We start from the raw sequence: 68,509 nt of genomic DNA on the forward strand, positions 1-68,509 counted from the left end.
TGAATTCTATGGACTTTGAGTCTGATTGCAAATAAATAATAATAATTAGTGGGAATAAATATATTTGATTGAGCGTTGGCTATGTCGCATAGGTAATCGTCGTCGTCGTATCCAGGCTTACGCCCGGTGGTTGAAGATTTGGTAGGCACTTTAACAAGCAGATTTCTAATAATCCACGCGCGTATCCAATCCAACAACGAACCAATGAGATGCTACGTTATCTGCTATTGTGACCATTCCAGCATTCAGCCAGAGAATTAATAACTTTGAACTTTGTTTGGTAATTACAGAAGAAAAAAGAGCTATAGCAGAGGTGGGAATCAAACCCACGTCATTGTAATGACTACTACCGCCCTAACCCAATGCGCCAAGCCAACCGATGGCAAAGCGATGATTTAATTTAGCTAGAATTTGCGTTTTTCCTTTATTCTTCCCAAACGCAATCTTGATGACGTCATGAAAAGCGTAGCTTCTGATTGGTTCGTGCTGGATATCTGCATGTTAAAGTGCCTACCTACCTGAAGATTTAGATTAAGTGGACGGGAAGGCAAGGAAGCCAATCTTCATGTCCACCTTCAGGCATGCCTTTAAGTGTCCTGCCCTTTCGATTGCCGTTCCAGCGCTCTCACCACTCGGCTATGCAGCATAGGTAAATGAGAAAGGTTATACTGTAGTTAGCATAATTTTACCACGCAACTCGACGCGCCTATTGTCATGCAAAAACTACTACAAGATGCAAAAAGTGTGATGTCGGTTTGCATATCAATTGCTTCAAGCAATATCATATTCTGCAATGACTTGTTTCAGTGATAGTGGCGCGAAAGATCATGTTTCCGATGTAAAAGCGGCCTCGTATTGCGACACTTTCATAAACCACTTGCCAATTTCTTTCGCTTCGCTTCAAAGGAATCTGTACCGCCTGTGCGCTTACATTTTAATTGTAAAATTCACTCGCGATTGCCGATTGCAGCAAAACAACAAGAGACTTGTTGCATGCATTTCATTGCAATTTGCAACTCTAAAAATTATTGTGTTGTCAGGGCCGTCGCTGCAGGGGGCGTGCCCCTTCCATGACAACGACCTGTGCACACACAGTTCAGGCACTGAAGAAGAACTGGTTTTAATTTTAGTTTCATGAACTAGGTGAACTTTTCATGTTCTTTCCACTTGTGTGTTGATCCGAAATAAAATTTATCGGCGATAATCAAATATTGCCTTTGGCGATAACGATAACTGAAAAACTAAGTAAGCGATAACGATAAGCGATAAAAATTTATCGCCGATAATGCCCATCACTGGTTATAGAAAGCTTTGACCTTGACGCTTTTAAATCTAACCTTTTAGCGTCTGAAGTGCAAAATTTGGAGGACTTGAGCCAAGGAAGAATAGGCCTACAGAGAGGAATTTTTGCGTACGTCCCCTCTTCCAGTCAAAATTGTCTCAAAACCTCAAAAATGTGGCAAAAGTTAAAGAGCTTTTGCTTACGATTTTAGATTTGTTGAAGTAATTTTTTGATTTTAACTTGTGCTGAAAAGCAAAAATTTTGCGCCTTTCGGCGCAAAACATGCCGCCTAAGACGCTGTACAAGAAATTGAAGCTTTAGTATTGCAAAGGGGGGAGACCTCCCAGAAGTATATGTGATGCGATAATCCAATAAGCCCCCTGTCGATGCCAAAACATCGTTCCCGCCCCTGCTTAAATTACCTCCCCCCCCACTCTCAGGAAGTGTCCGGAGCCCCTGCATCAGGTAGACGGAATTTAACTGAACAGCCAAGTAACATAAAAAAAAACCTCAATAAAACCATCCTTACACATAAAATATAGGCTACTATCACAATACCGATGTTACCAAGTAACCTACCAATAAACCAAAAAAATTATCCTCGGAATCGTGACTGGTGTTGCAGACAGTTCTTTCGGTATCAACGTGGTTTGGTGTTTCCAGCAATAGTTGAATAATTTCTGCTTTTATTTTTTCACGCATTGTGTCTATGAAAAATCCCCAAAAACGAGTCATTTTTTCGCTTTATATTGGAGAGCAGCGGTAACGGGAGTGCAACTGAAAGAAATATAGCGCCGCTCCGCTACATTAACAAAATGTTGCCGCTACTCCGACAAAAATATCGCTACCAAAAAAGTAACGGCGCTACAAACGTAGCGGATGCCCATTGCCCACATCTGTAAATAGGCCTATGCATGCTCGGATGAAAAAATATTTTGTTGTCTTTCAGTTTGTCGTTGGACAACGCGTGCCAATCCGTCGAATTTCTCGAAATGAATGATTTTCAAATTCACTAATTAACTGTTAGAAGGTTTATTATATGCCTATGGCTATATAGTAGGAGAAAAATATTAAATTGGTGATTAAAGTCTGTATTTTACAAAATTTTACCTTTTCTATTTTGAGGCAAGTCTTTCTAACTTCATCCCCAAAGGTTTTAATGAATCCAAATAACGGAAGAAAGCAAGACTAAAAGGTTAAAAACCTAACGCCCAATCTTTGTTTATTAATGTCATAACAGCAGTAGCGAAGGGCAAGCCCAATGCAGCACAATTATATCACGATGTTTGTTCTCGACCAAACATGTTTGCCTGTGGATCTATTCGAATAAAATCATACACACACGTTTTAAAGAAGCAGAAGAACTTGAAACATAGGCTATCTCGATAGTGGCAGCATGGCAAGGTGGGTAACATGGTCCACACCAAGATTTAATGTAAGTGCCCAATTAAGACTGAGAAATGGTAATACCATACAGGTAACCTTTTGACCTGCGTGCATGAATTTGTGCGTTACATTAATATTGTTCATTGTTCATGCCACAGGCATAAAAAAAAATTGCGGTCACGTTTTGTGAACCACAAGTTAAGAATGACCGCTCAAGCGAGAATTTATCAGTTTGTTTCACCAGAAATTAGACTGCACATTTTACTTCCATCGGTCGCCCCAAACCCACGCTACTCAACTAGTGAGGCTCAAACTGTTTTAAGTAGGTTTTAAAACACTTTCTTTTCCTTCTATTGAAATCAAGGCATAGTGGAAGCTGTCAACGGTTCAAGTTTTGCAGACAAAACAGTTCAACGAAAACCAACGCCAATCTCCAAAAACAGCCTTGCTTTAAATCTTCGGCAGTGCCTCGTTGTTCATGGTGAGTTGTAATAACAATCACCAGTCGCGGTGAACAATTGAAGGAGTTTATCCTCTTCCAGGAGTTGTCACGTCACTACAGAGGTTATTTACAGGTTCTATGACGTGGAGAATGTTGATTCCAGAGAGGCCAAGGTTGACTTGCCTGGAAGAACAGATAAACAAACGTTTAAAGTTCACTAGTTTAAAGTATAATTGTTTTAATTTAAACACCCTTTCACATGGCCCTGATTCCATCATGCCTTGCCATGGGGATCTATAGATGGAATGGAAGCAATCATAGCAAAAATATTTATCTGAGGACTAAAAAAGCATAAAGATCTGCATGCTTGCAAGGATTTAGACCGTGTTCAACAAAAAATGTCATAGGCCACGCTTTGAAACAATCACACAAACACTTTTACCAACGTTGACGGTGTGAGGTTGGATGTTGACACACCGCTGTAGCAATTGATCTTAACACCTTTCAAAACATGACACTGATATAGCCAAGATACAATAAGGTCATATCTATTTTGCTACTAGTACAAAACGGACCAATACCAAAAGCCACCAATACCAAATACCATTTGTTTTGTTAAATCAACATCTCAATCAAATTACTGGGTGTACAAAGGAAGAAAAACTAACGTTCACGCGATAACTCTAAAAAACGGGTCATTGTCCAAACAAACGCAGCAAGTTCCAATTCTACAGTTCACATAATTATTTTGATGACCAGACCTGTGTCAATGATGCAAAACCCGTACAAGTGCAGAACGTAAAGCTGTCTGGATTCAACCGGCTTTCTTAATTTTAAAAATACATTCTCCTCATCAATCAGGTCACACCTTGCACCAATAAGTATAAAGAAAAGTTGCTAATTCACACAAACGTAGCGCTGTTAAACGCAACTACTTGAAACTCACCCAAGCATCGACGAATCTTTGGTTTTGACGTGGTGAATGAATAGAAGAATGACAGAAAACATGTTGTGGCGTCCCTATAAAAATACAAAGGCTATTTTCATCATACTGCATAAAGCACCACGCGACTATAGCGACGTCTACAAATAGCCTACTCGCAAGCGTAACATCATCAGCATCTGTAATAAACTCTAAGTATGTGAGATGACAAAAATAATATAAAAATTCTTTTCGACAAATTTTCAAAATGCGTTGACAAGATTATCGTTCCTTCTCATTCCTACATAAAATGAAGGATTGCCGGCGCCCAATCAAACAATTTCACTCACACGGGCCAAGTCGTAGGTGGTTTCCTTGGTAACTAGCTGATAATGAGGCGGGTGTAGTGTGGTTTGGTGGATGACCAGCTCCGAACCGGGCTTAGGCTTGTCGGGGGATTGAACAAAATACTGTGCAGAGAACGTCCTGCCATCGGGGTATCTGCAATGGACGTGACGTACGTGAAATAGACGCTTCACTGGTTATAAGTCATGGCGCCCTCTAGTAGAGGCCAGGTCATCGCGCGTACTTCAAACGTGACTGACGGCCTATTCTTAACTTAATCAGTTGTGGGGAAGATGTTTCATCTATAGTCTATACTTTATGCTAAGGTTCTAGTTTTACTGAACTTATTTTTTTATATTTTCCTTAACTTGTTCACTAACTATGCATCTTTGCCAGAAAGTAGAAGTTTAGTTACAAACTTTATAAAAAGCTGAAGCAGTTACAGTTATGCAGCTTAGTTTAACAAAATTAGGTATAAGCTACAATGTTTTTGTTTCAAGGAGCTTTTATCTGTTCATGAAGTCATTGGTTACACAGAAAATTCACAACAAACTGCCATTACCAATCTATGTTTTCTTTCATAATAAGTTTCTGCCCAGTTTCCTTGTAGCATGTTGTGGGTAAAGTAGGCAGAAAATTGTATTTCTTCCAGGTTTATTAAAGTTAGCAAATAGAGTAGGCCTATTTAATAAATCTCCATTTATATGTTCAGTTGTATGCAATGTTACTCACTACTGGTAAGTTAGTTTAACAGCTTCAGTCAATTTTGAATGTTGATACTAAATGTTTACCTGTACTTTATATTACAAATCTTCATGTACCGTATTTTTTTGCTTGCCAGCAACATGTCTTCTGTCCACTCACCATTTTCTTATAGATAACATATCAATATTCACAAAAAAGTATTTCACTGATATTACATTTATTTTCTTAAATACCAGTACCAAAGCTAATCTTTGTAGAATGTAATGTTATTAATTTGTGTGGATTACCGTACTTACTGTATAGAGTTCTAACAAATCTTAACTAACTTAAATAGTAACTTTCAATAGGCTATACTGGTAGTACAACAATTTTTAATAGATTGACTGCCCAGTTTCAACAACTGTTTAGTTTTGTAGCATCTTCATTTAATACATGCATGATGGGGGATCTTTATTTGTTATGCTTTCATTTATTTCTCGAGATGTTTTGATTTTTGCAATACATACATCTTGAGAATTCATGATCTGCATGTCAGTAGAAAGTAGTTAACATGCATGGTTTGATATTATTTAGATTTACTAATCTGATTAATTTGCATGAAAGGACTCTGTTTTAAAAAATGCCTTTAAAGTGTTGCGTACCAAACTGCAATTCAAATTATAAGTCTACTGGGATTGTTGTGTCCATATATAAGTTACCACAGGATGAGGAAGACAGAAAGAAATGGATAGCCATGATACCGCGTTCAAATTTAGTAGTAACGAAACACACAGCGATTTGTCGCAAACATTGGCCAGATGATTGCAAGATGGTTGCTTGTCGTGGAAAACTGCGCCCCAGTGAACCCCCAAGTGTCTTTCCCAATATTCCAAGAAGCTGTTTGTCCTCACCTCCTCCCAAATGCAGAAAAACAATACAATCTTCTGTCAGTGTTCGAAGTGTTTTGCCAGATGAGATCGCAGAGTTTGAAAAGGCTGATATGCTTACATTGAATGAGGTTGAGAAGAAGTTACATGATTCAGAATTATTTGTGTACAGTGATGATGAAAGTAAAATTATTCAGTCAAAAAAAATGACGCAAGGTGTACCACATTTCATAATCAAAATAAAAAGTGATTTAACCTATGAATCATTTCACTGTGGATCCTCATGTACAGTTAACACACTTTCAGCAAACAGAGTCACTTCTTGCAATCGTTGGTCTACTCTTCATGAAATTATTCGATTTTTAAAACATAAAGAGCAAAACCACAAAACCCAAATCATTTTTGAGCAACTGAGTGCCATGGGAAAAGAGAAAGTTGGGGAAGCTATTTATTCACCAGATTCAGTCACTAGAGCATTTGAATATTTCGCATTGTCAAGATCATTATACAACCGATTTCGTGAAGATTACAAGCTCCCGAGTGTTAGTACACTGAAACGTATTACTTCGAAAGTGGATAACATAACTGATTTGGCTTTCTTAAAAAATGTTTTAGATGGTTTACCTGCGCGTCAACGTAACTGTGTTTTGTTGTGGGATGAAGTATATATTAAAGCTATGATCACATACCATGGTGGCACACTATTCGGCAAAGCTGCAGATCATCCAGAATGCTTAGCAAAAACTGTTTTGGGGATGATGGTAAAGTGCTTGTTTGGTGGTCCGGAGTTCCTGGCAAAAGTTCTACCAGTGAGTAATTTGACATCAGATTTTTTAATCAGTCAAAGTGAACCTATTTTGCAATGTATCAATCAGTCTGGTGGAAACATTTTAGCAATTATTGCAGATGGGCATCAAACGAACCAAAAATGTTTTAGGAAACTTAACACGGTTAAGGGGAAACCATGGCTCAAAGATGAAGGAACATTTTTGCTGTATGATTATGTTCATGTTATGAAATGTATTCGAAATAACTGGCTCACTGAAAAGTGTGGCGAGCTGGAATTTGAATTTGATGGTAAGCGTCAGGTTGCAAAGTGGAGTGATCTAAAGCGGTTACATGAAATGGAAACAAATCATCTACTGAAGCTTTCGAAGTTAACAAATGTGGCTGTTTCTCCAAAACCAATTGAGAGGCAAAAGGTGTCAACCTGTCTGAAGGTGTTTTGTGATGAAACTGTCGCCGCTTTACAAACTCAGCCGAAACTGAAACATCTTCCTGTTGCAGGTACAGCAAATTTTATCAAAATTTTCATTAAATTATGGAAGATTCTTAATGTCAGATGACTTGGTACTGATGTGAGATTTAACGATCCAACTAGGGCAGTGATTCGGTCACCCGATGACCCAAGGCTACAGTTTTTGCTAGATGTTGCAAGCATGGCAGAAAAAATGAAGAAAACTGGCTCAGTCAGAATTCGTCAGTTAACGGCAGATACTGCCAACTTCTTGTATCATATATGCCATGGTTTTGTAGATCTAGCAAATTATTTACTTTCATGTGGAAATGATTTTGTAATCTTTGGCTGGTTTACAACAGACCCATTAGAAAAGTGCTTCAGTAAACTTCGACAAGGGTCTGGAGGTACCTATTTCATTACTGCTCAGTCAGTTTTGGAAAAGGTAAGAATTCAACATGCGAAGCTCTCACTGCAATTAGATTTAAAGTTTGATGTTGCCGAAGCTCATGCTTGTGCCGCTTGTAATCGTGATCTTGTAGAAAGTGAGCTTGAAATTTTGGATAGCTTATGTGCTTTGGAAGGGAAAGTTTCAGAAGAGGTTTTAATTGCAATGGTTTATATTGCTGGGTATGTTGAGTTGAAGAATGGATGTGCTATTGCAGAAGACACATACTTCTATTATGAAAGATTTGGTTCATATGTTGATAAATTAAATCGAGGTAGTCTGACACGTCCTAAGGATAGTGTTGTACAGTGGTGTGTATTTTGTTACATCTTTTTTACAAGTGTTGTTGGCGAAATGTGTCGAAAATTTATTTCCTGTAACTTTCTATCCATATCTGAACGACATTGCTTTTTCATGACATTGTCTCATTGTCGCACATTGGCTAATGTATTTTTAAAGAACTATGCCCTGTTGCAGTCTCCCAGATGCTCAAGAGAAAGTGCATTGAAAGTGCTAAAACTTTCGTAGAATATAGTCTATACATGCTGATAGCTAAAGGCATAATCTTTCTTTGAATCTTTATTTAGCTGATCTGATGTTATAAAAATGCCTGGTAGTTTATTTGTATATTTTTCCAGGTAAGCTTTTACTTTCCATGCAACTTTTAATGTTTTTAAACAACATTTCTACTGTATTTATTTAGTAAGTATTTTCTACTTCGTTATATGGCTGCATTTATCAGTAGTAATCATTCACCATCTACAATTAACCACTTCTATAGTTCTATTGTAGTAAATCACAATATAATTGTGACTCATTTGACTTTCTCTTCTACTCGTTCATTTTGTAAAATTACAGCTTTATATTTTGTTTAACCTTATTGTTTTTGCATTTTAGGCAGTCACTGTAGGGCTAGGCAGACTGGCTTCATTGATTAATTTATTGACTGTTGATATTTGAAGAGTTGAGCTTAAAGTTTTGAAGTATAGCTCTGTCTGTCAGATGAATATAAAAACAGAATTTCACCATTTATAAGTGACTATATGGCAGAAGAACATCGCATTATCAATGGTATGAACTACAGAGACCAACGCTGATCCTGATCAACCAACACCAGGTGCCTCTCCCTCCATCAACTGATGACTCAGAGATAACCATACAATATCAGATTCAGAGGGTGAACACTGACTCATTTTGATGTGGCCAGAACTGCTTACATGCTTATTGTTTTGTGTATATGTCTATTGTCTAAACTCAAAACTATTCTTGGATAAAATTACCAGCAGGCATATTTTTGTTTACTAGTTTCTACTGCTCTAATCTCACTGTATTTTCTGATTGTATAGGAGAGTTGGATGTAATATCTGTCTAGAAGGTTGGAACTATAGGAGAGTTGGAACACATAAGATCTTTTGCAGCGCGATGTAACGAACGATATAGTTTGAGCAACGTCCGGCTCACCTGCATTATACTGTGAAGGCATGATTCAATTGAAAACTATTGATCAGCACGATTTTGTTTAAATTGCTATTAATGTTGCATGGAAATTAGTTGCAGATATGTATGATGCTCAGTACTTTATTTCTACCATGTTTAAGTTTTTCTGTGCTTTTAAACTGTTAATGGTTTTATATTTTATGCATCCAGTAGGCTACTTGAATTTTTTGAATTACAGTACGTACTGTTTAAAGTCAATAGGGGAAATGCAGAAAACTGATTCGTAGAAATTGTGGTCTATCAACATTATGCAGCGATTCCACTGTCATTTGCTTACCTAAACTACTAAAACTGCTGATATTACTAAATGCTATTTGTAATACAGTAAAACGTATGATGATCAAGTTATATCCATGTGATATTGTTTGTATATTAATTACAATAATTAATAAATTTTGACGAAACATCACCTAACTATTAATAACGTTCCAGGAAAGTGACAAAATCGTGTTTTTTTACATAAAGCATATCGGCCGTCAGTCAGATCTCGTGCGTGCACGATGCGCTGGCCTCTATTATAGCTCGCCGTGTTATAAGTATACGATATAGACCACCAATCGCAGTGGAGTGAAGGCTTATGCTACGTTAATACAAAGCCAAGCAAACGTTAAAAAAACGAGTTTTTCGAATGGTAACAAGCCCAACAGATTTAAAATGCATGCGAATGTAAACGAAGATTTCACTGCAAAAGCAAAACACAAACGTTGTTAAACCCTAGCATCAACCGTTACTACCCCAGTTTAGAACCATTTTATACACGAGCGAGAGTTCAACAATTCCCAAGGTTATTCGAGCACTTTCCATTGCTTCTAAACGATTTCAGCTGCATTCATGTCATAATGTGAGATTACCTTGGATTAGGAGGTAGGTGGAGATCCATGTACACGCACAAGAAATGCATTATAAGCTCGCAATCAGTGATCAGGTCGTCGCCCCACTCTCGTCGACCTTTTATCTTTCCACCTTTGTTCCAACAGAACTCGCTCATGTACCCGGTAGAAAGGTCTGGGGGAAAAACTGACATTAAGAGTCTCGCATCTAATTAAACGACCACAAGACAGACACAGCCAGCCAAAGTTATTCTTTAACGTCCGGCGACGTTAATACGATGTAAAAATGCTAACTTTTGCTAGAAGGGGAAGCTGTTCATCCAGGAACATACAGTATCATAAACCTTTCATGATTGTCAATAGGGTACGGAAGATCTTACTTGAGCTTACTGCAACCGGTGTTAGTTGTGAGCAGCATCTTTGGTTCAAACTATTTGCAAAGCTACAACGAGCGAAACAGATGTCAACGGAAAGTGAGTTATACAAATGTTTCAATATTTCATTTACTTGATGCAGGTTTGTGTTAACTTCATGCATCCTCAGTATAGAACGAGCATCTGCCATGTGGTAAAGAAATTCAGTTTCTCTTGAGTTCCATTGAAGTAGGTTTAACTCCATTGAAACGTAAAAGAATCCAAGATCACTCCACTGGTCTAATGCTGACTTTGCAATGAGAACGGCATTTCACAACATTTATCGAATCTTATCAACAACTTTTGTGTTTGACGATGAAAATTCGACAGTTAAAAATTAACCAGTTTCATACCAGCTTACCCCTAACCCTCTCGACCAAGTATTCTTGATGAGCTGTCACTTCCAAATATGGCAACAACCACGACAAGCTTGGTATTTGAGCTCCTTTGCTGGCCTGGATTTGCTTCAAGGAATGCAAGCTTGAATCTCCAACCAGTAAATAAAAGTTTTAAATTGTAAATATCGCACTCTTCTGTGATAAACAGTGATCACGGGCAAGATGCTCGGAACAAAGGAAAACAGCAGGACAATCTTACTTCAGTTCATTAATTCAGCTTTAATTGTTTTCAAGACAGGATCTTAGACCCAACTTGAACTGAAAACTATGTCTTTCGCCTATCCTATAACAAAATCTAAGAGCCAGGTTTGTATGAAAAAACTGGTATTTAACAACTACTGTTTCACGATCATAATTTAGTAATACAATTGAGATGACACTACGCACAATGTCATTTAGTAAGCTGTACCGCTAACTGCTTTAATGGTTGACAGTTTTAATTTTTTTTAAATTGAACAGTAAACGCATTGTACCGGGGATATAAAGCAATGTTTGATGGAACCTAGGGTTGCAGAAATTTAGCGCGTTTTGTCCATTGTTAATCACACAGAACAAAAAACAAAAAGTTATGAATGACAGACGAATATAACTGAGCCCACCATCCCAGCAGTGGGAAGGGGCCACACCTAACTATGTGCACATGTAGCATATTTTAGTTGCCACTGAGTGTTGTCTACAAATATTTGACATTTCTGGAATATTTGTTGTCTTCCTGCCTTGGTTTTGGGGACACAAGTAACACCACTTCCTTTTGGGCGCTGCTGCTCTTAGAATACCTGCATTAGCCTCAGCAGTAAATTATCCTTATTGCCTAACTTTGCTTCGTCGGTCGTTGCATTATCATCGTGCATATAATACAGCTTTGTTCATTTTGGAACATATACGACACCAATGTTAAATTACACAGGCCTCGAAGGCCCTTTAATTATAGTTGGAGATGTTCTCTTAATTTTAGCGTGCCAATTTTTTAGAGTTTAGCCTAATTTTAGGGTTGAGGTTAATATGTCATGTACTTTTTTACATCTGAAAAGGGTCATTAAGCTGAAAGGGTTTTTTATGTCCTGGCTCAGGGTGTCTTCTATGTTTTCCCACGACTTTGTGGAGAGGAAAATTGCCAGGTCGTCCGTGCATGCGTGTCATGCGAACTTTGCTTGGCAGGTCGTGGGTGCAAAAGAGAAGTGGAGCCAGGGCTGATCTTTGTAGGACGCCACTTTTCAGGTGTCTCCGTGGTAAGGGTAAAGCTTCGATTTCTGGCAAGTTCCATGATCATATGGACCATATGTCGGTCTGGAAGCATGCGAAGAAGCTTGCAAGTAAGGCCGCGGTGCCAAACGGTGCGTAGGCAGCTGTAAGATCTAAAAAACAGCACCGGCCTTCTTTATTTGCCTAAAAGCTATCCTCCATATATTCGGTCAAGAGTGTGATCTACGGTGGATTTTCCGGGCCGGAACCCAGCTTGCTCTTTTGGGAGGAGCGGGTCGATATTTGGGTTGATGCAGGCACAAATCAGCCTTTCGAGGATTTTGAAAGGAACACAGAGAAGAAATATCGGACAATAGCTCTGTGGGTCCTCTGGTGGCTTGTGAGGCTTAGGGATCACAACTACTAGAGCTCTTCTACAGATTTTTGAAAGATAATATATAAAAATGATGATGTGACGTTATGGGTTTAAATATCGATTAAGTAAAAACTCACTTGAATTTCAGAGCAACCAAGCTGCTTGAGTTTAGAATTGATCAGATCAATCTCTTTCACGATTCCGCGCAAGATAGTCAAAGAAATCCAACGCCGAAGTCTAGCGACCCACTCTGTCAGGCAATCGTCGTTCACTCTTGCTCGCCGCCAATACTGAACGTGGAAGCCACAAGATCAAAAAATAACGAAACGGTCATGATTGATGCCAAGATCCTGATCCAGTGCCGAACATACAGCTGACAAAGCCAGTGGCGTAGCCAAGGGGGGGGTTTTGGGGGTTACAACCCCCCCCCTTTGGCACGCGTATGACGTCACGATATTGAGAATAATGCTTTCAGTCTAAAAAAAAATTGCCTAATTTTAAACAAAATTGCATTAAAAGAGCGAGTTTTGCCAATACCAAACATCTCAGCCAGGAATTAGCAACAAGAAAACATAGAGACTAAGCTTTATTTCCGAAAAATGTCGAAGAAAACTTGATCTTATCCTTTTGCTATGCTACCGGACAGCACCATTTTACAGGAATATTCGTACCCATATTTTTGTTGAAAATGCTCTCAGAATGCACCAAATTCAAAGTAATTTTTCAAAATTTTCTGGGGGAGGCCCCCCAGACCCCCCGCCGCTGGGTGGTCAAAACCCCCCCCTTTCAAAATTCCTGGCTACGCTACTGTGACAAACTACAACATAGCTGGGAATATCGTGAGGTTCACTTTCGGATTTTAAGTTGTAGACGTTTATTCATTATGAATAGATTATTCAGTGAACTGTTGTAATTCGAGGCATTTCAGATAGTGGCACCACTGCAGTCGAAAGTACTAAACAAAGGCAGCGCTATTTTCAAATTTAGTTAGCAAGACTTTCTTCAATAATATGCTGCGACATAAAAAACGCATCGCGCTTCCAATCTCACCTCAAGCGCAGCTATTTTGGCGACAGCTTCCTTGCTCTCTTTGCTACGAGTCGGTGACTTTGGCGATCGAGTCGATAACTAAAAGAAATCTAAGTTGACACAACACAAAAGAGGACTGAAACATATTGAGCCGAAGCTTAAGCGCGAGTGACAGCTGGCTACGAACAAACATTTTCAAGACACCACAAACAGTATTCTTTATGCGAGACCAAATCAATAAAGTGGCCACCAATTGTCCCTAACACATTCTTTAATACTATCAAACTGGGTCTGCTACTATTCGGTGAGTCCGATTCGGTGAGTTCCTAACCTCTAACGCCAAACCCTAAAACGGCAATGATAATTAGGCTACGGCACCCCATAATTAAAAAAAAAATTGAAAAAATCCCCCATTAAGGGATCGGACTCACCGAAACGGACCATTCCGATCAAACCAGCAAGTAATTTTGTTGCTGTAGCATTTTTTTGCACAGTTAGTTAGAAAGGGAGATCTGATGATATCACTAAGGATGTGCCGATTAATCGGCATCGGCAGGTATCGGCAATTTTTGGAGAATCGGCATCGGAAAAAATTGCCGATTCTTTCCAATTCTTTATCAAAGTTTCCTAATCAAAAGCAGCGCGAGCGCGTGGAAATACCGATCAAAGAACGGCTTCTTTGAACAACGGCATTAGCGTCAACTAGCATTCGGAGAGCGGTAGTCTAAAACTCTAAATTATGACGATTGTCCGCCATTTTGTAACCTCTTGTTTAGTAGGCACGAGATCAAAATACTTTCTTTCTTTGAAATGACGAAAAACGTTCAAAGAGAAAATCAGACCAGATAAAATATAAAAGTTGAATGATTACACAACGGTTAGAAGTTAAAAAAGAAATGGATTATTACGTAATAGTTATTAGCTTGCAGTATGCGAGGCGCTAAAAGCAAGTTAAGAGAAAAAGCGAACAACTGTCTGAAAGATTCAAAACGCTTTTGAAAAAAAACAAAGGGCGTCAATGGAAAACAACGTGTGAAGTAGCAAGTTATATCTTTTCAGACGCTGAATTGCAGTGAATTAATCTTGTCACTTAGTAAACACGTGAAAAAAGATTACCTCGTTTGCGCAATAATTACTCGATTCAGTCGATTGTTTGTTCAACGCATGAAACGGACTATGTTACAGCCAAATGCTGTCCCAGCTCTAGTCGGCATTCGGCAAAATTAGGGATTTGGTGGAAAGCAAACAATACTATGTTTCCTGAGCTGAGCAAAATTGCAAATAAATTGCTTTCGTCACCACCATCGTCGATCGAAAGCGAACGAATTTTTAGCACAGGTGGCAATATTTTTACGCCTTAACCGTATCTGTCACTGCTTCCTTTTGGCGGCAAGAGTTACTGGCCGAGACCATCAAGGTGCGTCTACACGAAAAAGTGTTCTTGCTTAAGCTAGTTTTTAAGCTTGTTTCGTCTACACTCACAATCTCAAAAAAATATTTTGCTTGCTTGAACGCGGTCACGTGAGTATTTCAACCGCAATGACGTCACGTTTCAAAAAGTTCGCGCCAAAGCAAGAAGTAAACCAACTGTTTTTTAACAACTAGTCGGCAGTCGCAGTGAGCTGGCACTTTGAGTTGTTGCAGTCATTCAATGATTTAATAATGGATTTCAAATGTTAACGTGTGTTATTTTTGTTGTGATGATCATGGTCAGAAATAAAAGCAACTGAACTCAACTTGTGTAAAAAATGCTGCAAAAAGATAAGGTTGCAAACGCGCAATTTACTTCAGAAAGAAGTGTTCCGACAACTTAGTGAAGTTAAAAAGTTAGAAACAGGCGTGGCCAGAGAACACTGGAAGCATCAAATACTAAACAACAACTACAAACTTCCTAGTTGCTTGACTAGCAGCCAGACTACTGAGTGTAGACCTGAGGTTTTGCCGCGAAAAGATTTCTAAGCAAGAGAACTCATTTAAGCGCCCAGTTTTTCGCTCTGGAGCGTATTTTTTCTCGGGCACTCGCTTACTCGCTCAGTTTCTTAAAAGTAGGCGGCACAAAGTGCGATTAACTTAAACAAACAAGAAGTTTTGCTAGCTTAAGCAAGAAAACAGTCGTCGTGTAGACGCACCTTAAGGTCTACGTCTCTCTTATTGCTAATTACTCCGTCGGCTTATATCAAATAACAACGGGAAAAAGTATGCCGTTGGTCAAAAGCCTTATCTATCACTTCAATCAATTTATTTCGCAAAATATATTCGTGATTGTGTATTTTAGGTAGAAAAGGTGATAAAGACTCGGTTTTAGACCTATTTTCGCCATTTCTTGGTCAAAATTTTCAGTTGACATTTCATTTTGAAAGTCTTCTTGTATTGAACACAGAATTTCATCAATTTTTGTTTTTCCGTTTCTGTGCAAACAGTATTCCATGCACTTTTTGCACTACAAAGCAATTTGGCAAAATAACGAATTACCTTCCTAATTATTGTCTGCCAGCAAAGAATGACTCATATTGCGTCAGAGACCGACTCCATACCAAGACAGCAAAATCGACGTTGAATCAATGTAAAAAGACGGATTTTGCTGCCTGGAATTTTAGCGCCGTCGCGTTTGACTGACAAGCACAAAATGAAACCGCACGCTAATAGTAAACTGTCAATCAAGCTATTGAATAAACCCGAAATTTTCCTGCATTTTATAACTGGTTGTGACAAAAGGTTTATTGTGAACTTCACAATTATCCGACACCAACATATTCGGGATTAAAATTTGGGGCAAGAAAAAAAAGTAAAAGTCAAGAAATCTCAGGTTTCTAGCGTCACTGCTTCTATGTGAAATTGCTGAATTAGCAGAGGGCGAGACCATAAGGTCTACGCCAGTGACAGATACGGTTAACGGAACAGACTTACTACAGCAACTGGAGAAAAGTTGATGTTATTGCATTTTAATTTACGTGCCTTTAATTTTGAATATTAAAAAGCGGAAATGTTCTTTGAAATTATTGTTTAGTCGTTGTAAAATTCGTAGTCACTGAAAGTTGCTTAATGTTAATTTACCAAGCAGAGAGAAGTAACTTCCAAGTATAGGCCTATTACGCTTAATGCGTTCAACAAACAATCGTGTGAATGCGCAAACGTAATCAAACCAGCTACCCGGTAATCTTCACGTGTTTGCTAAGCAACAAGATTGGCTGCAACTCTGCATTCGAAAACAATACTGATTTCTTCACAAGATGTTTTTATTTTTTCGCCTATTGATGCACTTTGAATGCAAGGCTGGTGTGTTACTTTTTTATAGATTTTTGTATATTCAATACCGCTGCGTTCATTTTCTTTTACACTCTAGTCTTTTTCTCTTCTTGTTTCTGGCACCTTCTTGTTGAATTCTGCAAGAAAAATACTGCAAACCGAACAAGATAATATTTTGCACACTGCATTAAGCTACGTTTATTTTGCACTCTGTGAGCAATGGCGATTTTTCTCTTTTCACTGATTTCCGCAACAAATAAAACGCGTGTCTATCACCACTTTGTAGCGCGCAAGAAGCGAAGAACTACCATAAAAAATCACGTTGTCTAGACTCCAGTGGTTCCCAACTCGTTTTTAAGGCGACCCATTTAAAAAAAAAATTTTGTTCGGTAAAATCTTGCGACCCAAGCAAATTGTCGTAATATTTTAAAAGCCATACAAGATTGTGTTGCAAACAAACAGCACTACAAAAGCAGTAACTTTTTCCGAAAATAATATGTTTATCAAATCACTAATGAGATAGCTGTGCTGGCTTGCTGTCAGTGAGTTTTTGAAATCGAGGCGTTATTTTGCTTCGGCATAGCCGCATGTCGGCTCCCGGTTTCGCTGTTCAGTTTTCAATACACACATGGCACTAAATTCAATCTTACAAGGCCAAGTTGTTGCAAATGGAATCTGTTTTTGAATCCCTCATTGTGAAACTGTGGGATACACTTTGTACATGGAAGCCCAAAAGTGAATGTTTGCAGAATCTTTGGGGTATTTGTCTTTGAAGGACGCAAAAGAAATACGGTTTGCTACTTCTGTCGTTATGTCCATAAACTGTTCTGCAACATGAATGGAAAGTTGAGGCAGATTTTTTCCAACAAATGGATCAATCATCCAATCATTTTGGTTACTAAGTGCTAGAGATTCTCCATAGTAGTGCACAAACTTTTTGGCAAACTGTTCCAAGTGTCTAATTATCGTTTGCTCAATATCAACTTCATTACCATAGATATATTGCGTTAGCTGAGGAAATATATCGTACTCATCTCTGGTGGTGGCATAACTTTTCCAGAATATAAGTTTTTTGTGGTAAGCAGAAACTTTTGCGCGCGATCAATCACCGTAAAACCGTTGCCTTGCATATATAAATTTAGAGAATTCAGAGAGTCAAATATATCGGCAAGGTAAGCAACTTTGCCTTGAAATCTTCTTGCAAAAATTTCTCGGCTAATCTCACACAGTTCTGTTGCCGCAGGAAGATAGCAATCTCCTCTCGCAAATTACAAACTCGCTTCAGGACACGACCTCGTGACAACTATCGCACTTCTGTGTGCAACAGCAATGCTTGATAATAATCAGAATCCACAAAGACGAAAACAAATGCCGATTTAGTGGACTTGTTTTGATGAAGTTTACTCACTTCACATCATTCAACACTTCGTGCAGCTTTTTTGCAGCAAAGGCCTCTCTGTGGAGAAAGCAATAAGTCCATACAGCACTTGGGGCTTTGTCTTTGATGCGTTTTACCACACCAGACTATGCGTGGTCCAACGTGTGGAAAACTTTGTCATGGTTTGTCCGACATAGCGTTCGTGACATATTGTGCACGTTACAATATATATGCCGTAACTTTGTCAAGTTAATTTATGTTGGAGACTGAGATTTTTGTTGGGTTTACATTTAATAATAATAATAACAATAATAAAAGCGAAAATTGTTAAAACTTCTTGCACTACGATCATACTACAAAGCTTTCCGATGTCTCGACATGAAACGCTTCATGACTTGTGTTTATATTTTCCAGCTTTGTGATCAATCTCATCACGTTCTAAATTTTTTTTTATTGTTATTTTTTTCGCCCAAGATACAATATGCCTGAAAAACAAGCGACCCAAAAAAATTATCAGGCGACCCAACTTTGGGTCGCGACCCATGAGTTGGGAACCACTGCCCTCTAGAGCAGGCGACAAAGTGAACGCTTTTAGACATTTCAAAGGCAGCAACTTGTAACAAAATCGCAACCACTTGTAGAGCGCCAACTAAAAGCAGCTTTAATCATTTAATCAAAGAATCGGAATCGGAAGATATTTAAGAATCGGCAAAAATTCTGTAATCGGCACACCCCTAGATATCACATTATCTCTGGTTGAAAGTAATAGGCCTAGGAAAATACTCCATATGATAACGTTAGGCAGTGGCTGTTTTTTGTTTCATTTGGGATGCTTTGATACAGATTTTTAGTGAAACATAAATGAGTTAATGAAGCACTTTAAATAAAGGTGCTCTTGTTTCAGCAATCAAGATATCTGTTCTGGCTTCAAGCATAACCTAGAAAATAGGGAGGCAGTTCACACCATATCGAATTTAATGTTTAAACTTCCAAGTATATTTAAATCTTATGTTGTATCTCAAAATAACAAGCAAGCGACGAGATCAACCAATATGCTACCATTTGATGGCATCTTCGAGTACCTGATAAATACTATTTGCCAAGTCTGCGGTGGTGATGTCATTGAAGTGAACAGATGTAGGTCCCCAGCAGGAGTTGTTCGCCCCCGGGGATGAATCGTATCCGTCTGAACAAACAAAACCACAGCACTGCTACACTGAATTGTGTGTAGATTTCTACTTTGTGAGCATGAGTATACAATATACATCTATGACAGTCGGTAACACAAACGTTTTGATAAAAGTTATAAAACAATTTAAAAAAATGTTATATGCCTGAAACCAGTAAAGGAATTTCCTCGAATCATAGTCGGTTGTGAAGATGGTTAAACAAATGTGAAAAAAAAACACTTAACTGCAACAACACTACAATACTTACAGAGCTGCATTTTCGCTTGGGAGTTTTCGAATTGAGATTTCAGATAATTGTTTAGGAATTTCTGATCCGTCATAAAATCGTTGGGAGAAACTGAACGTTAAAGCAACGTAAACACTAATGCATCATAAGTCACTGTTGTTTTCGCTGTAATTCTTTCAAAATTTTTACTTGTGCCGTCATACTTCTTGACTTTTCCTAAAACTTCTTCTGGAATCTAGATGCTTTATCTTAAAGAATTTTAGAGATAAAGACTTTTAGAGATCTTAAATACTTTTTCACTTTGTGTTTATTGAGCGGTTTTAACCACGTACCAACATTTTTACCGTGGTGTCCCAATGCCCAGTCCTAACAGCAAAATGCTCTGCACAAAACTTGGCTGAGTTCAGATGACACTTACACAACTTTTTGACAAAGTCCTAAAATCTGCTTTTAGTAGAACCGAGATGACCTAATCTAATTGAATAAGACAGTAATCTCTACGAAAAATAAATAAAAGACCGCAGTTTTCTTGTCTGTTCTGAAAATATCGACCATTGCTATTAGAAACTTGAATCCCGACACTGGCAATTTTAAGTGTTGTGAGCTCGTACAACATATTTGTTAAGCATAATGGGCATTGTATGAATGATCAACAACAATAAAGTGAGTGTCTACATGAAAGATGTACGGTACATCGAATCCTATTTAGCATTCGAATAGTTTAAGGTTAGAATCGATTCGGAGTCGGTATTCTAAATTGCCTATTCCTATGCCGATGGCATAAAACAATCATAAATTTCTGTAGCTTGTGATAAGGACTCATCAGTCATCATTAAATACAGAATTACATTTAACGCCCTCTTACGTGGAGATTTTGTAAAGGGTGACTTGCGATGACAAACGCCTGGACTGGTACCGGATGAGTCATGGTAGCCGCTCCCATCGAACGGGGCCGACTGGAACAAAGAAGTAGTGACAGACATGAAGTATTTGAAATAAAAACATGAATTTTGACACAAACAGCACATTTTTTGTAAATAACATTTCATTCAAGCACAACTCAAACTTCACAAAAACATGGTGTTCTCCACCAAAACCAAAAAATACACTGAGCTTTCCAAAATTATTCAAGACCATCTTGCAATTCAAACGCTATTTTTCACTGGATTATTAAAAATGTAGCAATTTTGCAATTTTGCTTTTTAAAGCACAAAGCTAAATCTTGCTACCTTGCTCAAATATGATTCTCCGCAAACAAAGGATTCAAGCACAGGGGAGGCTTGAGTTGTGTGAAAGGATGATGAAGGACTCACAGAAGAAGAACGTCTGCAGATACGTTGAAATTTAAAATACGGGTCTGCTACTATTCGGTGAGTCCGATTTGGTGAGTTTCTATCCTCTAACCCTCACCCCAAACCCCTAACCCTAAAACGGCAATGATAATTAGGCTACGGTACCCGATAATTTAAAAAAAAAAAATTGAAAAAATCCCCCGTTAAGGGATCGAACTCACCGAATCGGACTCACCGAAACGGGCCATTCCGACCTAGAGATACAGTCTGAGTTGTCACACTTTGCAGAAATTTCTAGACTTTGCCAACTTTTTCTAAAAATTGTATTTTTTCGCCTTCTTTACTGTTTTCCTCAGATGACACAATAGATTTTAAGATCATCAGATGTTGAAAAACAAAGACAATTTGATTTCGAAAATTTTAGTAATTTATTGAAAAATTAACAGTCTGATCGAGCGTTTTTCAACTTACGTTTTCTCATTTGCTACTACTTCCCCATGGCAACAAACAAAGAGAAAGCAAAAAGTAAAAAAAAACTCAGAAAATGTCAGTCAGACACTAGCAGTAGCGGTAATCAAAATCTGCAAAATGTGACAAATCAGGCCGCATCTCCAGTCTCACTAGGCTAATGAATAATTAAAGCATAGCTTAAAGCAGGCAAAAAATTAGAAATTTCTATATCAGTCACACACTTTTTGTACTTTTTTGTTTCGTCACAGAAAACTTCTTTACTATTGTTTCTGATATCAGAACAAAATTTAACAAAAAGAACAAAACAAAATTGTCTTCCTTGACTTCGATGTGAACAAAAATAATAATAGCAAATATTTGTGACCAAAAACAATTAATCTGGCTTCTAGAACTACTTATCAGCGAGCTGCTGTCTAGGATAATGGCATATGTAAACTTTGCCATGTGGATGTGATTGAGTAGTACTTGGTTGGTGCAAACCTCTAGTCTAGGTAATCTACTGGGCTTGTCTTAATAGACTTCTTAAAGCAGTCATCACAGATTGAACTTTTAAAAAGAAACAAAAAATAATTTTAGTAAGAAATGATCAAGTCTCAAATCATTCACGCATTGCAGCATTGGAGCCTTGCTGCCTAGGGATGGCGTCATTCACACCGCGACATAAAGTCGTGTATCCCAAATGGGGTGTGGCTCCATCCGCGATCTGTGAATGTGGCAAGAAGGAACAAACCGCAGACCACACCTTCTGCAACTGTGCCATCTACCATGTCCAAAAAAGGTGTGCATGGTCTGCGTGAACTGGATGACGAATCAATTCAGTGGCTGTTCGACACCTGCTTAAACATCTAGACCGAGTTGTCACCACTGCTCAAAGGTGGTAAAAGGCAGAGCCTCTCGACCCTTGCAGTGGCGAAGAAGATAAAGGTTCACACGAAGAAGGGAATAACGAGTTAACACAAAAGCATGTGCCTTAAAGTACAAACATAGTTATAGTCTCAGACTTTGTTGATGGTTGTAACGTCATGTAGCCTACTTTGTCTGTCATTAAAACAAATATCAATATTATAACAGCAGGTTAATTTCACCAACCCTTAGTTAAGCTTGTGTTAAAAAACTTCACAGGTATAAGTGACATGGCATGATTAAGTAAAACATGTACAATTGTACATTGAAAAACTTTTTAATTAGCCTATTAGCCTACTCTTGAATGACCTGGCTTGATAGGATGACACGGGCGTGCTGTGAGACAACGTTAAGTTCAACAAATTAAAGTTGTCTTGAGGGGAAGTGCTTGGCAGCTTGGGTGATGAAGTGTTTCTCAGATTTGGATCTATCAAAGTTAAAATGTTCAATGCATAGGCCACACAAACTTTTCAAACTAGTGAAAACGCAAAATTGTATCGTACTAAATACACAAATATTTATAAAACGTAATAAACAGTTTGAACAGATGAGGATATAATAACTAATAGGAAACATAACCAACCAATAACCATAATTGCAAACCAAGGCGACCTGTATACACTGGCCATGACAACATGCATCTTCTAATTTGACTGAATGCCGATCTGTTAGTAGCCAAAATCGCTAGTAAAAGTTGATAATTTGAGAAATAATTAATAAATACAGTCTTTTGTGGGATTTCGAGTTACTTCTGTGCTATTGTTACTATTTAAATGACAGAGTAGGTTTGGCGACTTTTGCTGGCAATCTAAAAAACGCCTAGCAACACTGGTAAATGGGAAAAAATGTATTTTTTTACATAATATTAAGAGTTTTGCAGTGTCTTGAATTGACATTCAATGATCATACTTAAGCAATTTGAATTCTCAAAACCCATCTTTTCGAAAAGATATATTATAAAGTAAATTCAGCTTATATTTCAAAATCGAAATTACATCTACCTTCAGTTCGCACGCTGTCAAGGTTTGTGTACGGTATATAGATTGCTAAGTTACAAACATAGCAAAATTTTTTGTCTGATTCAGACTGGAACATTACCACAATTTACTCTATTTATCAGTACATGTACAAGTTTCCATAATAATTTAATGTAGAAAAAAAATCAAGATTTCAGAGCTTATAACTGTATTATTAGCCTGAACTTTGCATCTAAAGTAAAAGCTGGTCACCAACAAGGACACTATAATTTCACACTCATTATTATAATCCTTTGATTATGACTAGGACAACCAATTTTTTGACCTAAAAACTTGAAATTTTGACATTATAATTTACATATTTTGACCGAATTTTGACCAATAACTTTCTGCATTTGCAACCCAAATGCGAAATACAAAGCATATTAGAAATCAAACCGTTAGGTAAGGGCCTACTCTTTTTCTAATGAAATAAAAGAAACATGTGGAAGACTCAACGACACCAGCAGCTATCGAACAGGTAATGAAAGTCACTCGAAAAACTGCAAAAGATAAATATGGAGTGTCTTTAAATATCCCGAAATTACTGAGAGGGTTCTGCAGTATTATACTTCAACATCAAGTAATGTTTCACATTATCGCCTTTGATTTGAAGTTCCTTTCTCTCGCCAAAACTTTTCCTAAAATAGAGAAGCTTCTCTACTGATACAGAAGTTGCTTGGGAGTTCCTCAGCAGGCTATATAAATGTGGTGAAATATCATCTCGTCCCATTTTCAAATGCACTTGATGTCATTCCTTGAGATTGCTTGAATATATTTTCCAATTTGGCAGCCATCAACACCAAAGTTAAGGGACGTCATTTTCTGGTAAGCTTCTTGAATGGTGTAACGGCTGTTTTCCATCTTCTGAATGATATCAAACAGTGCACTGTACTGCTCCTACTTTCTACAAGGTGAGTAGCTAAATTGGGAGCTTTTACAGCATCTTGTGCACGCCGCAGCAAGATACCACCATCATGGAAGCCTTCCACAATATTTCTTACTTCTGGTAGACTTCTTGAATAATAGAAAGCCGCTTTCAACCAAGTGCCCCATCTAGTTACAATTGGCTGTGGAGGTTGGCCAATGGAAGTAAAACTAGCTCTTCTTGACCTGTTTTAAATGGTCTCTGCTTCAACCCTGGCAACCAAATCATCAACAGCAAGGTAGTTGGCTAACATTCAGTCGTCAGTAGTGGGCTAAACAAGATTATTACCTCAGAAATTGCAACAAATGGATTATTACCAGAATAGCAATAGAAATTGCAACAAACAATCAGTAGGCCTATCAGTGTAGCTTCAATAAAATATCAATAAAGAGAAGAAAAAAGAAAATTTTGACCTAACCATAAAATTTGACTTTTTTTTACTTTAATAACTTTGTAACCTCTCTTCGTGTCAGCCTAAAATTTAGTTTAAGGACGTTTTATAAACTTTAAACAAGGCAGAAAAATTTTGACTTTATTGACTTTTGGTTGCCATAATTATGACTTACAAAGCAAAAGCAAACCTTGTCATAGAAACATAAAAAAATACAAACAAAACAAAGTTTAAAATCTTACCTGGTTTTTTAAGTCCCATTAGTTTTGTTTGAACAGGGGATAACACAACAGAGTTTAAAATCAAAGAAGAGTTGGCAGCATGGATGAAATCAATCAAAGAGTTTAGAAAAAATAACACAGCACAAGCAATCAGAGCAACCCTCACAATAAAGCTGTCCAAATCAAACCAGCATTGGACTTGTTCAGAGTACCTGGAAGATTGTACAACACCAATATAAAAAATATATAACAGGGCATTTGCAAACTTTTTAAACAAGGAGTAAATCATACTTAACAAAATAGTACCTTGAAACAACAAAAAAATCTCGAAACTTTATTAGACAGACTGTTGGAAAAAGAATGTAAAAGAGATAGGTGAGGGTAACAATCATACGCGCCGACTTCCGGGGGGGGGGGGGGGGGGGGGGGACCGAGGGACGGCGCCCCCCGTAGATTTATGGTTGAGGGGCAACAAAAATGGCTATTACAAGTGGTGTTTCAAAGATAAAATACTTCATGAAAGAGATTTAGATTATTTGAACGGACTTAAAGAATGCCGAAAGTGAAAAACAGCCTACGTTGCTCTTGCCCCCAAAACAGCAGCTGATCGGCGATCGCATGGCTTTCTCTGGAACATGAATTACTACTGAGATGCGCACGGCACGCACGCTCACAGTCACACACTGCTTATCTTCCCGCGTGTGAGGAGCAACTTCAAAGTCAAAACGCGTGGTGGCGAAAAAGCGAATGCGAGGTTGAATGTATTCTCAATTCACGAGTTATCCAAACGTCTGTTAAGATTTTTTGTGACTTCAAACATGAAATCGATTTTAGCAAACTTTATCGAGTTAAAACTACGACACAACGAACAATTACGTGAATACAGCTTAAAAACAATGCATTTTTCAAAACTGTCATCCGTGTTTTGCTTCAATGAGCACTGTATTGATGTATATCTCATACACTCATCAATATACACTCCTGCACTACAGTATATACTCAAGCATAGGCGATCTCCTGTATAAGTCCACCCCCACTTTCGAACTGAAAATCGGTGATATTTCCTTCTCCCGTGTATAAGTTGAATAGCTTATTCCTGACACTACCATTCGATGGTTCATATAAGTATTGACGTACAGTATGGAAATTTTAAAGTAGATCGTAGAGTAACTTACGCTGCTGGAATAGTCACGTAACTATTCACGGCAATATTAAGTAAACCAGCTAAATTACGCGTGCTATTTTCAACAAGGTCTTCCCCCTGTGAGATCAATTATGATTCAACAGAACGCATTGTTTTGTTCCCAATGTGTGAGAATTAAATCGAAAACCGATAAAAGAAAAGGTGTTTAAATGGTCTTGGTCGCAGATATTGCCTGCATTAACGACGTCTCTTACCGCTGTCATCACCTAGCCAACCTGACATCATTGTTTTATGCGGCCGCAAAGGTTTGTCATCGACTTCAACGATCATGGAATGTTACGTAATAAGAACAATTATATCCTACACGCAAAAATAAAAAAATTGATCTCTTAAAACAGCTCTTTCTGCTGTTTTGTCTCATGAGCTTTGCATATTGCTCAACAAGTGCATAAGTTCAAAAATTGGCAAGAAATCGTTAAATTTGAAAATTAAGTTTGAATCATTGCAAATAAACGTATTCAAAACGTAAACTTCGGACGACGCCATTTTCACACTCCCTAATCTACGTCGGATATGATTTTGCCGCAGCAAAAATGTGTTCAGTTTTAAAACTGCCGAGCTGGAGACAACGGCTTGTCCCGTGTATAAGTCGAACCTGTCTTTTTGAGGTGAAAATCACTTGCGAACATCTCAACCTATACTCGAGTATATAGGCTATACGGTATTCGATATAAGACTATAAAGACTTTCGATAAAAAACAGAAGAGAAAACACTTTGCCGTTGTTAACGCTTTGAAGGTAAGTAATTAGTAAAACGAGATTAACAAAACTGATAGCGGGTTTCCACTCTGCTTGAGATCATGATTTTTTTTGCGTTTTATTTCGATAACTTTACTGTCTTCATCGTTGTTATTCCCTCGCACGAAAAAGAAATGAACCGGCTTGTTTTCCAACTGTTCCAATTATGAGCTAACAATATCAAAATTAAAGTAATCTGCATTCTTCTGGTGACTATTTACTAGCTTACCTCCTGATGTTAAAGATGATAACTAGCTTTTTGTATTTCCGACGTTTCGTCAGTCAGCAAGCCAGATTCACTAGGAGTCAGAGATGTACGTATACGTCGCAAATTCTACGCCGCAGACTTGCGGCGTAGACTTTTTGTTTATGCTAACGCTTGAGGCCACATTTTTTTGGATAGTTTGCGTTTGAGGCTACGCCGTAAAGTTTTCGGGGATTTTTAGCGCATAGCGTCAACGCATACTTTTTAATGTATTTTTTTCGCTACAACACGCTAATACAGTACCTTCCAGCGCTGCAGTTGAAAGAATGTTTTCAATGGGCAAAGACATATTGGAACCAAAACACAGCAAAATGTCAAATCAACACTTTCAGATGCTTGTGTTTCTTCGTGGAAATTCAAAATAAAACTTATTTGTTTCGAGTGGTTTGTACTGTGTGAATGTTTGGCATCTAGCAAACAAAATTAGTTTGCGCTAATGTATGCGCTGACGCTGACAACTTTTTTTTACAAGTTACGTTGACGCATACGGCGTATGGTTTTTCGAACGTTTGCGTTTACGCTGACGGCGTCAATATTTTTTTTGTATGCGCGTACATCACTGCTAGGAGTACTGCATGCGTAAAACTAATCGTTTCAAGCAGCGGTTCTAATAAATTCGGTTTGCAACCTAGGTGTCAATATAAACAAGATACTAAGCTTAATCAAAGACTATTTAATTGAGTAAAATAGCGTTATAGTTAAGACGTCATCATCTTTCTCGCCCCCCAAGGTTTTTGAAAAGTCGGCGCCTATGGTAACAATGTAACCAATGTTCTTGTGAATATTTACATTTAGGTATTTAACTAAAGATTAAAAGTCTTATGAGAAAAATAAAATGTCAATTACACTTCTACAAACTAAATTCAGTATAATATACATTAGCATGTAGCATTACTTCATGCTTTGAATTAATGAAATGTTAAGACTAAGTAAAAACATCTTTGTGTCAATTCTAATACGCTACCTAAAATCTTACCATTCATAAACAAAAGCAAACGCCACAATGAAATTAACAGCTGCCCATGTAAACCATTGTTTGGATGATTTTTCACGAGTTTGTTGAGAAGACGCACGATTCACTATAGGACTTATTTTTCCTGCTTGTATTTCGTGCCGTGGAGGCTTAACAGGGGTAGCCATATTGTGCAAATAATGGTACAGCGTTACTAGCCTGTAAACAGTATTCTTAATGTTTAACCTATACCTCTGCCACTAAAAACAACAAAAAGCTGCTAAACAATATTTTAAATTTTCTAAATATGCCTATAATTACAAGACGTAGGATTGTAGGTATGTGCATTGTGGAAGAAAACACAGCGATGCATGCCTCAATTGTAAGTGCAAAGCATTTTTCCGACCACACAATAAATAACTAAATAATACGAAGTGGCTATATTTACGGCAATGGTTGCATCAAAGAATAGCCCATTGTTTTGTGACAAGTGATGCCAAGGTTAGTGTTTGTTTTCTGTCCAGGACCACAAAATTGTAATTAAAGCTATTTAAGTTTTTACAATTTAGACTAGAATTAGACGGAATGGCCTGTTTCGGCTAGTCCGATTCGGCTATTACCCTATTCAAGGTGACGGATTATGCCGTCTGGGAAGGCACTCAAAGGCAAACACTGGATAAAATGCAAGAATGCAAAAGAAACGATAGCCTATTGTGGAATAAAATACAAAATTCTCTAAATAAACAGAAGGCGTCGTTGAATATACAGAAGGATTTTGTTGGATAACAGAAGGATTATCGTTGGATTTAAAAAAAATTGGGTGCTCTTCCACAAGACGCCCTGTTGGTCAACCAGACAAAATGATGACGTCACACATTGGAATGGACTATTATGAAGGAGGAAGTGCGGGGTGGAAATGGAACGAAATACACCAGAAGGAAATTGTCTCCCATTCATTCATTTCTTGTTCAATTTCAACAAATTTGCTATTGTTGGAAAGCACAAGCATAGATCTAACCAACTAAATTAATACTAAGTCCCAAAATGCTAATAGCTCCATCTAGTGGCCACCTAAACTTGACCAAATTCAAACCATTATCAAAAGTTTATTTGGAACGATAAGAACATTAAACGACAGCCAATTAAAAGAACATGTTACTGTTTATTGAAGTGCTAACTTTCATTGTTATATCTTATTCAATATGCGCGCAATCGTTGTTCGAAGACAGCCCCCCAACGAAGCTTTTGCCCAATGCATTTCAATGGCGAATCGATCGTCTTCCAGTTCACGCCCTGCATGTTCACGATAATTAATTGTCTCCCGTTTATTCATTTCTTGCTCAATTTAAACAGATTTGCTATCGTTGAAAAGCACAAGCATAGATCTAACCAACTAAATTAATACCAAGTCCCAAAATACTACTAGCTCCATCTGGTGGCCACCTAAACTTGACCAAATTCAAACCATCACCAAAACTTCATTTTAAATGATAAACAATCTAAATCAAATCCAATTAAAAGAACATGTTACTGTTTATTAAAGTGGTAACTTTCATTGTTATATCTCATTCAATATGCGCGCAATCGTTGTTCGAAGACAGCTCCCCAACGAAGCTTTTGCCCAATGCATTTCAATGGCGAATCGATCGTCTTCCAGTTCACGCCCTGCATGTTCACGATAATTAATTGTCTCCCATTTATTCATTTCTTGCTCAATTTCAACAGATTTGCTATCGTTGAAAAGAACAAGCATAGATCTAACCAACTAAATTAATACCAAGTCCCAAAATACTACTAGCTCCATCTGGTGGCTACCTAAACTTGACCAAATTCAAACCATTATCAAAAGTTTATTTGCAATGATAAAAACATTAAACGACAACCAATTAAAAGAACTTGTTACTGTTTATTGAAGGGCTAACTTTCATTTTGACACCTTATTTAATATATGAGCAATCGTTGTTCGAAGACAGCCCCCCAACGAAGCTTTTGCCCAATGCATTTCAATGGCGAATCGATCCTCTTCCAGTTCACGCCCTGCGTGATCAATGGTGAATCGATCGTCTTCCAGTTCACGCCCTGCATGTTCACGATAATTAATTGTCTCCCATTTATTCATTTCTTGCTCAATTTCAACAGATTTGCTATCGTTGAAAAGCACAAGCAGGGATCTAACCAACTAAGTTATAACCAAGTCCCAAAATACTACTAGCTCCATCTAGTGGCCACCTAAACTTGACCACATGCAAACCATCACCAAAACTTCATTTTAAATGATAAACAATCTAAATTAAATCCAATTAAAAGAACATGTTACTGTTTATTGAAGTGCTAACTTTCATTTTTGTATCTTATTCAATATGCGCGCAATCGTTGTTCGAAGACAGCCCCCCAACGAAGCTTTTGCCCAATGCATTTCAATGGCGAATCGATCGTCTTCCAGTTCACGCCCTGCATGTTCACGATAATTAATTGTCTCCCATTTATTCATTTCTTGCTCAATTTCAACAGATTTGCTATCGTTGAAAAGAACAAGCATAGATCTAACCAACTAAATTAATACCAAGTCCCAAAATACTACTAGCTCCATCTGGTGGCTACCTAAACTTGACCAAATTCAAACCATTATCAAAAGTTTATTTGCAATGATAAAAACATTAAACGACAACCAATTAAAAGAACTTGTTACTGTTTATTGAAGGGCTAACTTTCATTTTGACACCTTATTTAATATATGAGCAATCGTTGTTCGAAGACAGCCCCCCAACGAAGCTTTTGCCCAATGCATTTCAATGGCGAATCGATCGTCTTCCAGTTCACGCCCTGCATGTTCACGATAATTAATTGTCTCCCATTTATTCATTTTTTGCTCAATTTCAACAGATTTGCTATCGTTAAAAAGCACAAGCATAGATCTAACCAACTAAATTAATACCAAGTCCCAAAATACTACTAGCTCCATCTGGTGGCCACCTAAACTTGACCAAATTCAAACCATTATCAAAAGTTTATTTGGAAGGATAGGAACATTAAACGACAGCCATTTAAAAGAACATGTTACTGTTTATTGAAGTGCTAACTTTCATTTTTGTATCTTATTCAATATGCGCGCAATCGTTGTTCGAAGACAGCCCCCCAACGAAGCTTTTGCCCAATGCATTTCAATAGCGAATCGATCCTCTTCCAGTTCACGCCCTGCATGTTCACGATAATTAATTGTCTCCCATTTATTCATTTTTTGCTCAATTTCAACAGATTTGCTATCGTTAAAAAGCACAAGCATAGATCTAACCAACTAAATTAATACCAAGTCCCAAAATACTACTAGCTCCATCTGGTGGCCACCTAAACTTGACCAAATTCAAACCATCACCAAAACTTCATTTTAAATGATAAACAATCTAAATCAAATCCAATTAAAAGAACATGTTACTGTTTATTAAAGTGGTAACTTTCATTGTTATATCTTATTTAATATGCGCGCAATCGTTGTTCGAAGACAGCCCCCCAACGAAGCTTTTGCCCAATGCATTTCAATGGCGAATCGATCGTCTTCCAGTTCACGCCCTGCATGTTCACGATAATTAATTGTCTCCCATTTATTCATTTCTTGCTCAATTTCAACAGATTTGCTATCGTTGAAAAGCACAAGCATAGATCTAACCAACTAAATTAATACCAAGTCCCAAAATACTACTAGCTCCATCTGGTGGCCACCTAAACTTGACCAAATTCAAACCATCACCAAAACTTCATTTTAAATGATAAACAATCTAAATCAAATCCAATTAAAAGAACATGTTACTGTTTATTAAAGTGGTAACTTTCATTGTTATATCTCATTCAATATGCGCGCAATCGTTGTTCGAAGACAGCTCCCCAACGAAGCTTTTGCCCAATGCATTTCAATGGCGAATCGATCGTCTTCCAGTTCACGCCCTGCATGTTCACGATAATTAATTGTCTCCCATTTATTCATTTCTTGCTCAATTTCAACAGATTTGCTATCGTTGAAAAGCACAAGCATAGATCTAACCAACTAAACAAATACTAAGTCCCAAAATACTACTAACTCCATCTGGTGGCCACCCAAACTTGACCAAATTCAAACCATTATCAAAAGTTTATTTGCAATGATAAAAACATTAAACGACAACCAATTAAAAGAACTTGTTACTGTTTATTGAAGGGCTAACTTTCATTTTGACACCTTATTTAATATATGAGCAATCGTTGTTCGAAGACAGCCCCCCAACGAAGCTTTTGGCCAATGCATTTCAATGGCGAATCGATCCTCTTCCAGTTCACGCCCTGCATGTTCACGATAATTAATTGTCTCCCATTTATTCATTTCTAGCTCAATTTCAACAGATTTGCTATCGTTGAAAAGCACAAGCATAGATCTAACCAACTAAACAAATACTAAGTCCCAAAATACTACTAACTCCATCTGGTGGCCACCCAAACTTGACCAAATTCAAACCATTATCAAAAGTTTATTTGCAATGATAAAAACATTAAACGACAACCAATTAAAAGAACTTGTTACTGTTTATTGAAGGGCTAACTTTCATTTTGACACCTTATTTAATATATGAGCAATCGTTGTTCGAAGACAGCCCCCCAACGAAGCTTTTGCCCAATGCATTTCAATCGCGAATCGATCCTCTTCCAGTTCACGCCCTGCGTAATCACGATGATTAATTGTCTCCCATTTATTCATTTCTTGCTCAATTTCAACAGATTTGCTATCATTGAAAAGCACAAGCATAGATCTAACCAACTAAATTAATACCAAGTTCCAAAATTTTACTAGCTCCATCTGGTGGCCACCTAAACTTGACCACATGCAAACCCTCCCTAAAACTTCATTTTAAATGATAAACAATCTAAATCAAATCCAATTAAAAGAACATGTTACTGTTTATTGAAGTGCTAACTTTCATTTTTGTATCTTATTCAATATGCGCGCAATCGTTGTTCGAAGACAGCCCCCCAACGAAGCTTTTGCACAATGCATTTCAATTACGAATCGATCGTCTTTCTGGATTCACATTGCGTGATCGCGATAATTAATTGTGTCCCATTTATATTGAAAAAATGCTAAAGTCATAGAAAGTATTAGGATCAGGCACACAAATAGCCTAGTTGGTGGTGTGATGGCTTGTCCGAATCAAGTAATGTAACAAACACTGATCAATAGGAAAGCGATGTGTGCTCTAGAGCGGTGTAGAACTTTGATCCTTTGGGAGGTCGTGGAAGAATTCTTGTCACTCGGCCCTCAGTCGACATCTATTGGAAAAGCTCGGTTGAGGAAGCAAGTGATGTCAGCTCCAAGTGCAGGAGCCAGAAAATTGTTCCTATTTGGATGGAGAAACCTCTGCAAATAATAAAAAGCAACAACAACCAGCGAGACAGTGGGTGCGGATACTTATGTTTTGTTCAATGCTTAGCCAAGAAATTTTTTCGCAACACATAGGCTAAGCCTAATAAACCTAGGCTTAAATATGGATCAAAGGTAAGTAACGAAACCGTAATGAAATGACTTGGGCTTGCATTCTCGTGTTCTTTCATTACCACACGAAGTCTTTTTCCCAAAGGCATCCGTGTGTGTAAACAAAATGATTCATAGGTCCAAACCTTAAACGTTAACACACAAAAATCATGTTACAAACGTAAGTTAAAAAAATTATTTTGTTTCATGTGACATTGCACTTTTTTTAGCCTAGTTTGTTTGTTATAGAATAAATATCACAAAGTAGGCTATGTGGGCAGCAACTCTTTTTTATCATTAGGTAGCCCTGAAAAGGGCTGTTTTTTTTTTTTTTGGCAAATGGACGATGTGGCGGCTACAGTAAGGGGTAGGACTCCCTTATGGCGCGGAGAACTTCCGGAAAATGTCGTTCCCGTGGAAACTGATGTCGCCACATAAATTCATCAAGATACCCAGGTATCATGGGCCTTGTGGTGCCACCCATTCTTTTAAATTTCCGTTTACAATTCAGCCACAGGTTTTCAATGTGGTTCGTATGAACCCCTGTGGCCGAAACATAATGATGGTGATGGTTGACCGTTTGGTGGCGATATCCAAGATCTAAAAAATACGAAAGCAACTTTAAATAAATTTCAGCCTAAAATGCTTGCTGCAACGGTTTCCAAATAGAAATAACAAAAACATGTTAAATTGTTAAATTTATTTTTAATGGATGCATAATTGTTTTGGCATGAGCCATCGTGCTTTTTGAAAAGGAGCTGTGCAGTTAAGTGGCGAGGTCAGTTGATTTTTTTTTCTGCTCCCAAAGTAACTTTAAATGGTTAATTGTTGTTAACAGTTTCTACACTATGAATAAGTTGTATCAAGTGGGACCTGGCATGACAGTTTAAGCCAAATGGTTGGGTCTGATGCTATCACAACAGAAAAGTACACATTGTACTGTGATATGTCTTCAGACAAGCTAAACACAAACTGGTGGTTGAATGACCAATGGGACTGTGCAAGCAATCACTTTTGGGACATATTCCTACGTTATTTTAAGGCTGAAAGAAATTTTTTTCACTTAAAAAGTATTTTTCACTAGGGATGTAGATAAGAGCTACTGCTTTATTTTGTACAATCTTGAAAAGCCTTATTACACTACACTTTGCTATAGATCATGGCAAAAGTATATACCTTTTTAGATTTCAATTCATTGAACCTTTAAAGTGTCTTATTTTATCATGTCTGAAAAGAAAAGCGGGTCTATTTATTGATGAAAACCAAGAAAACAAGTTCTGCTTCTTTTCTCTTGAGTCTCTTTCATTCCATCATACCCTTGACAATCAATTGATGTATCTAGAAAAGTGTCTCCTGGGACATAACCCCTTGTCCCATTGATCATGTATGTAAGCAACCTATGGGACAGTTGTCTGACACTTTTTAATGATGAAAAAAAAAACAATAAAGAATATTAGCCTACAGTCATCACTGTTTTGATTTCATGTTAAGAAACAATGACTAAACTTTGCAATAAAATTGCTTTAGTTCATGATTTGCTTTAAAATAACGTTTTTTTAGAAATAATGTCATATTCGTCCCATAGGTGCCACATCTCCCCTACACATTTTTACTCTCAGTACACCTAGTCTACACAAATGTTTAATCTACATGCATTTTATGTACTTCATCCAATCCATTTAATGTTTAACATAATCTACGTTAAGTGTTTACATGTTAGTGTAGCCTATGTCATTTTAAAATAGAACTACAAGAAACACTCACTAGACAAGTTAGAGTATGCACCCCATTCATCGGAATGAATCTCTGTTCCTGGTGCGATGTGGCGTAGAATTTCTGCCTCCAGTGTAGCCCTGTCCCGCCGCGGTACCATTACAATGAAGCATTCTCTAATAGCACAATTTTACTAGGGATATCTACAGGCATTGAGGTGCAAAAGAACGTGCCCTAAGGAGGGTAGGTTAAATAAAAGTGTTGTCAAATATTCCTTCAAATCCCAAGCCCAAGTGATATTGCTCACCTGCTCGAACGTAGTTGACTAGGCGTAGGCCTAGTTGTAGGGGGTAAACATGCACATAATATATAACTTACTTTGTTGTGGTGTCAATCCCGCCGAAGATCCACTGCTGTGGCACTGGGCGCCCTTGTGAATTTCCTGGTTTTCGTCTGGCCACCAAGGACTCATCGATAGCGACGATGTGGCCAGGTCCACCGATTTGATGCTGATTCCTCAACAAATCCTCCGAACAGACCTGTACGTTATCAACAAATGGCAAATATTCGTGTTCATCAATAGTGATGGTGTGGCATGAAGCCACATAGTAGCCTATGCTTTTCGTACAAGCACGAATGTTTGTAGTTCCAAAACCGTTTGTGTTTGAATGTTTTGCTTGGAGACCCAGGGCCTATGAGAGGGGGATACTGAGGGTACGGCGTACCCTTGAGGGCCCAGGCCTGTGATTGTTGGGAGGCCCAAAATTGTGATTTTATACTTTACGCGAAAACAGGATGGTTAAAACCACCCTAAACGACTAAATTCAAGCATAAAAGTTGTTATCATTTAGTCCTGGGGGGCCCGTAATGTAGCAAAAAGGCCCGGAGAAGTAATTGAGTGCATTGCGCGCAAATTAGGGGCCCAAAGTGGTGATTTAATGCTTTACGTGCAAAAATGTTCCATTTTAAAGCACCCAAAATTAAATCGTAAAAGTTGGTTTTTTTCCTGTTTGGGACTTGGTATTAATTTAGTTGGTTAGATCTATGCTTGTGCTTTTTAACGATAGCAAATCTGTTGAAATTGAGCAAAAAATGAATAAATGGGAGACAATTAATTATCGTGAACATGCAGGGCGTGAACTGGAAGAGGATCGATTCGCTATTGAAATGCATTGGGCAAAAGCTTTGTTGGGGGGCTGTCTTCGAACAACGATTGCGCGCATATTGAATAAGATACAAAAATGAAAGTTATCACTTCAATAAACAGTAACATGTTCTTTTAAATGGCTGTCGTTTAATGTTCCTATCCTTCCAAATAAACTTTTGATAATGGTTTGAATTTGGTCAAGTTTAGGTGGCCACCAGATGGAGCTAGTAGTATTTTGGGACTTGGTATTAATTTAGTTGGTTAGATCTATGCTTGTGCTTTTTAACGATAGCAAATCTGTTGAAATTGAGCAAAAAATGAATAAATGGGAGACAATTAATTATCGTGAACATGCAGGGCGTGAACTGGAAGAGGATCGATTCGCTATTGAAATGCATTGGGCAAAAGCTTTGTTGGGGGGCTGTCTTCGAACAACGATTGCGCGCATATTGAATAAGATACAAAAATGAAAGTTATCACTTCAATAAACAGTAACATGTTCTTTTAAATGGCTGTCGTTTAATGTTCCTATCCTTCCAAATAAACTTTTGATAATGGTTTGAATTTGGTCAAGTTTAGGTGGCCACCAGATGGAGCTAGTAGTATTTTGGGACTTGGTATTAATTTAGTTGGTTAGATCTATGCTTGTGATTTTTAACGATAGCAAATCTGTTGAAATTGAGCAAAAAATGAATAAATGGGAGACAATTAATTATCGTGAACATGCAGGGCGTGAACTGGAAGACGATCGATTCGCCATTGAAATGCATTGGGCAAAAGCTTCGTTGGGGGGCTGTCTTCGAACAACGATTGCGCGCATATTGAATAAGATACAAAAATGAAAGTTAGCCCTTCAATAAACAGTAACATGTTCTTTTAATTGGATTTAATTTAGATTGTTTATCATTTAAAATGAAGTTTTGGTGATGGTTTGCATGTGGTCAAGTTTAGGTGGCCACTAGATGGAGCTATTAGCATTTTGGGACTTGGTATTAACTTAGTTGGTTAGATCTATGCTTGTGCTTTTCAACGATAGCAAATCTGTTGAAATTGAGCAAGAAATGAATGAATGGGAGACAATTAATTATCGTGAACATGCAGGGCTTGAACTGGAAGACGATCGATTCGCTATTGATCACGCAGGGCGTGAACTGGAAGACGAACGATTCGCCATTGAAATGCATTGGGCAAAAGCTTCGTTGGGGGACTGTCTTCGAACAACGATTGCTCATATATTAATTAAGGTATAAAAATGAAAGTTAGCACTTCAATAAACAGTAACATGTTCTTTTAATTGGTTGTCGTTTAATGTTTTTATCATTGCAAATAAACTTTTGATAATGGTTTGATTTTGGTCAAGTTTAGGTGGCCACCAGATGGAGCTAGTAGTATTTTGGGACTTGGTTATAACTTAGTTGGTTAGATCCCTGCTTGTGCTTTTCAACGATAGCAAATCTGTTGAAATTGAGCTAGAAATGAATAAATGGGAGACAATTAATTATCGTGAACATGCAGGGCGTGAACTGGAAGACGATCGATTCACCATTGATCACGCAGGGCGTGAACTGGAAGAGGATCGATTCGCCATTGAAATGCATTGGGCAAAAGCTTCGTTGGGGAGCTGTCTTCGAACAACGATTGCGCGCATATTGAATGAGATATAACAATGAAAGTTACCACTTTAATAAACAGTAACATGTTCTTTTAATTGGATTTGATTTAGATTGTTTATCATTTAAAATGAAGTTTTGGTGATGGTTTGAATTTGGTCAAGTTTAGGTGGCCACCAGATGGAGCTAGTAGTATTTTGGGACTTGGTATTAATTTAGTTGGTTAGATCTATGCTTGTGCTTTTCAACGATAGCAAATCTGTTGAAATTGAGCAAGAAATGAATAAATGGGAGACAATTAATTATCGTGAACATGCAGGGCGTGAACTGGAAGACGATCGATTCGCCATTGAAATGCATTGGGCAAAAGCTTCGTTGGGGGGCTGTCTTCGAACAACGATTGCGCGCATATTAAATAAGATATAACAATGAAAGTTACCACTTTAATAAACAGTAACATGTTCTTTTAATTGGATTTGATTTAGATTGTTTATCATTTAAAATGAAGTTTTGGTGATGGTTTGAATTTGGTCAAGTTTAGGTGGCCACCAGATGGAGCTAGTAGTATTTTGGGACTTGGTATTAATTTAGTTGGTTAGATCTATGCTTGTGCTTTTTAACGATAGCAAATCTGTTGAAATTGAGCAAAAAATGAATAAATGGGAGACAATTAATTATCGTGAACATGCAGGGCGTGAACTGGAAGACGATCGATTCGCCATTGAAATGCATTGGGCAAAAGCTTCGTTGGGGGGCTGTCTTCGAACAACGATTGCGCGCATATTGAATAAGATACAAAAATGAAAGTTAGCACTTCAATAAACAGTAACATGTTCTTTTAATTGGATTTAATTTAGATTGTTTATCATTTAAAATGAAGTTTTGGTGATGGTTTGCATGTGGTCAAGTTTAGGTGGCCACTAGATGGAGCTAGTAGTATTTTGGGACTTGGTTATAACTTAGTTGGTTAGATCCCTGCTTGTGCTTTTCAACGATAGCAAATCTGTTGAAATTGAGCAAGAAATGAATAAATGGGAGACAATTAATTATCGTGAACATGCAGGGCGTGAACTGGAAGACGATCGATTCACCATTGATCACGCAGGGCGTGAACTGGAAGAGGATCGATTCGCCATTGAAATGCATTGGGCAAAAGCTTCGTTGGGGGGCTGTCTTCGAACAACGATTGCTCATATATTAAATAAGGTATAAAAATGAAAGTTATCACTTCAATAAACAGTAACATGTTCTTTTAATTGTTTGTCGTTTAATGTTTTTATCATTGCAAATAAACTTTTGATAATGGTTTGAATTTGGTCAAGTTTAGGTGGCCACCAGATGGAGCTAGTAGTATTTTGGGACTTAGTATTAATTTAGTTGGTTAGATCTATGCTTGTGCTTTTCAACGATAGCAAATCTGTTGAAATTGAGCAAGAAATGAATAAATGGGAGACAATTAATTATCGTGAACATGCAGGGCGTGAACTGGAAGAGGATCGATTCGCCATTGAAATGCATTGGGCAAAAGCTTCGTTGGGGGGCTGTCTTCGAACAACGATTGCTCATATATTAAATAAGGTGTCAAAATGAAAGTTAGCCCTTCAATAAACAGTAACAAGTTCTTCTAATTGGTTGTCGTTTAATGTTTTTATCATTGCAAATAAACTTTTGATAATGGTTTGAATTTGGTCAAGTTTAGGTAGCCACCAGATGGAGCTAGTAGTATTTTGGGACTTGGTATTAATTTAGTTGGTTAGATCTATGCTTGTTCTTTTCAACGATAGCAAATCTGTTGAAATTGAGCAAGAAATGAATAAATGGGAGACAATTAATTATCGTGAACATGCAGGGCGTGAACTGGAAGACGATCGATTCGCCATTGAAATGCATTGGGCAAAAGCTTCGTTGGGGAGCTGTCTTCGAACAACGATTGCGCGCATATTGAATGAGATATAACAATGAAAGTTACCACTTTAATAAACAGTAACATGTTCTTTTAATTGGATTTGATTTAGATTGTTTATCATTTAAAATGAAGTTTTGGTGATGGTTTGAATTTGGTCAAGTTTAGGTGGCCACCAGATGGAGCTAGTAGTATTTTGGGACTTGGTATTAATTTAGTTGGTTAGATCTATGCTTGTGCTTTTCAACGATAGCAAATCTGTTGAAATTGAGCAAGAAATGAATAAATGGGAGACAATTAATTATCGTGAACATGCAGGGCGTGAACTGGAAGACGATCGATTCGCCATTGAAATGCATTGGGCAAAAGCTTCGTTGGGGGGCTGTCTTCGAACAACGATTGCGCGCATATTAAATAAGATATAACAATGAAAGTTACCACTTTAATAAACAGTAACATGTTCTTTTAATTGGCTGTCGTTTAATGTTCCTATCCTTCCAAATAAACTTTTGATAATGGTTTGAATTTGGTCAAGTTTAGGTGGCCACCAGATGGAGCTAGTAGTATTTTGGGACTTGGTATTAATTTAGTTGGTTAGATCTATGGTTGTGCTTTTTAACGATAGCAAATCTGTTGAAATTGAGCAAAAAATGAATAAATGGGAGACAATTAATTATCGTGAACATGCAGGGCGTGAACTGGAAGACGATCGATTCGCCATTGAAATGCATTGGGCAAAAGCTTCGTTGGGGGGCTGTCTTCGAACAACGATTGCTCATATATTAAATAAGGTGTCAAAATGAAAGTTAGCCCTTCAATAAACAGTAACAAGTTCTTTTAATTGGTTGTCGTTTAATGTTTTTATCATTGCAAATAAACTTTTGATAATGGTTTGAATTTGGTCAAGTTTAGGTAGCCACCAGATGGAGCTAGTAGTATTTTGGGACTTGGTATTAATTTAGTTGGTTAGATCTATGCTTGTTCTTTTCAACGATAGCAAATCTGTTGAAATTGAGCAAGAAATGAATAAATGGGAGACAATTAATTATCGTGAACATGCAGGGCGTGAACTGGAAGACGATCGATTCGCCATTGAAATGCATTGGGCAAAAGCTTCGTTGGGGGGCTGTCTTCGAACAACGATTGCGCGCATATTGAATAAGATACAAAAATGAAAGTTAGCACTTCAATAAACAGTAACATGTTCTTTTAATTGGATTTAATTTAGATTGTTTATCATTTAAAATGAAGTTTTGGTGATGGTTTGCATGTGGTCAAGTTTAGGTGGCCACTAGATGGAGCTAGTAGTATTTTGGGACTTGGTTATAACTTAGTTGGTTAGATCCCTGCTTGTGCTTTTCAACGATAGCAAATCTGTTGAAATTGAGCAAGAAATGAATAAATGGGAGACAATTAATTATCGTGAACATGCAGGGCGTGAACTGGAAGACGATCGATTCACCATTGATCACGCAGGGCGTGAACTGGAAGAGGATCGATTCGCCATTGAAATGCATTGGGCAAAAGCTTCGTTGGGGGGCTGTCTTCGAACAACGATTGCTCATATATTAAATAAGGTGTCAAAATGAAAGTTAGCCCTTCAATAAACAGTAACAAGTTCTTTTAATTGGTTGTCGTTTAATGTTTTTATCATTGCAAATAAACTTTTGATAATGGTTTGAATTTGGTCAAGTTTAGGTAGCCACCAGATGGAGCTAGTAGTATTTTGGGACTTGGTATTAATTTAGTTGGTTAGATCTATGCTTGTTCTTTTCAACGATAGCAAATCTGTTGAAATTGAGCAAGAAATGAATAAATGGGAGACAATTAATTATCGTGAACATGCAGGGCGTGAACTGGAAGACGATCGATTCGCCATTGAAATGCATTGGGCAAAAGCTTCGTTGGGGAGCTGTCTTCGAACAACGATTGCGCGCATATTGAATGAGATATAACAATGAAAGTTACCACTTTAATAAACAGTAACATGTTCTTTTAATTGGATTTGATTTAGATTGTTTATCATTTAAAATGAAGTTTTGGTGATGGTTTGAATTTGGTCAAGTTTAGGTGGCCACCAGATGGAGCTAGTAGTATTTTGGGACTTGGTATTAATTTAGTTGGTTAGATCTATGCTTGTGCTTTTCAACGATAGCAAATCTGTTTAAATTGAGCAAGAAATGAATAAATGGGAGACAATTAATTATCGTGAACATGCAGGGCGTGAACTGGAAGACGATCGATTCGCCATTGAAATGCATTGGGCAAAAGCTTCGTTGGGGGGCTGTCTTCGAACAACGATTGCGCGCATATTGAATAAGATATAACAATGAAAGTTAGCACTTCAATAAACAGTAACATGTTCTTTTAATTGGCTGTCGTTTAATGTTCTTATCGTTCCAAATAAACTTTTGATAATGGTTTGAATTTGGTCAAGTTTAGGTGGCCACTAGATGGAGCTATTAGCATTTTGGGACTTAGTATTAATTTAGTTGGTTAGATCTATGCTTGTGCTTTCCAACAATAGCAAATTTGTTGAAATTGAACAAGAAATGAATGAATGGGAGACAATTTCCTTCTGGTGTATTTCGTTCCATTTCCACCCCGCACTTCCTCCTTCATAATAGTCCATTCCAATGTGTGACGTCATCATTTTGTCTGGTTGACCAACAGGGCGTCTTGTGGAAGAGCACCAAAAATTGCCGAATAGGGAACTAACTGATAAAGACTGTAGCCAAATAGGGAACTAGCCCAATCGGACTAGCCAAATCGAACTAGCCCAATCGGACTGTAGCCGAATAGGGTAATAGCCGAATCGGACTAGCCGAATCGGAATAGCCCAATCGGACTAGCCGAATAGTAGCAGACCCAGGTTAGAGCTACCCAAGTTTTCGAAAATTTAATTAGAATTTAAATTAGACTATATAGTTATACACAGTTGTCACGTATCTTTTTCTATTTAGATAAAACCCCCACATGACAAATCTGGATCAAAGTGTCACTTCACAATCACAGCACTAAAACCTGTCTTGCCATACACATTATAACCGACATTAGGATGCGGAATCAATGAACTAATCGAGTTTTTAATGACTTGGCTATTCATGGAAATTTGACAACATGTCACTTTGATCTTAATTATTTTGTTGCATTTTCTTTGCATGAGTAACACATAGTGCAGCAACAGATGTGAGCCTTACAAAAGCATTACACGGTCTGGACTTGGTCGCAAGCAGGACTTTAGACACCTCTGCCACAGTACAATCTCGGGAGCTGGTATACAAGTCGCCGCCCTGGTTAAAAAGGTGATGACGTCACGAAGGAGGAATCTACCAAAAAATAGTGCAGAAGTGGGGTGAAATCAGTCAACCATGACAAAAAAAGCATGCAAGTGTCCGCCTTTACTAAATTAGTTGTGATTTGCTTGTTTCTGCTTCGACTTTAACAACTGAACCAGCCCTACAAAGCAGAAGATCTCACCTATGCAAAGCAATGTAACACAGGCCCGAAAAACACCACATATCTCCTTAGAACAAAGTTAAACTTGACCAAGTTTAACTATTTATCCGAAGAATACTTCTGAAGATACCAGCATTTAATCAAGAACATATCTCTGTCGTTTCTGCTTCGATTTTTACAATTGAGCCATTGCTGAAAAGCACAAGCTATCGTCTACCCAAATAAAGGAAGCCAGACTCTAAAAGTTAAAAATATTTCCTAGGTAAAGAGTTGAACTTGACCGACTTTAACCATTTATACGAAAAATACCTTTAAAGATACCAGCATTTAATAAACTCTAATTTAAAGAACATATCTCTGTCTATTTACAAGCAAAAGTTGAGGTTAATAGCTTTTTCACAAAGCGAGCAACCGGGCTTCAAACACAAGCAAACAGCCCGATGACTCGTTGCATTTCTGAATCGAAGCAAGTATACAAGTCTCCCCAGGTCTGCGATCATTATATGTCTTTATTAAATTAGTTGTAAGTTGCTTGTTTCTGCTTCGATTTTTACAATTGAACCATTGCTGGAAAGCACAAGCTATCGTCTACCCAAATAAAGCTAAGCCAGACTCTAAAAGTTAAAAATGTTTCCTAGGTAAAGAGTTGAACTTGACCGACTTTAACCATTCGATTCAGAAATGCAACGAGTCATCGGGCTGTTTGCTTGTGTTTGAAGCCCGGTTGCTCGCTTTGTGAAAAAGCCATCAACCTCAACTTTTGCTTGTAAATAGACAGAGATATGTTCTTTAAATTAGCGTTGATTAAATGCTTGTATCTTTAAAGATATTTTTCGTATAAATGGTTAAAATCAATCAAGTTCAACTCTTTACCTAGGAAATATTTTTAACTTTTAGGATCTGGCTTAGCTTTATTTGGGTAGACGATAGCTTGTGCTTTCCACCAATGGTTCAATTGTAAAAATCGAAGCAGAAACAAGCAACTTACAACTAATTTAATAAAGACATATAATGATCGCAGACCGGGAGAGACTTGTAGGCTATACTTGCTTCGATTCAGAAATGCAACGAGTCATCGGGCTGTTTGCTTGTGTTTGAAGCCCGGTTGCTCGCTTTGTGAAAAAGCTATTAACCTCAACTTTTGCTTGTAAATAGACAGAGATATGTTCTTTAAATTAGAGTTTATTAAATGCTGGTATCTTTAAAGGTATTTTTCGTATAAATGGTTAAAGTCGGTCAAGTTCAACTCTTTATCTAGGAAATATTTTTAACTTTTAGAGTCTGGCTTAGCTTTATTTGGGTAGACCATAGCTTGTGCTTTCCAGCAATGGCTCAATTGTAAAAATCGAAGCAGAAACAAGCAACTTACAACTTACAAGTTACAACTTACAACTTACAAGTTAGCAATACCAACTATATACCTTTACCCAGGTTGCTCATAGTAACTATTTTTTGCAACATCATTGATCAAAAACTTCATTTTTTTTTCAAGTACAAAAAAAGTGATCTTGATCTTCAAGATCACGATCTTGATCTTCAAGATCACGATCTTGATCTTCAAGATCACGATCTTGATCTTCAAGATCACGATCTTGATCTTCAAGATCACATAGTTTGGTGATCTTGATCTTCAAGATTCAAGTTCAGCTCAAGATCACCTATAACAAGTTCAGCTCAAGATAACAAGTTCAGCTCAAGATCACCTATTCCTGGTGATCTTGATCTTCAAGATCACCAATACTGGTGATCTTGCCCATCTTTGTCTAGAGTTAGGGTAAAGGTTAGCGGAAACTGCAGAAAAATGTTTGCAGAAACTGCGATCAGTGAGGGTTAGGGTTAGAGCATAGATTACTCTAAGGTTAGGGTTAGTGGAAAGTACAGAAAAATGTTTGCAGAAACTGCAATCAGCGAGGGTTAGCGTTAGGGTGAGGGTTACGGTTAGGGTTAGCGGAAACTGCGATCAGCGACTTTGGCTTTGTGCTATCATTCTCTCAATCTTTTCAGGGGGAAATTTTTAAATGTTTGCGGAAACTGCGATCAGCGACTTCCGTTTTTTTTAATTTTTTTACTCGATCTTTTTAGGGTACTAACTAGGTTGCATCCAGCATTGTGAACATAATAGCCTACGGCTTTGTTTTGCATAATTGGAAAACTCCAGATACCCTCCTTTGCATTGAACAAAATTAATCTGCAGTTAACAAGTTCAGCTTCATTGTCTTGAGACATAGCCAAGTGGTCAAAAATGCAGGCCTTGAAATTCGGTTTTGTTGACGGCGGACAAACGTGTCGGGTCTGAGGACTCTGAGCAGCTATCTTGGCGGACACACCAGTTTTAGCGTCGATCGTCATGCTTAATAACTTTATCTTGAAAATTCTTCGCCATTTGAGAACTATAGCTTACGGTTTAGAAGGCTTTTTAAAATTTCAACGAAGTCTCTCTGAAAGGCTTTCATCAGACCAACGACGTGCGCGCGAAGAGTCAAAGCGCCGTGTAGCCAGGGTTGACAGCTTTTGAGAAAAAGAGCCAAACAATGTTGAAAAAAGGGCCAAACTGGGTAAAAAAGAGCCAAATTGTTCAATAATGTTAATAACGTTGTTAATAATACACAATAGCGTTAACAACGTTACAACATTAGGCTACAACAACACAGTCTACATTCTACAAGAACAATTCCAAATCTTCATCTTCTACAGTGTTTCCGCTCGAATCTTTGGCATTGGCATAATCATTATCAGCTAAACACTGTCTACAAAATCAGTCTCAATTTCCGAAAGACATTTATTTAAATAGCTAGTTTGATAGTATGTGCCAACTGCTTCCAAAAGAGCCAAATATTGAAAACAAAGAGCCAAGGGGCCAAACAATTTTTTTAGCCCCAACTACCTCTAAAAAGGGCCAATCTGGCAAGCCTGCGTGTAGCTGCTCAATATACTGCTAGGGTTGCCAGAGGTCAATTTAAAAAAGAGCCCAAGCTTATGCAAAAAGGAGCCCAAATTTTTTCCAGGTTCTAAAATGGAGCCCAAAACGGCGCCCAAGCAAAAAGATATAGGTTATTAGGCCTATACAAAATTCTTCCAGAGCGCTTGATATAATCAGTCCCAAATTATAAGTGTTTTCCAGTGCTTCACATCTTTCAGACAAATTGGCACCAAGCACTCACTCAAGTGTTTGTCAAAATAACTACAAACAAGTACCTAAACACAAAAAATGGTTTAATTGCTTTTCGTGATGAGCTAACGCATCAAGAGTATTCTCCTCAAGACCATCAACACTTTTGATAACCCACCAAGGCCATTTTGCCAGCTATAAAACGTCATTGTATTTCTCTTTGTAGACCTGCCCTGAGCTGTTGCGTCATTTTTTAATGAAATTGGGTTAATTTAGTAGGAAAAAGTGACGTCTTTTATTTGAATTTACGTCACTGACGAAGTTTGTAGTTATGTAACCACAAACAAAAATGCGAAATTTTCAGCAAAATGGAAATTTTCAGCTGAAGGAATAGTTCAAATGACTCCAATTTTTTTTCTTAGGCTAATTAGATATATCTAAACAATATTGTATCTACCCAAACTAAAAATACTTTTAAAAAAATGCGTTTTTGACCCCATTTTTCGATTTTTGGGCCCCATGAGGAAGCTGAGACAATTTTTTACGAATCTCAAATTTTGTCATGAGCGTTTTCTCACTCATTGGCACCATTTTCCCACTACCCCGAGAGAATTTTAAAAAAAAGTTCAAAAACGAGCCAACCTATCCCCCAGACCCCCCGCTGGAAGTGTTGCCTTCGGGCTTCGCCCGACGGTTACGCCCTTCGTGCCTACTACCTTGCTGCAGCATATTTCCAAGTTGCTTTCCCAACGGTTTAAGCCACCGAACGTCACTGCATCATAGTGAGTTCTTACTTCTTAACTTCCTCGCCAATGCCATTTTTTCACTCAACTTCACTGAATTTTAAAGCGAGTGAAACTGAAATATTTTGATATAGCCTAGGCTAACGATGAAAAAGGCACTGTCAGGGCACTGCACGTGAGTGCACAGTACAGTAGTACACACAGAAAAAAGCAATCGAGTTTACGTCGAAAAAACACCACATCAAAAAGGTAAGAAGTATATTTATTGTAAAACACGTTTGAAAATTTCACTAATATATACACAACGTCACAAGGCCGTCATCGCATCTCCATTAACGACTACATCTCACCATGACGTCAACTTCTCGGCAAAAAACACAAACAAACAGCTTGTGACGTCATAATATGCGAGTCACTTTTAAGCAAATAACGTTGAGAATGCACAGAAGCCGAATTGTGTAATTAAAGAACACAAATAATGGTGAAGCGAAATTTTAATTGACTGGAAATTACGTGAGCACGGCCATTGCACTTAAGAAGCCCAGATTGCTGCTGTATTTTTGTTTCAGTACCCTAGTTGGATGGGTAGCCACTTTAACAAGTCGAAATTCTGCCACTGAAATTGACTACAATGCAACCGCCAACCAATCAGAACGTGTTATAAGAGGCTACCGTCCAATTGTGACCCTTCTAACATTCATCCAGAGAGTTAATGCTTGTTTTGAACTTTATTTGGTAATTATAGAAGAAAAAGAGCAATAGAAGTGGTGAGAATTGAACACGCGTCAATGAAATGACTACTTTCTAGCCCTAACCCTATCCCCTAAGCCAACCAGCTGACAAAAAATCCATCACTTAATTTGCTTTCTATGATCTTCTTTTCGCCATTTTTACGTCACTTAAACCATAGCTTATGATTGGTTGGTGGTTTCATTCTAGTCAATTTCAGTGGCAGAATTTCGACTTGTTAAAGTGGCTACCAGTTGGATGAGAATGACAAGTGGCAGAGAGATCGACAGCTCCGTTAACGTCCACTTTACGGAATAAAACTTAGTAAGCTGTCTTGAGATGAAACAACTGAAATACTTGCTGCAATATTGCAACTTAAAACAACGAAAACAAGCCTAAAAACAATGGAAGTTTCCATTTTTTAGCCTTTTTATAATTCTCAAGATCTTCTTTGTTATCCTGCACGGTTTGCACCACTTGAAGTTATGTAATCTTTTTTGAGTCATTGAACATCTTTAAACTTCACCGATTCCTGGCTGAACAATAGCAAAGTGTCATGAATCAATATGAATATTGCTACACAGAATATAAACTTTCACAACACTCAACGCTTTCAATCCTACCACAGCAAACTCCACACGGGGTAATTGCTCTCGCACGAAGGGACGCCATGCAGGCGCCACGATGACGTCATCACTCGGTCGATACAAGGACGCATTGTTGCGAACAAAATTTTGAGTTTTGCGTTGCAACTTACAAAAGAACAAGACAGGTTTGTCTACTGCAATAAATCAACGATTACCAAGGCAGCAGCTGGTTTGATCAAAAGTTCAAAATGTTAGCAACGATCAGACATCGCTAATTCAAACGAAAACAAGCCTAACCGACACTCAAGCTGCTTTCTGAGGATCCTTGTCCAGGCAATTCTTCAATTATGAAAAAAAAAACTTCTTGTCTAGCGATGCGCATCTGGTAGCATGGAAAAAACAACGTAAAATATATAACTCACGTTTCGCGCGACACTACAAAAACCAAGCTAAATTAAAAAATATGCAATACAATCGAATAAAAATTCTTTTGCACTTTGCCGCTAGTGCTTCCTATAACACCAGTTAAGCATAGTTAGAAAAGTGTAGTCTTGACGGACAATCTATTTCAGATTCACCAATATTGACAAAAAAATTTCAAGTTTTGAAAAGCTACAAAAAAGTATTGTTTTTTCATGCCCTAACTTGCCATGGATGAAGAACAATCTACCACGCATTAGTTTAGACTTGAGTCTAAAATAAACAAATTCATAGACACGCCAAAGAGATTATGAGTTGGGAAATCCCCCTAACACTTTGCGATGCAGTATGAATACCGGCAACATAATCAGACAGCAAATCAGTCGCTTTTTGCATTAATTCAAATTCTACAAACGTTGAATAAAAACTGGTTGGTTTGCTGTCAGGTTAGAGTGCTTGTCTGCGTAAACAATTACGATAGGCTGCAATAGAACTTTTAGTTTGGGCTGAAAAGAATTTTTAGCATTAGCGTTTCGGTATTCAACCGTTCACATTAGAATGTAGATTCCGATTCGCATTTAGACGTCTCTTCTTAAACCTTGTTTTTCGGCGTTTTATAGTAGCAATGACAGGCTGTAAACTAGCTACTCTTTAAAGGGGACACTCCTGATACATTTTTTTATCAAATTTTTTCTTGTATCTAAAACAGGGGCGGATTTAGGGGGGGAAGAGGGCGCAGTTGTACCGGGCCCCTTTTGAAGGCAGTGGCGTAGCCAGAAAAAAAATTTGGGGGAGGCCAAATATTTGATGAATTGAAGAGAACGACAAAGTGTTTGATTTAAAACATCGCCACCTGATGTGCAGTGGCGTATCCTGGTGGGTTGAGCAAGGGAAGCAATCAAGCTGTTGGGGGGTAGAGCGTGCCGAAGGCACGCGTATTCTAGGGGGGTCCAGGGGCATGCTCCCCACGAAAATTTTTGCAAAATTACACTCAAATAATGGATTATAGCGCTTTCTGGAAACACTTTCAGGGTAATATTTGTATGAAATTTATTAGCAGATAAACAGCTATTAACTTATTAAAGGTAGCTCTTACACACAAACGGGCAAAAACTGCGGCTAAAATTAGAGAACACAAAAAACTCAGCTACACAAAAACCCAACAGAGTAAGCGATTCTAAAATTGCTTCCACAGATTAGTTAAAAGAAGCGTAAATCGTAATCGCGTAAATTTTGCGCGATTTACGATTTGCAAAATTTATTGGTGTCTTTCTGTGTGTCTAAAACAAGTCCTGGAGGGTGTTAATAGCCAGATGTCTTGGAAAACGATATAAATTTATACAAATTATATTTTCAACAAAGGGTTCAACTTCGGAATCCAAACTTTGAAAATTTGGGGGGGCAGGGCTCCTTTTGCCCCCCCTGGCTACGCCTATGTTTGAAGGCCCCCGCGACGTGGAAAATGCGATTTTGTGATTATTATTATTTTCTCTCAGCTTTTAAAGTTTCTACAAAATGCCTCCTTTTTCTTTCAAGGTTAATTTTTAGTCAGAAGGTGGCGACTGAGCTTGGCGTAAAGGCATTAGGCAACGGTGTGGGTGACACCTTGTAAAGCTTTTCGCGCCCACAAAAAAAAAAAACTTTTTTGCACCGGGGCTCCCCTATTTAAAAGTACCCCGGCCTCCCATCAGTTAAACTCGCCCCTGATCTAAAAAGGAGTAAATTTCATCAGGATTCTAAATATGGTAAAATTTTGAGTCTATTCAATGTCTTTGTGTGTCAAAACTTACAGTGATAAATGTGAGTAGTGTAGCTTGTGCTTTAATGAGTGTTTTTCAAATGCTGTTTTATTAGAAAGTCATTTTTTGATGTTTTCAACCACTCAAATTACAACTAGTCATTTATTTCTTGTCAGAATGGCATGAAATTTTGCAGGCGTAATCAATATATACTGGGGAAGTGATCTACAATGAATTTTTGCTATTTCTGTGTAGTTTCACTTAAAATTAAAAAACAATTGCAAATATATCAAACTTTTCTAGTACCGGTACATAAATTTAAAATTCATTTGTTTTTTTAAATAGCCTATATACACATGTGGAAAAAACCTCTTATCATTATAAGGGTAAGAGATGGCGACAGTTCCAGCAAAAAGTTAGGAATGATATACGTTCTCCCTTGAGGCTTTTTAAATTTTTAACCGGTGGTAAAATTAAAAAAAAAATGGAAAAAACTTTTGCATTTCTTTGACATTTTTTTCTTCACAGAAACGTTTTTTGTCTATTTTAAGTGCCATATTTTGATTGCAGTTTTCATACTCTTTCCAAAGATATATTAATATGTAGGGTTTTCTACAAGTTAAACACATTTTTCGACCAATTTATTAAGAGCGGTGCTGAAATTGATATTCCATCAAAAGTGCCCCCTTAAGTCTAAGAGTTATTTTTAACGTACCGTTCAAATATCTAAACTTTTAGCAGATGTGGACTAGGTTCAGAGTCATCCAATTCGTTTGCAAACATTCTTACCGAAGTATAAAAATAATAAGTATTTTTAGCTTTGGTTATTGTCAAAAAATTTCGATTTTTTTATTAGGATATTACACCGTATGTCTTCACTCTGATGGCGAACTTAGAGAAACAGCATTGCTTGTTTACAGATTTCAAACTTAGGCTCTAATTAAGATGAGTAGATTGGACAACCACACAACAATTCGATACATCTTTGCAAGCGAACCACCTTTGCTGCCCAGAAACATACAACACGTAGTAACGTCGCATTGTTTACAACTACTTGAAATTTAAATATACTAGCGCAAGGATATTCGAAAAATGACCTATACCATTCCTATGTCGTACCATCCCAGATAGCAAAATTCGTCACTTCACATTGATTCAACGTCTGCAGAATGTAAAAATGACAGATTTTGCTTTTTACCGATGAGGCCTGCAGGTGAATGTTTACCTTGACTGATAAAGTAAACAAAAGGTGCGACAAATATTTGAAAGGTTTCGCAATGTTAAACTCTGTAATATTATAATACATACATACAAATACACCGTATTATATATTTCGCAATAATTCGGCCTTCCGAAACGGTGTCAAAATATATCTCTTGTTGGGGTTGCCCTCGATATCGAGATCGTTTACAGCGTTAATGCTGAGGGTAACATTTACACATAAGTCCCATCAAGGTACATAAAAAAAAAAAAAAATCAAGGTCATGGAGTTACGTATACATTCGAAAATACGGCGTGCTGCCAGAACAAAACAACCGGTAAAAACAAGTGATGTGCCAAGTCTTTTGTTGATCTAGCTTTTGAATCGTAACCTTGTTCGTTTCGAAGATAGTACACAAATATCGAAACCTGTTTATTGTTCGACTTGTATACGTTGAAGAAATGAACAAGATATTGGGTCTTGTGGAAATCTTCAGGCAAACATTGACAGGACGTCTTCAACTAGCTACATGAAGTGCATAACTTGTGGCTTCCCGTTTGGTAGTGCTACCCTTTTAATTCTTTGATCTGATCAAAAAAAATTAAAAAATACGCCAAACATAAAATTCCTGTTGATCAGAAGTTAAAAGAGAACATACATTAGAGACACTCCTCCAGTGCAATGCAAACGTATACAATAGTAATCTTTTCGAATGCTAAAACATAACGCTTCGCACACTTTGAACCACTGATACAAACCCAAAAGCTAGTACTAGTGAAATCTCTTTTTGTATTTGAAGTGTGATTACCTATAAACTGTATCAGCAGCTTCAACAGAAGTGAAATACAAACCTGTTTAATAAGATAGGCCTTCTCTTCATTGAACTGTTCATCGTCAGAACGGTCGTTATGAAAGTTAGTGAGAAACTCCACAAGTTTCTGTTGGTTCTTCAAGATAATGTCAAGAATTGGCTTCGTTTTATTCGGATTAGCTACAAACACCTGAAACAGATTAAGTCGTTAAAAGGCGTTACAGTTGCCACGGGACGAAATCGAAACCATTTGCTGATAACTGAGCATTGAGCAAGCCCAGTGTAAGTGGCTTTTGCAGTTGGCAGAATGTATGTATATGGCAGCACTTTGTAACAAAGACTTGTAGTTCAGAATCACGTCATTTGTAAGCTCGAAAAAAGCACCGACGACAGTGACCTTAAACACATGGAAGGCCTCAAATTGGATGTTCCTACTCTGATCACGGAGATTGTTCATCATGATCTTCAAGTTTTCAGGTTTGCTGATATATCGCGTCATAACCGTGTAATTGTGACGATCCAACAGAAGCTCGCCAAGCAACTGCAAAGTAAATCAGTTTGAAATAATAAGACAAGGTAACATGACAGATTATTCCACAATGAACCATTGACACCTGTTCAAAAATAAAATTAATCACAAATGAATAATGGAAAACCAGCAGAGAAGAATAATATAATTTTAGGGACTTTCGATAATTTCTTTCTCCATACAGGCAATAATTATATGTTAATTATGAAATGTTGTCTGACAGCGTGTCCACACCGAATCGGGATATCTCCGAATTTGCAGTCTGGGCAGTGACTTATCACATCTAAACTGGCTTATGAGATAAGAAATTTTCCTATTGATACTTCAATCCTCATTATAAAATAAAAACAAAAAAAACATAAACGTATCCAGCTACCATTACATAGAGCTATTTTCGATTACCGGGCAGTCAATACCCCAATACCCTGGATAGCCTAACTGTTCGCTAATATACAGAAATATTGATATTTTTAGAACGCAAATCTACTTTGACATGCTGTGCGTGATTTTGTGAAAACCGAACTAAATTTCTATGCTTGGAAGACCTTTCCATCAAAATAAACTTGCCTATATGCAACTGTTTTGCATAAATAAAGCAAACTACGCTGATGGCATTTTCTTCTCAAATGTGTTGTTTAATTGAAGCTTAGGATACACCTTACATTCAAAATGTACATATTAGCCGTGATGTACTGCAGTATAATTTTAGTAATATTCGAGCAACTAATGACTCAATGTTCTCATAATTGAGTTGTTTATCAGAGTTTTTACTCTTTCTACATTGATATGTTATTTCATGATGCAACGGATACTTGGAGAAGGTTTTACCTAATTGGAACCTATAGCGTAAAACGAACAGGCATTGTGAAAAAGAATTAACCCTTATCGTGCATAACTTAACAAGTTCTCTAGCCTTTGCTTCTATGACTTTTATGTGCAACTATACAAGATTGTTAGAGATGTATGGAAATATCCTGTTGCACAAACAAACTAGCTTGGTGGTGACGAGATTCTGCTGGAAATAATGACATTGAAATTTAAATGCATAAAGTATCAACAACAACTTACTTTCAGAGACTGTCGGCGAGTGACATAGTTTTCGGAGCTAAGAAGTTGAGTGTAGCATTGAAACACTCTATCGTAGTTATCAATGAGAAACTCAGAGCAATAACTTTTGTGGCGCGTCAGCAGATCCTGAACAAAAGTCATGTGCAATTATGAGAAAAGGTATTCCTAATTATTTCAAATGTCCGGCTATGGGTTGATTGTACCTGTCTGGTGCTGGAGCAAGCTTTGGTTCCATGGCTGTTAAAGGAGTATAGCTGTAATTTCACAAGCTACAGCCAACTACACGACAACAGGCAGGTCTGCTACTATTCGGAGATATCTTAATTTGGAGACAGCCTTTTTCGGAGATTTCTAAAATCCCACAGCGCCATGTGTTTATTCAAAGAAAACAGCTTATAGTAGGTTAATCAAATAAAGTCTCAGCGAGAAAAAAACAGAACTTGTTAAATAGCGTTTCATGATTAACAGTAGAGGTTAATCAAATAAAGGCTCAGAGAAAAAAAAAGGTTGTCAAACAGCGTTTGATGGTCATGATTCCTCCTCTCACCGTTTCTACCATGACCCATCACTGTAGCCTACACCCACAAAATATCAGCTAATTTACATCTACCTCACTGAAACAATAACCGTTTAGTTTGCATGGGTATGGAAAAGAAAACACAAAAATCGCCTATAGCCTACCTAAATGAACCCTACAATTACAAATTCTCTAAATCAGGGGATCCCAACCTGAGGGCCATGAGCCTTTTTCAAGGGGGCCATGGAAAAATTTGAAAAAGAATAATTTTTTTTATTTATTATCTCTAAGTCCACTCCAACACTAAGAGATAATAAATAAAGTCCACTCCAACACTATATAACAACAGAGATATATAAATTAAAATTTAATAAATACACTAGTACATTTTGCCCAAATCTTCAGGAAATGGTCTTTAATTCAATTTGAAGACAAAGCACCGCAGTGTCTTGGATATTCAATATGACATGCGGCTTGCACTTTCCACCACCAAACCAACAATGAAGACATTGTCAGAGCAAAAACAAGCTCAACTATCACATTAACTGCATATGTAATAACTAATCAATGTACTATCATGTTTATTGTGTGTTGTAGGCTAGTATTTATATCATTTTATTATTCTAACTACCAGTTACTGTATAAACAAGTTTTTTTAATTAAAATAACGTTTCTTAATTTTTTCAAAAGGTTGAAAAAATAGGGAGCCAGTGATTTTGAAAATTTTCAAAGGGGGCCACAGTGTAAAAAAGGTTGCGAACCCTTGCTCTAAATAAACGGAAGCCGTCGCTGGATTTTCAAGAAATCACCGAATCGGTCGTCTCCAAAAAAAGGTTGTCTCCGATTCGGATTCTCTTAAACAAGCCATTGCGACAACAGGCCTCCCAAGTAGGTGGTCACGAAGATTCACTCGACTACTCAAACTTTTAAACACCAGAGAAAGCCCTAATTGCTCCATACAGCAAAATACATTTAATAAAAATTATTTTAACCGTTTTGTAGTCTATAACAGTGATGGTATTTCTTCATACCTTAAATGTAGCAAATGCATCTGATGCTATGTCAAATGTGGACATTTCTACATATTCGAAAAATTTAAAGAAGTCTTTAGAATCAAACACGATTTTAGCAAGTCCTTCGAATCGAATGCATTCCCGCAACATAATGCCACAGCTGAGTGCAATTTCTGGAGATTCATAACTGAAACAATAAATAGTGTTATGCTAAAACTTACAAACCACATGTTTTAGAAAAAATGTAGAAAATTGACAACAAATATGACCAGCAGGGTTGCCAGACCAAAATTTAAAAAAACTGCCAAGTTGTGGTAAAAATGGTAAATGTTATTTTAAGCACGAAAAAATGCCAATGTGGCCACCCTAATGACAAGTAGGCGACATTAAAAACACCAAAGTTCAAGGTATTTCTAGTTTCTTTGTCGAGGCATCTGGTATCAATCCTAGATTAAGTTCTACCCAAGATACACGGGTTTTCTGACCAAGCATTTGTATGCAAGTATTGGCAGCATCTGAGTTTTTACTGCTAACAACATTATACAGTAAAACTTTCTGCTAATGCATAAATTCTTGTGGACCTGTTAAAAATTACAATTACCGTACATAAATTAATTTAGATTCGTATTGTATGAACAGATAAATTTGAGTTCCAAAATAAATAAACTGTTTAACAAAATTTGCCAACATTTCGTTGTTGCCACTGTAACAGTCATCATACTGGCATTTTCACCTTGGCTTCGTTTTTTTTTTGTTGCTCAGTGGACAATTACTAACCCTTGGTTCCATTTACTTAGTAAATATTTTTATTTTTTACAGTAAAATACTTAATCATCTACAGTACCAGTATGTACAATGTGATTCCACGGTGAGATATTTTAAAGTTATCCAGTTTTGTGTTACATAGGAAAATACCACTTTTAAAATGCACTTCTGTCAGGCATGGTTAATAACCACATACCATAAACAGAGTTGCATATTGCTTTGAACATGTTACATGATGTAGTTAGCAACGTGGCACAAAAGAATAACTACCGTATTCCTTTGTAGTTTAAAACAGAATTGTCAAAATGCAATGACGCAGAAAAACAAAAAAATTGACTGTTATAAAAGCAACCATGTACTATGTTTCTCGACAGCCGATTGTACCTGTAGCAAAAATTATAGCAATAGACACCATGTTTCGCCCTTGATGCTGGGCTCGTCAGTATCGCACCACTAACTTATACCAAAAGGGTATTCAATCACCGCTTTTACTAGTCAGTTTAACTAGTGGAAAGAAAAGAGCTAACAAAACCAGCAAGCGCTAGGGGAGGGCAAGTTGATTGGATGGTCTAAAAAACATATCGTTGATTGAATGGTCTAAATGGCTAGCGTGGAAGCTATATAATACCGTTATGGCTAGCGAATCGCAACTGCTCGCTGTAGTAGTGAGTGCTCAGCCTTGCGCTGATAGCGAGGAAGAACGCTCCCTTCACAACAACCAAATACTGTTGAGTGTTGATGCTAAATGAGAAAATATTGAATGAGAAAATATTGAATCGCTTTATCTCTGAGAATTCCAACCAAAAAGAAAAGGCTGAAAATGAGTTAAACGTGAAGCATTGCTTGTCCATTCCGTTTGTGGGAAAAGAATCCAAAACGTTTGCTCGTAAAATCGGACAGTTTATGAAAAATAAATTTGATGTGGACGTTTTTCCTATTTATAAAACATTTAAAATTAGTTCGTATTTTCAACTAAAGTCCCAGACGCCTTCGTCTCTCTGCTCAAATGTCGTATACAGTTTTACATGTCCGTATGATTCGGCATTGACGTACATCGGTATGTCCACCAGACATTTGACCACGAGAGTACGGGAGCATCTGAACTTTAGAGACTTAAAGAAAAGTGCCATCAAAGACTATATCATGGATTGTTCTTTTTGCACAGATCAAAAATTCTCTACTGACTCATTTAAAATTTTACGCAAAGGCAAATCCCAATTTGACACAAAAATTCAGGAAGCACTTTTAATCAAACGCTACAACCCAAATTTAAACAAATAATTATTTGCGGGTGGCGCCTCTATTCTCCTCAACATTTATTAGTTGTATCACGTACCCCGTGGTGCAAATTCCTTTGTAACTTAGTTATGCAGTTGCCTTTTCTTAATGTAATTTTTTCGTCTGTCTGTATCACTGTATGTTTCCACTCTATTGCTTTTATTCGTTGCGTGTTTCTCGATGCTTTTAGTTAGTTGTTTAGTTAGTTAGTTACGGTAGTCACTGTCAAGAAGTGAAATTTATTGTAGTTTATAAATATTTACAGATTCCTGATGAGGACTTAAGTTAAGTCGAAAACGTTTGAATGTTGAACTATTGTAAATATGTAATATAGGCCTACTGTTGTAATGCTCAACCCTGTGTTATTGTGGTGTCTTGCCTGCCTTTGGTATAAATGGAAAAAGGTTTCCAACTTTTCAAAAATTTTATTTCTAGCATAATTAGAATCGTGACTTGCCCTTCCACCAGTATCTTCAATATTCCTTCCTTTGTGCAAAGATACTCAACAGTTGGAGTCCGTGTTCCAATATGACGACGAACCAGGGTGTTAAATATCTGAGTGAAGTCTTTTTTTCCCTATTTGTGCAAATAAATTTATAAAATGACTATTGCAAAACGGTGACAAATTCACTGTATAATAAACAATAAACACGTTATGGCCAGACAAATTCCTCATAAGCAAGAAGACTATAGTATATATTGATAATATGGATTAAAAATAATATCACTTCAAATAAGGGCACAAGTCCTCAACTTAATCTCAGATTTCTCAGCATACTTGCAGGAACTTGCATCTAGTTCATACTACAGTCTGCACATTTAATTTCAAACCAAACCAGTTTCACAAATATTTTACTGGAATGTGGAGTCAGATAAAAACGTTTCACTATGTGAACAAGCAAAGAACAAAAACAATTTTTAACAAACAGACTTCAGGTACAATATCTTCAAAGGAGTTGCAAATTGCAATTATGGGTACCGGCTACCGGTACAACATAAGCATGTCGAAAGGTCAAACTATAGTTGATCGAACAACAGTAATTTATGACAAGGAAATTTGGAGGATTGAATTAACCAAAATTCAATGAACTAATTCAACCTGGAGCTGTTCAACCACTTGCCAAGTCATAGCAAGTAAGTAAATCCGGAGTTCCAAAAACATTCACTGTTCTACAAAACAATTGGATTAGTGCGAATCGGTACACGACTTAATGTCACCGAATGACGTGATCATTAGGCTACAAGACCCGAATGCCGCAAGATCTGAATGATGCAAGGCTCGAATGCCTCAATACATGAATGATGATTGACCAAAAATTTGGGCCTTGTCTTGTGTCCTTTGTGTCTTGCAGTATTCAGATCTTGCATCATTTGTGCCTTGCGGAACTCAGGTCTTGTGGCCTAGGGATGCGGAATGGCCCGTTTCGGCGAGTCCGATTCGGCGAGTTCCCTATTCGGCGAGAGCCTTTTTCGGCGAGTGCCCTATTCGGCAAGTTTTTGAAATTTTATTTTTGAAATGGAATTATCGGGTACCGTAGCCTAACTGTTTTCACATCGTTTTAACGTCGCTGAACGTGCAGAAAGGAATAAAAATAAAATGTTTGAACTATTAAATTAAAATTCGTCATGTCAGTTCAGTTGTTTTTATTTCTGACCATCATATCAAAAACAATACATGTCAACATAGCAAAGGTAGAAGCGACAAAACGCGAACGCTAAAACGTGCATGTGACCGAAGTAAGTTATTGAGTTGAAAGAAATTTGGCACGGTCGCAACACCTTCAGAAAAATTTAAGATGTGAAGGGAAAATTAAAAAAAAAAAAATGTTACAAAAAAAAATCATGTTTATATCTATAAGTTAGTACTTTTGAATAGTTAAAATGATTAGTTTGGATCAACAAATGTGCGGCCTGCAGCTTGGATTGAAAGGAAATTATCGAGTACCGTAACCTAGTTATCCCAACCAGCAAAAATTTGTTCCAAGAACCCAGTTAGCCTAACAGTTCATTTTTACATTGTAGTAACAGAATGAAAAGGCTAACCAAATGTGTGGCCTATCGTTTTAACGTCGCTAAACGTTGAAATCGTGTAGAAAAGAGAACTTTGATGACTAGGATACGTTCTTGAAACTGAGAAACATTCACAGAAGCCCTTCGATACGTTGCACTTTTAAGATAATGTATTCAGACGTTGAATCAATGTACAAATGAACTGTTAGGCTAAATGGGTTCTTGGAACAAATCGAAGGGCTTCTGTGAATGTTTCCCAGTTTTAACGTATCCTAGTCAGTAAAGTTCTCTTTTTTACACGATTTCAACGTTAAAACGATGTAAAAACGGCAATGTCTGCCGGTCGGGATAACTAGGCTACGGTACCCCATAATTTCCTTTCAATCCAAGCTGTAGGCCACACATTTGTTGATCCAAACTAATCATTTTAACTATTCAAAAGTACTAACTTATAGACATTAAACATGATTTTTTTTTGTAACATTTTCTTTTCTATATTTTCCCTTCATTTCTTAAATTTTTCTGAAGGTGCTGCCACCGTGCCAAATTTCTTTCAACTCAATAACTTACTTCGGTCACAAGCACGTTTTAACGTTGGCGTTTTGTCGCTTCTACCTTTTTCTACACCTTTGCTATATTGACGTGAATTGTTTTTGATATCATGATCAAAAATAAAAACAACTGAACTGACATGACGAATTCAAGCACGTTTTAACGTTCACGTTTTGTCGCTTCTACCTTTGCTATGTTGACGTGTATTGTTTTTCATATGATGGTCAGAAATAAAAACAACTCAACTAACATAACGAATTTTAATTTAATAGTTTGAACATTTTATTTTTATTCCTTTCTTCACGATTTCAACGTTTAACCATGTAAAAACGGCAATTATAATTAGGCTACGGTACCCGATAATTCCCTTTCAAAAGTAAAATTTCAAAAAATTGCCGAATAGGGCACTCGCCGAAAAAGGCTCTCGCCGAATAGGGAACTCGCCAAATCGGATTAGCCGAATCGGACTCGCCGTGTAGTAGCAGACCCCTAGGGATGCGTTATTCGTAATGCTGCATAAAGTTGTGTATCCAGTGCAAATTTAAAATAAACTTTTAAAATAAAAATAAATCAAAGCAATAATTACTTACCTCAAAATCTATTAAAGCTAAATTGACCAAAATTAATTCAAAAATGTCACTTTTGTAGATTTCCTGGGCCAGCTGGGCCACTAGTTCTGACTGTGGTTCATGTTGTTCTGTGCCACACATGATGCCTTTCATAGCCAGCAAATTTTTTGTGACATCTTCATTTGCCTAAATCACACAAACATACATGGTTAAACTGATTGCAAGCTCACACTACTTAGGCTCACAATCATTTTTAGAAGGTTGTAAGGTAGTATATCATACACAACTAAACAAGCAAGGCAACAGCATATGGGTCACCAATCACCATCTTTGATAAACAAAAGAACATGGCACTAGGGCTACCAATCTACCATTTGTCCTCTTTTATGAGAATTTGTCTTAATTTTTCAAAAAAATAAATGGTCTTCCGAGAACACTCAAAAATGCTCAAATGTCCTCTTTTTTGGCATTTTGAGTTTTGCTTAGGCCTATTTTCAACAGGATATCGTTTTCATGTAACTTTTTGACAACGGCTTGAACAGCTGTTGCTCTTTGATTGCCAAAAAAAAACTCTGTATCAATGTAACCTGCTGATTCATACATTCTACAAAAAATTGGGATACCTTGTTGAATTGTTGTTGTAAAAAATCTTAGACGTTTATTGCAACATTTCAAACACCATTTTTTGTGGTTATTGTAAGTGATGGTAAGTGGTGAATGTGGGCAGAGTCTGCAAGTTTACTTGTGAAGAAATTTTCTCATTTTGAGAAAAATCAATAAATTTATGACAAAGAAAATTTGTGACAAAATCAGAAAATGAGTAGGCTTAGCTTAAATCACAAAGATATAAAACATAACTTAAACATGTGACCTAAACACAAAAAATTGCAAAAGAGTTGATCATATTTATATTTTACAACCCTCATACTTTTACAAAAAATTAATCTTTTACCCAAATCTATTTTATATTGATTCAACACTTGCAGATGCAGGCGTTGCTGATTACCAACTTAACAGCTTGGGTCGTTTGTAACGTGAAGGGATGGGAAAGAATGTCAGACAGTGCACTATGCATAACATGGCTTACTGCAAAAAGACAGTGTGGCATGCATAGGCGCCGACTTTTCAAAAAACCTTGGGGGGCGAGAAAGGTGATGACGTCATAACCATAACGCTACTTTACTCAATTAAAATAGTCTTTGATTAAGCTTAGTGTCTTGTTTATATTGACACCTAGGTCGCAAACCGAATTTATTAGAACCGCTGCTTGAAACGATTAGTTTTACGCATGCTGCACACCTAGTCGTAAAAATTTTGATATTGTTAGCTCATAATTGGAACAGTTGGAAAACAAGCCGATTCATTTCCTTTTCGTGCGAGTGAATAACAATGATCAAGACAGTGAAGTTATATATTAAGAAATAAAACGCAAAAAAAATCACGATCTCAAGCAAAGTGGAAACCCCCGCTATCAGTTTTATTAGCTTCGTTTTGCTAATTACTTACCTTCAAAGCGTTAACAACGGCGAAGTATTTTCTCTTATGTTTTCAACGAAAGTCTTTATAGTCTTTTATCGAATCCCGTATATACTCGAGTATAAGTCGAGATGTTTACAAGTGATTTTCACTTCAAAAAGACAGGTTCAACTTATGCACGGGACAAGCTCGGCAGTTTTCAAAATGAACACATTTTTGCCGTGGCAAAATCATTGCCAACGTAGATTACGGAGTGTGTAATGGCGTCTACGATTATATACGATTTTTTGCAGTGATTCAAACTTAATTTTCAAATTCAATGATTTCTATCAATTTTAAACTTTATGCACTTGTTTAGTAATATACAAAGCTCTCGAGACAAAACAGCGGAAAGAGCTATTTTAAGAGATCAATTTTTTTATTTTTGCGTGTGGGATATAATCGTTCTAATTATGTTTATCGTAAATCGTTATATTTATTATCGTTATACATAATCGTTTATCGTTTTAATTATGTTTTATTACGTAGCATTCCATAATCGTGGAAGTCGATGTTAAACCTTAGCAGCCGCATAAAACAATGATGTCAGGTTAGTTAGGTGATAATAGCGGTAGGAGACGATTGTTAATGCAAGCAATATCTGCGACCAAGACCATTAAACACCTTTTCTTTTATCGGTTTTCGATTTAATTCTCACACATCGCGAAAAAAACAATGCGTTCTGTTGAATCATAATCTCACAGCGGGAAGACCTCGTTGAAAATAGCTCGTCTAATTTAGTTGGTTTTCTTAACATTGCAGTGAATAGTTACGTGACTATTCCAGCAGCGTAAGTTACTCTACCATCTACTTTGAAATTTCCATACCGTATGAGAAAGCCATGCGATCAGCTGCGGTTTTGCGGGCAAGAGCAACGTAGGCTATATTTCGCTTTCGACATTCTTTATGTCCGTTTAAATGATCTAAATCTCTTTCGCGAAGTGTTTTATCTTTGAAACACCACTGTAATAACCATTTTTGTTGCCTCTCAACCATAAATTTACGGGGGGCGCCGCCCCCCGGAAGTCGGCGCGTATGGTGGCATGAACACTTACAGCTTATGTAGATGCAAATACTGTAGAACGCATTTCATCTATGATGCAGCCACAATGGTGCGAGAAACAGCTTTTAATTGTGGAATGGCCCGTTTCTATGAGTCCGATTCGGTGAGTCCGATCCCTTAAAGGGGGATTTTTTTAATTTTTTTTTGAATTATTGGATACCGTAGCCTAATTATCATTGCCGTTTTAGGGTTTGGGGTTAGAGGTTAGGAACTCACTGAATCGGACTCACCGAATAGTAGCAGACCCTTTAATCGAGTCCGTTTTTAGCATTTTAATGGTTGTGTACAGTTTCAATCAAATTTGGTGCAAGTAATTTTATAATTTTGTTTGAGCTGACACTTGCTTGCTAAAAAACAAGGCATGTGTACCTGAACATTCTGCCCAATTCGGTAGAAAAGTTTACGATTGTTGCTGTCTGAGTAAAATTCTTTAAAATCAAAATGTCTTACTTTTTGCTGACTCGTAATATTACAGTATAAAAGCTTGTTGTTGCCTTGTGGAAGCAGTAAAAAATGAGAAATGTTAAGTTTAAAAAAAACGTTTACCAGACTGCTAGCAAGTGGCCATCAGTGTGACTAAAATTTTCTTGGTCAAATTGTTTTTTCAAACCTTGTGATGTGAAAACTTATTGTGTCATCAAGGGCAGTGGTACTAAAATTTTTTAATAAAACGTACCAGCAGAGGTATTGTTGCCAGTCAAATCTAAACATTTGAGAAACTTGCTTAACTACCGGTAGCTTACACAAAATGATAACTGAAAATATTGTGTAACTGAAAATGTTGTGCTGCATACTTTTTCAGTTATCCTATTGTGTGAGCTAGTTAAGCAAGTTTTTTAAATGTTTAGATTTGTCCATATTTTTGCTGTGATAGTGTATTATTCTTTAGTATTTCTTTTAAAAATATTTTTCTAATAGGCTTGAAAAGGGCTGTATGACTAGCCGAAAATGCTAGCTTATTGTTTTTGTTTTTATAATGTTAAATGTAGTGTTGTTGCAGGGTTATGTCTGCTTATGATTCATTTACACAGTTTGCTAAAAGTTGGCAATCCTATAAAAGTATTTCAGAATACAACAAACCAGGTTGTATTGCTAGATAGGCAAGGTGGGAACTGCAAAATATTCATGGGCCAACCAAATCTGCCATATACGTTTGCTTTGTTTTTTTATTGCATCTGTTTTTGTTGTAACTTTTGCTGCATAGGCCTACTTTCACCTAAACAGATATGTAACAAGTAAATATGCTTGTGAAACATGTCCTCTTTTTAGGCGATGAAAATTTGATAGGCCTACATGACACAAATTGGAACTATGTTAGGGTTTGATAACAATTAATTTTGAGACATTAGCCTAAATACATTTAATAAGTTTCTAGTGATTGCAAAGTAAAATATTTCAAAAAATCTTACTTTATCATGTCTTTTTGTTCCAGGTTGAAACTGAGAAAGAGTTGTAACAGCAGCTTTCAAACTTTTAACAAGGTCATTAGGGCTTTTGTGGCCTTTTTTGAATATCGACATCCTCACTATGCAATTGCAAAGGAGCTTTAAATCATTTACTACACTTCCGTATGTTGAATGATACTGCACTACAGTAATGAATATTTGTAACCTTCAACACATAAAAAGTACCGGTAGACCTAATTACAAGCAGTTTGTTAGATAGGCTATCCAACTGTAATTTCCTAGAATGCTTAACAAACCTGGTGCAATAAACCCAACCAGCAAAATTTTCCTTTTTTACATTGTTACTATGTAGCTAGATGCAAATTGAGGTCTGATCTGAGAAGATGTAAAAATGTAATTTCTACCGCTTGATCAAAATGCTCAGTCTTGCAAGCAAAAAATCAGTCGCACCAAATAAAGCGTTATTAATGGATGCAACCTAATTTGTACCATGAACAATTTGTACCGTCAGTTCGTACCTTGAAAAGATCGAGAAAAAAAAATTAAAAACAGCCAAAGTCGCTGATCGCAGTTTCCCCAAACATTTTAAAATTTTCCGCAAACAAACAAAAACTCTTAGGATCATTACCGTACCAGAAATTTTAAAATGTTTGCAGAAACTCCGATCAACCCTAACCCCTAACCTTTTTAAAAAGTTTTCGGAAACTCTTATCAACCCTAAACCCTAACCCTTTTAAAATGCTTGCGGAAACTGCAATCAGCGACTTCGGCAAACTTTTAGGATCATTACAGGAAATTTTAAAATGTTTGCGGAAACTGCGGAAACTGCGGAAAAACGGAAACTGCGATCAGCGATGTTCTATCTTTTTCTCTCGATCTTTTCAGTTTGTTTGCGGAAACACCCTAATCCTTTTAAAATGTTTGCAGAAACTCCGATTAACCCTAACCCTTTCAATATGTTTGCGGAAACTGCGATCAGCGACTTCGGCAAACTCTTAAGATCATTACAGGAAACAGGGATATCTAAAGAAGGGGATACGAAGGCTTTTATTACGTCTGACAATAGAAGGGCTTTTGTTTATCGTAAATAATCTCTGTTTATCGTAAAATGACAATTGGCACCGATAGTAGTTTGTTAAATCTTGTTATGATACCTTGCATTGCGTTATTAGAATCAGGCCTGGATACTCACAGCATGCTCATGGTTGCTTGTTAATTCAACTAGCCTACCCATATACTTGCTTTACATCTAGCCTACTGCAAAGATTTTGTTAAAAAAAAACAGCTAACTGGTAACTTTTCAACTGTCTTTGTAAACAAGTATTCTTTAAATATGCTCTGTGTAATATTTGCTAACTGTCTTTTGTAGCTCATTGTACCAGCTGTACTACAAAACTTTCTACGATTTTTAAAAGAACCACATGTTTAAAGCACTACAAACTACCGCCCTGGTAGTGTCATGAGAATAAGGCAATCGCTGCGAGCCTTCATATCCCCTTCTCTAGATATCCCTGACAGGAAATTTTAAAATGTTTGTTGAAACTGCGGAAAAACGGAAACTACGATCAGCAATGTTCTATTTTTTTTTCTCGATCTTTTTAGTTTGTTTATTTAGGGATACCGATACCTAACCGATACCCTAACCCTTTCAAAATCATCATCATCATAATCCATCGTCGGTTTGTTCCCCACTAGTGGGGGTGGCCGATTGTTTCCGCGCAGCAATTGTTTTAATCCCTCTTCTCCATTTCACCCTGTCCCTTGCATCTTCCTCCTTCAGTCCGACTTTTTTAAATTCATCCTTCACTTGTTGTTTCCACGTTCTTCTTGGACGACCGCGTTTCCTCTTCCCATCCACCTTTAGATCTAGTGCCTTTCTAAGAAAACTTCCTTCCTCCCTCCTTATCACATGTCCATACCATCTTACTCCATTTGCCCTTGCCAGTTGGTCTATGGTCTCTCTCATCTCTAGCATATCCAACAATTCTTCAGTCCTTTTTTCCCTTCTCGTTTTCACCCCACACATTGCTCTCACCATTGACCTTTCCGTTCTTCTCAGGAATGCCAGTTCACTCTCTCTCAATATCCATGTCTCGCTACCATATAGCATTGCAGGCCGCACACAGCTCCGATATTCTTTCCCTTTCATCCTTAGTGAGAATTTTCTGCCATACAACATTTCCCCACATTCCCTGAACTTTGCCCAGCCCAATCTTGCCCTTGTTGTCACCGCTGCTTCACATCCACCACTTCCATTTATCCGATCACCCAGATAACAGAAGTCTGTCACTGTTTCGATGCCATGGCAGAACTCATCATCATGGCCTTCCACTTCATTCCTTCCTTTACTGCATTTCCCACAGACAAAACACTTCGCCAATCTTGTTGCGGCTCTCTTGACATTAGCACATCTTGCGTGTACCCACTTTCCACATTCCTTGCATTGCATTTCTCATTACTCTCTTGCCACATATTCCACAGGGAACTACTTTGCTCTCAACAACTGTTCCTTCTGCTCCACTCACCATCACTTTTGTTTTTTCAAGAAATGTTTGCGGAAACTGCGATCAGCGACTTCGGCTTTTATTAATTTTTTCTCTCGATCTTTTCAAGGTACAAACTGACGGTACGAATTAAGTTGCACCCGTTATTAATCTTGATTTCTTTGTTATTTATCAGGGTTGAAAAACTTAAGGGTAAGGGGTAATATTCATTGCAAGGATGGTCACTGACTGTTTAGCCATTTTAATAGTAAAAAACTCATATACTGTACAGTAGGCTATATTCTCAATGTCACCAATCACTTAGAATAACTAATTAAAACACCTTTATGACTGTAACCTTTTAAAAAATACATTATTTAAGCGGAGCAAAAAAAACTTATTTTCTTGCTCAACTGAGGCGTACCGGTACCCTTGTTTCAATTCCGCTATCCACTCTAATGTTCTTATCAATGTTGCCACTCTCTTGTCATGGAAAAGTACTAGATTTGACTGAAAAAAACGCTAGATTCACAAAAAAACACTAGTATTATAAATACACGATCATTTACATGCATAATGTACAAAAATGACAGCCAATGGCGCTAGTGAGTGTTAAAAGTCCTTAAAATTTCAAAATATATCTGAATTTTCTTGAAAGTGAGAGCCCTGAAGTCATAGCCATAGGAGAGTAAAACATTTTGGGGGGAGAACAAAATTTACCCAAATTTGGCTTTTGCAAATATATTATCAAAAACGCAATACTGCTCACAATCTTTGAGGTAGTGTAAGAACTCCACACTCATGAACTTGGCAGTGTACGTACGATATTCAGAGTACACTCTTTGATTAGGCTATATTGTAATAAACAAGTGTAAACTGGTGCCTCGTCTTCTACCATTATAATCCACAGCCGAAACGTAAGCGACTAATGTAAGCTGACGAAATGTAAGCCTACCGTCCATAAGGTAGGTCACGCTACGGTACCTACTTAGTCTACTTTGAACACTTTCACAGTTATTTGTGTGAATTTTTTTAAATATTTATGCTAAATATCTCAAATTTGGTCATCATTGCGTGTAACTAGATTAAAAACTTTGAAAAGCACTACAAACACATTGATGCAAGTAAACAAAAAATAGGTGGGCTACTTTGAACACTGTCCAAACTTATGCACACCAATATAACGCTAAATCGCTAAAAAAACACTAGATGCAAGCCAAAAACACTAGATCTAGTGGAAAAACACTAGGAGTGGCACCACTGGTTCTTTTCTTATTTTGGAATTGGATTTGGAAAA

The 68,509-nt window shown here is 37.3% G+C and overlaps 2 protein-coding genes across 3 annotated transcripts; both read right to left on the reverse strand.

The window, feature by feature from the left end:
• Positions 1-2,470: 2,470 nt before the first annotated feature.
• LOC145764640 (transmembrane protein 209-like) lies at positions 2,471-28,031 on the reverse strand. Its single transcript, XM_082576278.1, has 14 exons — positions 27,804-28,031; positions 24,642-24,832; positions 22,374-22,491; positions 20,628-20,724; positions 20,264-20,354; positions 19,420-19,509; positions 19,065-19,168; positions 13,380-13,457; positions 12,465-12,619; positions 10,735-10,865; positions 9,982-10,135; positions 4,383-4,533; positions 4,057-4,130; positions 2,471-3,293 (listed from the first exon to the last, which is right to left on the reverse strand). Exons 1-14 carry the CDS (start codon positions 27,965-27,967, stop codon positions 3,197-3,199), a joined length of 1,695 nt encoding a protein of 564 aa, XP_082432404.1. The 5' UTR covers positions 27,968-28,031; the 3' UTR covers positions 2,471-3,196.
• A 19,172-nt stretch (positions 28,032-47,203) lies between these two features.
• LOC145787661 (calcium-binding protein 39-like) lies at positions 47,204-64,932 on the reverse strand. 2 transcript variants are annotated; one of them, XR_014291426.1, is made up of 9 exons: positions 64,733-64,932; positions 60,767-60,931; positions 58,072-58,190; positions 55,590-55,758; positions 54,042-54,167; positions 52,842-52,985; positions 52,485-52,634; positions 47,956-52,220; positions 47,204-47,549 (listed from the first exon to the last, which is right to left on the reverse strand). XR_014291426.1 is itself a non-coding variant. In XM_082599461.1 (8 exons), exons 1-8 carry the CDS (start codon positions 64,841-64,843, stop codon positions 52,200-52,202), a joined length of 1,005 nt encoding a protein of 334 aa, XP_082455587.1. In that variant the 5' UTR covers positions 64,844-64,932; the 3' UTR covers positions 47,204-52,199. The 2 variants fall into 2 exon arrangements, 1 of the variants encoding a protein (XP_082455587.1); XM_082599461.1 differs by having other exon boundaries at positions 47,204-52,220.
• Between the last annotated feature and the right edge of the window lie 3,577 nt (positions 64,933-68,509).

Source organism: Aplidium turbinatum, chromosome 2 (genome assembly GCF_918807975.1).
Source record: "Aplidium turbinatum chromosome 2, kaAplTurb1.1, whole genome shotgun sequence".
NCBI classification, from domain to species: domain Eukaryota; kingdom Metazoa; phylum Chordata; class Ascidiacea; order Aplousobranchia; family Polyclinidae; genus Aplidium; species Aplidium turbinatum.

Bases quoted from the DNA above. Each gene is read 5' to 3' on its own strand.
- LOC145764640 (XM_082576278.1), bottom strand. From the start codon at position 27,967: ATGGCTACCCCTGTTAAGCCTCCACGGCACGAAATACAAGCAGGAAAA. The intron at 13,458-19,064 runs GTACTCGAAGAT...GATTTCTTTTAG, and splicing joins TGGCAAATAGTATTTATCAG to TTATCGACTCGATCGCCAAA. The intron at 3,294-4,056 runs GTGAGTTTCAAG...CTGTTCTTCCAG, and splicing joins AAAGATTCGTCGATGCTTGG to GCAAGTCAACCTTGGCCTCT.
- LOC145787661 (XM_082599461.1), bottom strand. From the start codon at position 64,843: ATGTCGATATTCAAAAAAGGCCACAAAAGCCCTAATGACCTTGTTAAA. The intron at 52,986-54,041 runs GTAAGTTGTTGT...TTTACTTTGCAG, and splicing joins CTCGCCGACAGTCTCTGAAA to TTGCTTGGCGAGCTTCTGTT. The intron at 52,221-52,484 runs GTTTGTATTTCA...TTTTTTGATCAG, and splicing joins AGGCCTATCTTATTAAACAG to ATCAAAGAATTAAAAGGGTA.